The sequence below is a fragment of the Eumetopias jubatus genome, unplaced genomic scaffold (assembly GCF_037043125.1).
Source record: "Eumetopias jubatus isolate StellerSeaLion01/CBP00866 unplaced genomic scaffold, mEumJub1_p1.0 scaffold_54, whole genome shotgun sequence".
NCBI lineage: Eukaryota > Metazoa > Chordata > Mammalia > Carnivora > Otariidae > Eumetopias > Eumetopias jubatus.
In genome coordinates this window covers 1137489-1209410 of record NW_028274860.1, presented here as the reverse complement: position 1 = coordinate 1209410, position 71922 = coordinate 1137489, and the positions used below count along the sequence as shown (strand labels likewise).

The 71922-nt window shown below is 46.4% G+C and overlaps 3 non-coding genes across 3 annotated transcripts; 2 read left to right on the top strand and 1 right to left on the bottom strand.

Annotated features, from left to right (window-relative positions):
• Positions 1–27236: 27236 nt before the first annotated feature.
• On the top strand, positions 27237–27449 carry LOC148161835 (small nucleolar RNA U3). Its single transcript, XR_015767342.1, has one exon. It is a non-coding gene; the product is annotated as a small nucleolar RNA U3 (small nucleolar RNA).
• A 12258-nt stretch (positions 27450–39707) lies between these two features.
• LOC148161834 (U1 spliceosomal RNA) lies at positions 39708–39870 on the bottom strand. Its single transcript, XR_015767332.1, has one exon. It is a non-coding gene; the product is annotated as a U1 spliceosomal RNA (small nuclear RNA).
• Positions 39871–65089: 25219 nt separating this feature from the next.
• Positions 65090–65252, top strand: LOC148161833 (U1 spliceosomal RNA). The gene has a single exon (XR_015767331.1). It is a non-coding gene; the product is annotated as a U1 spliceosomal RNA (small nuclear RNA).
• The last annotated feature ends 6670 nt before the right edge of the window (positions 65253–71922 follow it).

Sequence of the window (71922 nt, the reverse complement as noted above, 5' to 3'; positions counted from 1 at the left end):
TGTTTAACTTAGTCATCTTCTTACGTATTGTCCCCTCGGTCCCCTCATCAGAACCTGTGCAGATGGTATCTCCGTTCCATCAATGCTGGGAGCATGAAACCACATCGTTGCTAGGGGGGCTGATTCAACAACAATTGCTTGATAACATCTATGAATTTGTCATGTCTAATTTTGGGGTCTCTGTGGTGCTTGCACACTTGGAAAATGGTGTCAGGGCATGATTCATGGGGCTGGAGCGGTTCCTACTGGCCCCACTTCCCCGGAGCCCATCTCCACTGGCTTTCTCAGGAAGGCTCCTGTGCCCGGTTTTCTCTCCGTCAGCATCTCCAAGCCCATCTTCTCTGTTTGGCGCTCACATTCACAATAGAAATACTGGTCTCCGGCTTATTTCTGTTTTTTCCCTTTTCTAAACAAATAAGGGGCCACTTTCTTACACAAAGTGCACATGTCACTCTCTCCTCTGATCCTCCGTCTAGTTCGTCATCTCCCCTCATTCCTGGGGCCTCGTTCCCAGCTTCCTGCTCATCAGAATCCGCCTCTGCTCGGATTTCCTGACATCTGAGCTTTTCCACCCTCCCCTGGGTCGTGTCTTCCTTACCCTCCCACACTCAGTGTCCCTTCCTGGAGCCTGGGGTGACCCGGGACTCCTATGTCAGGCGCCGAACTACCTGAGAATTGGGGAGGCGCCGTTCCCACGTGGCGGAGACATAAGCAGCAGCTCGGTGGCACCAGGGAGAGGCCCTCGAGAAAGAGCTCAGTGAGTGTTCGGGGATGCACAGCCCCAACAAGGGCCTTTGAACGGAACCTACTTACCGTCTTCCCCCTTGAGCCTCTCTGTCACTTCTCCTTGTCGCCCACGGTCCGGGTCCCGACTCACCTCGCTGGCTCACATCCAGGGATAGAGAGAAAGTGCTGCCTAAAACTATTCCATCCATTCAGTCAATAGCAGAATATGCCCTTTAACCATGTCATCTATTTTCATGTGGTAGTTGTGTAGGTGTCACTTTCTTACTCCCTTTCATGTTGAATAACCTACAGAGAGTGGACACACATGAATTGACCATACCCAGGGATTCCGGTAATCAGCTGTTTTCTCCTGTGTGGTTAAAACCAAAGTGAGATGCGTATTAACTTTGTGTCTGTTTGACATCATCATGTTGGAGGATTTTGGATAGCAAGAGAGGAAATTGAAGAATAAATGCATGTCCCATCAAAATATTGAGAAAATATTCCTTGGAGTCAGAATGTCTGAGAGGCAGTAAGGCCTCAGGATATTTAGTCCCTTGGACACTGCATGTACAAGTCGATGCAACGTATGCAGAAGGGTTGAAGCCACTTGTTTTGATAACCTCTGTGTGCTGGGAGTCATAATTATGACATGAGTATGACAGGGATGTTTTAGTCACCTCCTCCGTCACCTGGTTATGAGGCCAGTGCACAGAATATCTCCTGCTCTGTCTCCCACTGCTCCTCATATCGGAGGCCACACTCTGCTCCTTATATAGGGGGATAGTATTTTCCCTCCAAGGGGACAGCCCCATTGCTTTCTGGGACCACTCGCTATCACACCCATCAACACCAGCTAGGAAGCCATGGTGTCTGATCCTCCTGGTTTGATCTTCTATCATTGTTGTCTCCCCCGGCATAGCATGGAGCCCCAGGATGTTGAAAAGAAGGAATTCCTACAGGACACAGTGGATGAATGTGTTTTGGCTCCTTCAAATGTGCAAGAAAGGCGTGACAGCGGCCAGTCTTACCGTGATGGCAAATTCCTATTTGATGAACCTGAATTTGGGTCTACTCTGGATATGGCCTATGAATGCTCCCATTCCAAAGGGGCTATAACTCCACGTGGTCCCCCAGGTGGTGTCCATATTCCTTGTTCCTCACACCCTGCCAGACTCATACACCTCTCCAGCCCAGGCCCACGAGGTCACTGCCAGACCTCCTAATTATGAATTCAGCTCGTGTCCTCTCTTCCAAGGCTCTAATTTCCATTCATGAAACATGCCCCTGAATTTGGATGCCTGCCAAGGCTGTTGGCAGCCTTTTCTATATCTCTGGAGATGGCACTCCCCTGGTTCACGCTCTTCACTTCGTCTATGTCTTCATTTGTCTTATCTCATCTCAAGTCAGCTGAGAACCCGAACTGGACCACTGCTATGGGACAGTGTATGTTTCTCTGGAGCAATGCAGGGTCCTGAAACTTCCCTACCCCATGAGTGTCCCCTGTTTCTTTGTAGCTTTCAAGATTGTTCTGATTTGATGGCGTGTAGAATCCATTCATTGGTTTAATCTGCATGGCTGATTCCTCTAAACCATTCACCTGTTGGAATTTCAGATGGAAAAAGCCTCAATATTGCAGCAACTGTCTAGGAAGCAGCCAGGGAGTTCCCCCAGGATCTCTGAGAAACAGAATCGGTTTGTTTGCCTAGACTCAAGATTTAGGATGCTATGAGGATGGCTTGTTTTATCAGGGATATTGGTTTAATGACTCAAGAGTACCATCCCAATTTTTGCCCGCGAGGCCTTACCTAAGCGCTCCTGGATGTTTACACTCACAGTTGCCTGGTATTGCTGTGCTTATATGTCAGTCCTGTGCTATGCAGGATATAGGAGTGGGCATCTGTGAAGGCGAATGTGCTTAACGTAATTCTTTCTCTTCATTATTTGCAGAAGACCGAACTGATCAGGAGGGTCTGGGAAGACAAGAGCCGGCTGCCCCCAGGTAATTCTGGACACTCGGGGGCTGGGGATTCAAAAGTGGCACCCGGGGAGAAGCAGAAAGTGCTGACGAGCACGGTATTATCCATGCGGTCCAGGACAAATTACCAGTTTCACAATGTTCTCTGTCTTCACCGTTGTACTGGGATTGTTTCCCATTTCTTAATGACTTCTCGAGTTGAGTAAGCCACAGTCCGCTGACCCGGGTGAACGAATATGTCACAGGGACCACGGTGCTTGCTCATTCTTGTGTGCTTTAGAGAGCCATGCACATCTGCTCTCTGTCTTTAGATTTCGTGTGGACAAGTGTTCATAACATTAAAATATCATAGCAAGTAGACAAACATGTTCTATGATGCCACAAGGTTGAGAGAAAGAGGGCTTCCTGGCATGAGATTTCTGTGACAGTCCACTGCCCCCAGAGCTGCCCGTGCTTGGCCACTACATGCAGAACTCAATGCCATTTGCATGGAAGGGGAAAGGCCACCATTGTGGGACTCGTGTGGTATGAGTCATAAGTGGACGGCACAGAGATAATTCAGTCTCTTTCGCCAGAAGCTTGCTATTTGGCCCATGCACGAGCACTTATTTTCCTTTCGAACAGCTGCCCCTGTGTGAAACACAACGTGTCCCACGAAAACAAGAATCGTTTCTCTTCTTAATGGGTCCTTCCCCTCTTTGCTTTCTTGACCACTCCCTTCCGCCTTGCATCAAAGCCTGACAGGACTTATGACTTCAGATCCCTCTTAGGTTAATCTTCACTTGTCCCTACCCTGCAGGCTCAGCAGACAGCTGGTAGAGGTGGTACAGCAGGACGTCTCAAGGGACTCTCAGGATGAACACTACTTGACATACTCAGTTCTTCCCGACCTGTCTGACTCCTACTGGCCTTACAGGAGCACCAACATCTTCCTACCCGAGGAACTGGAAGTCTGTTCCTCTCTGGAAGTGACCAGTGAGTACTCCATTGTCCAGGTGATCAAGCTCCACCTGGACACCCACAAAGATCTCCTGTTCTTTGTACCCCAGACCTCTGCTGTGCCGAGAGAGGTCATCCCTGTGGGCAGGCCCTGTAGAGACAAACTGATCTGCACTGGGCTCTAGGATTGAGTTTTAAGCACAGACATCAGGTGGGCGAGGCACATTTGCTCTCTTCTTAGTCCCAGGGCATGCCCATGTTACCTTGAATTCTCTGTCACTTCGTTGTTGGGCCAAGGCAGGCACGACAAGCTCAACTCACCTCAGCAACACGACCATAAAACCTGTCTGTCAGACCTAATTTGGATGAAATGTCTCTTTTCACCTCTAATAAGCTCTATGTTTCATCTCGGAGGTGGGTCCGTTAAGAATCTGTGCCTGCCGCAGTCACTTGGCATTCTTGTCCAGGGTTAACTGGTTTTGCTATTCTTAGCCCCATTCTCTGTCTCCTTTAGGTTGGCTTGTCTTCCTAAACAGTTGTCTGAAAACCCACCCTAAGTGTCTCTACTGATAGCTTGATTGTGTGTTTCCAGAAGCAGAGCTGTGCCTTGGCATTCTCCCACCACATGAATCAGGCCAATGTTCTGAGTAGCACCAAAGACTCACTTGAATTTCAGTGTCTGTAGTTGCATTCCATCTGTTCAGTCTCAGTGTACAAATTCCACGGAGCCTTCAACAACCAGGCTATCTGACGAGAGAAGGGTGAATGCTGCAGCGATCCTTTTAGAATGCAGGGAGGCTGGCTCCCCAGAATCTGTGTCAAAGAGAGAAGTTCAAGTGCTTGCACAGACGACAGGGGAGACTGTGATGTTAATCTCCTAGATAGAATAAATTTTTCCAAATGGCTCAGGCCGGAAATCAAGCCAGTTATCACATGACAATATTGGAGGCACCCTGACATATTCTTCTGACTGAACCTGTTCTCACATGGAACGTATCTGAGTGTGTGGGTAACATGAGACCCTGGATTATTAACGTACCGAGAAGGATCTCATTCATGACCAGCCCTGTCTCTATATAATTACAGAAAATCAATTCCACCATGAGGAGGAAGAAGACCAGGACCAGGCATGCCCCAGGTAACTCTGATGAATCATGGGTTGTTATTTCAGTGGTTAAACTGAAGGATTGCATCTCGAGGAAAAAATAGAAATGGCCGAACATATCTATTGCATCCATTCTTCAATTACAAAGTATCTCTTTTAACTTTGATGTATGTCTTCACCGTGTAACACGGTTACGTTCCTTTTATTGACCCCTCCGTTTCAATAACCTGCAGTCAGTTGAACTTTGTGAACTAATCCTTCACAGGGATTCTCCGCATTCCCCTCTTCTCTTTTTGGTAAAACCAGAGTGAGAGGCATATCTGCCTCTAACTCTTTGGTGTTACCACATTGAGGATATATTATAGGAAAAGAACACCTCCTGTCACAGTAGTTAGAGAAAGAGACACTGAAGACACAAGATGTCTCCATTTTGAAGATGCCTTTTAACACCCGCGTTCACTTGGTCAGTGAAGGTAGTATCGACAACATTTACGTAAATGTGTTGAAGTCACCTTTAGGATTATCCATGCAGGCTGTGAGTCATGACTTCCACACTAGTTCAGGTTGTTGCTCAGAAGCTTAGTTCTGTGGCCACTGCCCTGAGCACCTTCCGTTCTCTATATCTACTGCCCCCACAGCACCACACTGCCGCCTGAAACAGGAGCAGAGTTGTTGCTGTCAAAAATTGGTGTGCCCCTTTTTTATGAGTGTAATTCCCAGCTGCCCATCAAAACGGTTAGGATGGTGGGAGGTCCACCTTTCTTGTCTTAATATTCAGATCTCCCCACCCTACCAGGTTCAGCAGGGAGCTGCCAGTGGTGGAAGTGCAGGACAACCCATGGGACTCAATGGATGAATGCTGTATGATTTCCTCAGCATTTCCTGGCCTGTCTGACCCCCACGGGAATTCTAGGAGGGCTGACATTCACTCTTTCCAAGATCTGGACATCTGTTCTCCTCTGGAAGCCGCTCGTGAGTCCTCCACTGTCCATGTGATAAAGCTCCAACTGGCCTCCCAAGTTGCCCCGCTATTTTTGGTATCCAACCTCTGGTTCCGCTGAGATGTGTCATCGCTGTGTAGAAGCCCGCTAGACATAGGGATCTGAGTCAGGCCCCAGGATAGACTTTTCACCATAGACATCAGGTGAGTCAGGGACCTACCGTTTGTTCCGCATCTCCGGCCATGCTTACGGCTCCTGACAGAAGTTAGGACATTGGAGTCAAGGCAGATATGACGAACTCACTCTCAGTTGAGCTGCATATGCAGAGGTGTCTGTCTTTGTTCCTGATTTCCTTTAAATGCCTCTCCTCATCTGCACTGCTCTCCTTTGTAGACCCGAAAAACATCCCTTGAATTTTTGTGCCTGTCCAAAGATGTTGTCAGCCTTACCTGTATCTTTGGATTTGTCATTTCCCTGCTTTCACTGCACCGATCCCCAGTGTCTGTATCCTCTGTGTTGTCTGTCTACACTGACTCATCGTCGGAGTATTGCACGTCAACGCTTCTACCATCAGCCTCCTTGTATGTTTTCCTCGAAGCAAAGCTGAGCCTGGGCATCGCCCCTCCCCATGCATGGCTCATATGTCTGTGTAGCACAAAGGACTGTACACAATAGATTCCTTTTGCTGTGAGGGTTTGCAGATTCCATCCATCAGCCTGGTCTTTGTGTCTAAATTCCCTTAAACCCTCACACCTAGAGCATCTCATACTATACTATAAGGGAATGAGAGTTTGTTCCAGTAAGGTTTTAGAATGCATGTAAGCTGTTCCCCAGAATCTGTGGTAAAACAGATGTTTCACTCTGTACACAGACACTTGAGATGTGGCCCTATCACATTAGGGAGCTCATGCCCAATGGTATAGGAAAGCAAACCAAGGCACAATCCCAAGGTACTACCTGAGGCCTCCAGGAGGATTTCTCTCAGAGTATCCTGCTGCCCCACTAAGGGTAATTATGCCCATGCACTAGTTGTATTGGATACTTAATTTTAACATACAAATGTTCTGTTTATGTGACTGGACCGGTCTGTATTTGTTTGTAGAAAATCATAATGATCTTTTGGAGGAAGACCAAGACCGGATATGCCCCAGGTAACTCTGAAGAATCATGGGCTTTAATTCAATGGTGACATCTCGTGATCTCAGATCTAGGCAAATCTAGAAAGTGCTAAACGTACCTATTTTACCCATTCAGCCACCCACAAAATCTTCCGTTAGCAGTGTTCTCTGTTTCACTGTGGTACTTCTAGAGGCCCCTTTCTTAATCCCCCCCCAAAAGCAGGAACCTCTTGTCCATTGATGCAGGTATCCTAAGCAGTCACAGGGACACTTTGTATTGGATCCATCCAAAATGCCCATCTGTCGCTGCTGGTTTCGCATTATGATGATGGCAGGAATTCATGGCAAGGGAAGTGTTTAGGAAAACGAAAATTCATGTCTCAGTATTTAGACAAGTAGGCCTTGGACATACGAGCTTTCTAGGAATCTACAATGCTGCCAATCTGGGGTTGTCTTGGTGATTTCTGTAAATTTCAACAAAATGTATGCAAAACTGTTGATGCCGGTTTTATTGTTTTCTGAGTGTGCTATGTGTTGTGACTGTTGTGCACAGGGCTGGTTCAGGCTCCTTCCCTTAAGCTCCCATTCTGTCCATGCTCTGAGCACCTCCTGCTCTCGCTCCCTCCCCGCCTCCGTGATCTATCCCCAGTGCAGCCACACTCTGGCCCCAGATAGAGGCAGAATGGTTCATCTCCCTTGATGGGGACTTCCCATTGGTTTCCTGTGACCAGTCCCTCCTCCCTGCCACCAAAACCAGCTGGGACTCCGTGTTGACTCAACCTTCTCGTTGCATCTCCTGTCCTCCCTGTAACACCAGGTTCCCCAGGGAGCTGCCAGTAGCAGAAGAGAATGAAGTCCCACAGGACTCACTGGACGAATGTTGTTTGACTTCTTCAGTTGGCCATGACCTGCCAGACACCTGGAGGCCGTATGCAAGTGCCTCATCCATATTTGATACTCTGGAAACTTTCTTGGGTCTGGATGTAGATGGTAAGTACTCCCACGTGAGGGGCACAAGGTTCCTGGGGCGGGGGCTCCAAGGAAGCCTGTCTTCTCTGTATCCAACACCCTAAATAGGCTGAGACATGCACCCGTGGCAACAGGCCCTGTAGACTCAAACTGGTTTGAACTTTGCCCTTGGAGTTAATTTTGAAAACACTGGGACACCTGGGTGTTTCAGTTGGTTATGCATCCAGCTCTTGATGTCCACTCAGATCTTCATCTCAGGGTTGTGAGTTCAAGCCCCAGGTTAAGCTCCACACTGGTTGTGGAGCCTACTTCAAAAAAAAAAAAGTGTGTTTTGAATCAGACAAATTTCCTTTCCTTCTGTCTCAGACTACCCTCTGTCACCCGGCCCCCTCACAAGTGCAGGCTGTTGGTACCAAGTCAGGTTGGAGAGGAGAAATGGAGGGAAAAGGGCAAAAACTCAGCCACCACTATCTCACCTGGAGACATCTGGGTCACAGACCTCTTTTTATTTCTTGCAAGAAGAATTCTGTGCTACCCATGAAATTCTGTTGCCAGTTCTATTTCCTGTGTGCTTCCTGCAAAGTCTCTGGCTCTCCACACAGGTTTCCAGTCAGCTCCATATTTGTAGCATCGGAAATCAGCATTTGTTGCTGATTTTAAAGTTTTTGCTCCTGGGGTGCCTACGTTCCTCTGGAGCATATAGATCGAAAATCCTCAGCCTCGAATCCTGTCTGTACACCATGGTTTCAGTGAAGCCAGAGCCCTAGCCCCGGTTTTCCATCCTCCACGGATGGCGTGCTTTTTACCCTTCCTGCAGCGTCAGTGACTTTTCCCCCATGTGGATATGTTTTCAGTCAAGTGTCTGCTCAGTGGCATAATGTCCTATCAATGATCAATGGCCCGTGCACCTGACGTGGGCGTGGCCTCATTCAGGAGCAAAGCAGAGTTGTTCCCCTCTCCAGATTCTTCAGAAAATGCTGCCTGCTGAGCCAGACCCCCTTGGGGCCACAGTCTCAGAGGAGTGCAGGCTAAAACCCAATTTCCCTTTCTTCCCACTCAGGGTATTTTTCGGCCTTCCCTTCTGGGAGAAGCATTGGCATCGTTAGGAGTCTTTCTTTGCTCATCAAATCACTTTGAAGGAGCAGCAAGGAGTATAAGATGTTCCTTGCCGTGTCAATGTTGTATAGTGAAATTGGCCGTGAAATGATTTGTCCCTCAACTTATTTGGTCAGTAACATCCTTTCCACACTAGGACCACTTTCTCCCCTGTTTCCTATCCCTCTCCGAGGGGTAAGGAAGCCAAGGCTTCCTAGGGGTTACAGCAATTCAGGAAGCAGAAATGAAACACAGAGTTATTTACTCTTGTGCTCTACCATGCCCCTCCCCGTGCCCACTCAGCAGCACCTCTATTTCTCTGGAAGCATCGGGTCCTCACAGGGACACTCTCGAGTCCATGTGGCATCTCCTGTGACAGCTGAGGGTGCTGAGGCTCAGCAAGGTCACGTCACTTGCTCAAGACTTCTGGCCAGTGGGTGGTGGGACATCAGACTCACCAGATCAGGCTGTCCATTGATCTCAACTCAGTCCTGTCAGGGAGTAGGTGGGGAGGAGCTCACACTTTCATCTCTGCTTTTGTACCAAATTATTTGAAACAGTTGTGAATGTAAACAAAAATGTTGCAAGACTGCCCCAAAGACCCCTGTGACTCAGCCATGCATCTGCCAACCCCTACCCTGTGTGTCACTCTGTGGTGTAAGCAGAACCAGCGGCTCGTCCAGCCCCTCTGCGAGATCAAGGTCTCAAAGAGGCTCTCCATCCCAAAGCAATCAGGGCTGAGAGGTCCCCAGGCTTTTCTGTTTTCACCAGGGGTCCCATGGAGGCTCCTCACTTGGCTGCCTGTCACCCTTGTAAGGCTGCACATTCCCTCAGAGATGCTGACGGCCAAGTGTGGGTTCCCATGGGCAGTGGGATGAGAAAGGTTCAGACACATGTCTCAGAAGGCAGGTGTGTGTGATACGGCCTTCCATTCACCCTGAACCATGGGGGCAACGTTCAGCCACGTGGATGGGCTGAGATGAGTGAATGCAGCGTCTATATTATACACGGCCCGTCCAGGGTAGGGGTTCTGACGGCAGCGTGTGATCAGTGTGCATAGGCTGTGATTCCAGCAACAGGGCCGCAGGAGGGCTACTCAGGCCCATCCTGCCTGCACAGGGAGAACCCTTGTAGAAACAGGCCAATCTCATGGAAGTGCCAACCTTAGCTTTCATCCAGGGCTTTTCCCCACTAGCCAAACTAAAAATAGTGGACGGTCCTTCAGAGTTTGATAAAATATTTTCCCTTTCTTCTGCATGTGCAAAGCACATTGTTTGAGTAGATTAAATGAACCCTAGTAGTTGAGAAAAGAGCCATAAAGGAACGTGAGGAAATTAGGAGTCATAACTTTAAGCACACTTAGACCTTCATTCAAGATATCATTTGAGAATGGGGAACCTGGTTTTGACAACTCCTTCTCCAACCAGATTTGCTAATTGCAGATGATTTAGCCTTTCCCCCAGTAGGAAGTATCATAAAGTCATATGACATGTCCTAAATTGTGCTTAACAATGACTGGTGACAGTGTGCCTCGAGGAATGATGGAAGGCCTACCCATCTGAGAGAGGGCTTGGGGCAGAAGCCCTGGGAGCTGGGGAGGCACCTGGTGTGGGGTGGGGAGAAGTGATTCTGGAGGACAGAGAGGGACCAGAGGACCAAGCGACCCCAGAGGCAGGGTGAGGAGTGGAGAGTATGTGCAGCAGAGAGGAGACTGAGCGTTCCCCAGCACGGTGGGCGTTTGGGAGGACAGGACTTGGGGGCGTTGCTAGCGCAGGCAGGAAAGAGCAGATAGAAGGAGGTGGGAGAACGCACGGTGAGAGGAGATACAGGGCGTTGCCAGGGAGGCTAAACAGTCATAGACTCATGGAATCGTTTGTAGTGACAGATGAAAAGACTAGGGAGAATGAGATGCACACAAGGGACCAGGAATCATGGCAGGGAGCCGCCAGGCCCCGCTGAGGCTGACCTGCTCTGGCGAGAGGCTGTGGCACGTCTCTGGTTAGCCCCCTTTCTGAGAACACGGACTCCCTTCACAGTAGCAATCTGAGTGGGTTTGATTACGGAGTGCGGTCCACACCTCACTGAGGGGTGTGTGATGCGAGGACTGGGTGCTGTATGCCCTCCCTGAAGACCCACAAGTCTGATCCTGTAGTACTTCTGGCCTGGAAGTTTCCAAAGGGACTCAGACCGCTGCTACGTTACTCAGAGCTCTTAGCCCCTCCTCCAATGGCAATAGAATATATCGCATACAGATGTGTGGGTGGGGGGAAAGCAATCAGATATTGCAGATAAGAAACCTCAAAAGGCTCCAGAGCTGTGAAATGTTCCCATAAATTGGTCCGTGGTCCCGTCTCTAGTGGTACCTAAAGCATCTAGAGGTACCCTTCGCAACTCCCTTCTCTAGTGGTACCTGAAGCCTGGAGGTCGAACTTGTTTCCCTGTTCGTTTTCTTGAGGGGGAAACAACCGACAACTCCTTCTCCACATGCCCTGAGGCCTCTCTAGGATCTTCTCCCTAGGCTGTAGGACCAAGGTTACTACTAACTGAATGATAGGCATGAACTCATGTGCCCATCCAAAGGCCCGGTGGCGTCAAGGGGGTATTTTCACCTCAGGGACTTTGCCGGCTTGGAACCTGCCATCCCAGCATCCCCAGGCTGGGGCATAATGGTGACATCTCCTTCATACATATCATGTGTGCCTTTGTGCTTGCTCACAGTGTGGTCTTAAAGGCAGACGGGGACATCAGACATGGGTGGTCTGGGAGTGCTCAGCTAAGGAGCCCGGGGATTGAGCCCATTGAGATCTCTTCTTGCTTCAGCTCCGATGCAGGCTCCCTGTCACCAAGGGCCATCAAGCGGAAACTGGACTTTCCAAAGGGCAGAGGTGCAGACTTCAGGAGCACGGACACAGCCAAGCACCCAGGTGGCCAATATTCTGCCACTGCAGTTGGACCAGCAGTTGGATTGTGGTGACAACAGAGCCAGGCTCGGCCTCTCCTGCACCCTCGGGAGCCTGGACGCCGAGTTGGGTCCTGGGAACCAATGGCCGCCCTTCCAAGGTGAGTGGGGACAGGAGTAGGCCGTTCTGGTCCCCGCATTGGTCATCACCGGCTCATGGCTGGAGGCCGCAGTGGGGTGAGGTCAAACCCCACGATGCTCCAATACAGCGAGGTGAGCAAGAGCCTGTGTTTAGTGGCAGCTGTGTCCCAGGGCCTGGGCTTGCGACTTCCTGGCTGTTTAACTTAGTCATCTTCTTACGTATTGTCCCCTCGGTCCCCTCATCAGAACCTGTGCAGATGGTATCTCCGTTCCATCAATGCTGGTTGCATGAAACCACATCGTTTCTAGGGGGGCTGATTCAACAACAATTGCTTGATAACATCTGTGAATTTGTCATGTCTAATTTTGGGGTCTCTGTGGTGCTTGCACACTTGGAAAATGGTGTCAGGGCATGATTCATGGGGCTGGAGTGGTTCCTACTGGCCCCACTTCCACGGACCCCATCTCCCCTGGCTTTCTCAGGAAGGCTCCTGTGCCCGGTTTTCTCTCCGTCAGCATCTCCAAGCCCATCTTCCCTATTTGGCGCTCACATTCACAATAGAAATACTGGTCTCTGGCTTATTTCTGTTTTTTCCCTTTTCTAAACAAATAAGGGGCCACTTTCTTACATAAAGTGCACACGTCACTCTCTCCTCTGATCCTCCGTCTAGTTCGTCATCTCCCCTCATCTCTGGGGCCTCGTTCCCAGCTTCCTGCTCATCAGAATCCGCCTCTGCTCGGATTTCCTGACGTCTGAGCTTTTCCACCCTCCCCTGGGTCGTGTCTTCCTTACCCTCCCGCACTCAGTGTCCCTTCCTGGAGCCTGGGGTGGCCCGGGACTCCTCTGTCAGGCGCCGAACTACCTGAGAAATGGGGAGGCGCCGTTCCCACGTGGCGGAGACATAAGCAGCAGCTCGGTGGCACCGGGGAGAGGCCCCCGAGAAAGAGCTCAGTGAGTGTTCGGGGATGCACAGCCCCAACAAGGGCCTTTGAACGGGACCTACTTACCGTCTTCCCCCTTGAGCCTCTCTGTGACTTCTCCTTGTCGCCCACGGTCCGGGTCCCGACTCAACTTACTGGGTCAGTCCCTCTCTCGGTGACTCACCTTCCACGGAGGCCTGAGCAGGAAACCAGGCTCCATGCGAGGTTCTTTGTCCTTTCCGGCGATTATAACAGAAATGCCACAGACAGGCTGAGTTGTCAACAGCAGAAATCAATAGCTCACAGTTCTGCAGGCGCGGTAGATCCACAATCCACCTAGGTGCATATTCGGTGCTGTTGACACTGCCTTCCTGGTTCAGAGGTGGCCACCTTCTTGCTCTGTCCTCACAGGGCGGAGGGGACAGAGAGCTCTGTGGGGCCTTTTTGTAGGGCATGAGTCCCGTTTATGGGATGATCTGTCTCCCAAAGTCTCACCCCACAACACCATCCCATTACAATCACATCACGTAGGTTTCAACTCATGAAATGGGGGTGAATACAAACTATCTCTCTGTGGCAGGTGGTTTTACTCTCTTTTGTTCCCACCTGCTCCCCCTGAAATCCATCCATGGTGTTGAACAGGTCACCTGTTTCTTACCACTGCTTTTCTCATTCTTCTTGAATTTGTGTATTTTTTCCACTTTCAGCTGACCAGGAAGGGGGTTAGAATGTCATGTTCCATGTCCCCCAACCCCTATTTAATCATTTTCTCCATTAGATACATACGTGCATACAGACACACACCTTTATATCTTTAGTCACATACATGACATATATTATACCTGGTGTTCCTATAGGAAATGTACCACACGTTGGGGCGTGCTGTGTAAATTCCCCAGCTTTCTCTTCCCTGGTTGCTCCCCAAAGGCTTCCTTTCAACTTGGTCTTTGGATGGTCTCTATAATCTCTTCCCTCCAATTGTACAGCCTCGTTCCAGCATGATTTCCTTGCCTTTGTCTTCTCTTCCCCGGAACTACTTCTCTTTACCAATTCTGTTTCGCTCGATTTCACTTTTGTCGATTGTGAGCACGTTGGCCTCGTGGCACTCTTATCCTTACAGACTAGTGTGAGAGAGAAGAAGCAAACAGGAAATAATCAAAGTCTGTCCACTGGCTTCTCCTTTCTTCTGTCCTGTCGGATGGCCTTTCTCATTCTGCCCACCGTCCTTCTTTGGCATCAGTGCAGGTGGAGGCTCAGAAAGATCATGAATAACAGCGCATCCTGTTAATGTGCTTTTCTTTTCAGAGCTGGGTTTGGAAGCTTCCATCTGCATGAAGAACCCTCCCATGCCGGACGGTGATACTACAGAGGGATCGAAGGACAGCCAGTGTGCGTGTCAAGTCTTTAGCCCAATGAAAGCCCTCGGTGCCATGAAACGGAAGATTATCAAGAGAAAAGTGCAGTTTCGCAAGTGGAGGCTCGCATGCATATTCCGTGGCCTTCACGCTAGGGCACAGAGGTAATCACACATTTGTAGCTCTGGGGCATGGATTCCTATTGCTCTCCTTCTGATTCTACCTCCACCCACCCCCAAACACACACACTGTTCTCTTCCTCGATTGGACACTCTCACAGCTGGTGCCACCTCTGTTTCCCACGGGGCTGCCTCCTCGCCTTTGAGCCCCCTTCATCAGAAACCAGTGGCCCAAAGGCCCTTCCATCTCCATCACCTGGTTGCAGCTGGCTGTCCTCAGCCGAGCGGCATCATTGACACAGGTCGCCGCGCAAGTGGGACTTTGCGGGAAATCGCATAATTCCTTGGCCTCTGCCTTCCTTCCCTGCTTCCCCAACTCCAAGGCCCTGTTCTCCCAGGAGCATTGTCTTAATGAATGCCTTGCACAAGGATTCTCCTCGGGGGTCTATCGGGAAATCTGACCTAGGAGGACAAATAACCCTCAACTTCTCCATGTGAATAAGAAGTGTTAAAGCTGAGGAGAAAGAGCCCCCCTTACAAAGTCTAAATGAGAACCCAAGTCACAGCTGGGAGTGCCACACTGGACCCGCTGGAGTCAGGTTTCTCCTCAGCCCCTCTAATATAGGATACAGGAGAATTACATATTGCATAAAAAGCCACTGTCCAAAACCTAATCCCTTCCCTGATCAAAGGTGAAGGAATTGAGTGCTTTCTTTCCTCCTACGACAATGCAAACGACAGTTCCCTGGTCACTGAGTGGATTGCACAGCCCCTGACAGGTTCAGTGCAGACTGAAAGACAATATTTTATTCCAAATTTGTCCTTTTCCACCATCTCAGTAAAGAAGCTTAGGTCTCACTCCCCTATTAATCCATTTGCAGGCCCTTCTTTACACTAGTGAACACTGAGAGGCTCTTTCCTTCGGAAAAGTTTGGAAAAGAAGGGATGAGGCCCTAGAGAGCTCAAACTAATGCTTTCTCATTTTCACTTCCGCGTTTGCGAGTCTAGGTAACGAGCATATTCCTAGAAATGCCCTGAGGTCTATCCTGCTGAGATTACCTTCCGAGGATGTGGGTGTCGCTGAGTGAAAATGACTAGGGCCATGGTTACACCCCTGCTCTCTTTTTGTGGATTCGCCCTTGAGTTTCTCATTCTTGGGTTCTTCCCTCAGCCCCTCTGGCCTTGTTCCTGTCCAGCCAAGTGACCAACAGTGTCTCCTGCCGACCCACGACTCCAGATCAGAGGCTTTGCTCTCCCTTCACCCACATGTTTGCACAGGGCCTGAGCCTGAGTTCCAGTCCAGGGGTTTCAGTCACAGGTCACATGGCTTTAGGGGGTCCTTAGTCCTTGGACCACGGCTCCTCATCTGCACATGGCAGAAAGGAACTTGGAGATATTCAGAGGCCCCTATTGGCTCTCACAGTCTGGGACTCATTCCGTAGCCTGGACTTCTTCTCAGGAGACCGGGACAAGGGTGAGAAGGGGGTGTGTTTGTCTGCCAAGGGTCTCCTCCTTCCTACAGCACTCTGTGTTTGAACGTATGTGTGGGTGCTAGGTGCATCCCTCCCTGGGAGGCGTGAGAAAGCCATCACTTGGCTTCTGATGAAGGGGGCTCAAGAGTGAAGTGGCTGCTGAGGGAGAGGTACTTGGGATCTGGCAAAAGCTCACAGCAGCCTTGAGCTGTGATATCACCAGGCTCCCGCTGGGGGAGCACAGGGGTCCCTGGATCCTGCAACACAGGCTGCCTGTCAGTTTGGTGAGGTATTGCTTCTGACCTGTGGCTCTCACTCTCCCGCTCAGCCTACCTGTGGCTCCCCCTTCAGCTTCTTCTCTGGACAAGGGTTCAAGTTGCACCTGGCCTCTGTCACCATGTAGCCACCCCTCCAGGCTCAGCTATCAGCAGGATCTGAGCAAGACTCACAGTTGAGTTCTCTCTCTCTTCCTCTCTCAGATACCAAGTACTTCAGAAATGAAGAAAAGAGATTCTTCACTTGAATGGAACCCCATTATAAAACCCCATCATAAAACCCCATATTTTCCACTTGATGAAGTAAATCTAGAGCAGCACATCAAGTTAAAGGCCAAACAGAGCACAGGAGGGATCCTTTGCTGAGAATCAACAGCACGATCACAAGCCATTCTGTATGACGTTGGCTACAAAAGACCGCTTTGAGGAGAGAAGTTCTAGCCCTTCAGCTGCAGTTGCGATCGATAGCGAAGGAGACCAATGCCTGAGTAGATCACACACAGTTTTGAGAGACCATAAGTCTCGCTGCTCTAAATTTCATCCTACAGAGAATCAGAGTCAGGAGCACCATGGAAAAAGACCACATGTCAGACTGGACACTCTGGGCCACCAGATGGGCTGCGCTATGAGGAGCCAGCGTGAACGATGCAGTGTTCTTGCTGGAGAGCTTTAGCTTGAATTTGAGCACGAGGTAGTTATCAGACAAGTTCAGAATGTAGACCACTGAACAAGATGACCGGCCTGTGTCTTCAAACAGTCAATGTCACCACAAATAAGAAACAACCAAAAGGAGAAGAGATATTTTGGGTTTCAAAGGAGTAAAAAGAACGTGTGACTGTATTTATTTAGTCCTTTTGAACGCAAAACATCTCCTCACCTTTAGGTGGCTGTCTGTGGTGATGGTGACATTCCCTTGTTTGTAGGGGACAGGCCAAAAGTCCAGCTTAATGGCCTACATCCTGAAGTTGTCTGATCATGTCCTCCTGATTAAATTCAGCCTAACCCTTTGGCCAGGACACTGCATAGTTCCCGCTGTGTGTGTCCTAGCTCAGCCTACCCCGAGAGCACGAGTGTCCCGTGGGCCCACCACCATTCTTGTGATAGCAGCACTGCTTACTTTGCTAGGGAAGGGCCTATCAGATCTGTGCAGAGCGAGACACCTGATTTTCTTTATAAAATTAGTGATTTGGTAAGTGATACTCTGAGAATGTATGCAGACCCTCTTCTCTACAGTCTTTCTCTAAAATGTCGCCATCCTTTAAGGATCCTGACGGTGTGTCCTAACCCTGTGTGTGTTTGTACATTGGAAGAATTCTAACTGTGCCGTTCCTATACAACGCGTATTTGCTGGCAATGTGATGTGGAAAAGAACATTCCCTCCCTGTTCATTATCATTAAAGTTTTTGTTTTGACAATCCCATGGACTCATGATTTTTTTACATTGGATGCTCTAATCTGTTCCTATCGTGGTGATTTGGTGGATCTGGATACACAGTAATGGAAATATTCTTGGTTCTCTTCGTCATATTTAATGCTGAGTCTCCGTCTCTTTTCGGCTAAACGTACCCTACGGGGAACTAATTTTGGCTGTGTTTGTCTCTCTGTGGTACGGGGTTTCTTTCCTGTGTGTGCACCTATGTGTGTCTATATGTGAGTCTGGGGTTTAGGAAGGTTGTGTAGGTAGGGCTGAGCCCTGCACCCAAAGGTTTTGGACATGTCTGGTTCCTCATTAGCTTCTGAAACTTTTCACATTCAGTCTCTAAGTTTTAAGTGATCTCTTAACCTCAAACCGTTGACATTATTCTATTTTCTCTTTCCTTCTGTCTTCACCTGCCTCTTCTTATGCTCTTGTTTTCACTGGGTGGAAACCAGCCAAACAGATGCCATTTACATCCTATTTTTCCCACACGCTCCACCCCCAGATTTTGGTTTTAGATCCACAGTTAAGTAGCTTCAACAGTGATCAGCTGTTTGAAAGTCGAAATTTCCTCAGTCATCTCTCGTCAGGTGAAGTTCACCTTCGAAGGTCTCCTAGGGATGGAATCAGGACTCCTTGGGGGTTGCGTATCGGACACTGTTTCTCCTGCCTGTGTACATGGACATCTAGCTGATTAGAAAGTACTGGCACAATGAGTTTTGACTGAGCTTTAAAAATAGAGTGCTTTCTCAGGGAAATTCAAGTCAAAACCACAGTGAGATACCACCTCACAGCAGTCAGAATGGCTAAAATGGCCAACTCAGGAAACAACAGATGTTGGCAAGAAGAGGGAGAGAGGGGAACCCTCTCACACTGTTGGTGGGAATGCAAACTGGGGCAGCCACTCTGGGAAACACTTTGAAGTTTCCTCCAGCAGTGAAACATAGGAATGCCTGGGTGGCTCAGTTGGTCAAGCATCTGCTTTTTGCTCAGGTCATGATCCCTGGGTCCCGAGGGGAAGCCCCCCATCAGGTTCCCTGCTCAGCGGGAAGCCTGCTGTACCTTGCGCCTGCCATCCCCTCTGCTTGTGCACCCGTGCTCTCTGTCTGGCAAGTAAATAAATAAAATATTTTAAAAAATTAAAAAGTTAAAAATAGAGCTACCTATTAAGCTGCAATTTATTTATTTAAAAAAAAGGTATTTATCCAAAGGATACAAACATGGTGTTTTTTTTTAATTTTTTTATTGTTATGTTAATCACCTTATATTACATCATTAGTTTTTGATGCAGTGTTCCATGATTCATTGTTTATTCACAACACCCAGTGCTCCATGCAGAACGTGCCCTCCTCAATACCCATCACCAGGCTAACCCATCCCCCTACCCCCCTCCCCTCTAGAACCCTCAGTTTCTTTTTCAGAGTCCATCATCTCTCATGGTTCGTCTCCCCCTCTGCCATACTCACCTTTTCTTCCAAACATGGTGTTTTGAAGGGGCACCTGCACCCCAATGTTCATAGGAACAATGTCCACAACAAACTATGGATAGAGTTGCGATGTCCATCGACAGGTGAATGGATAAACAATATGTGGCGTATATACGTACAATGGAATATTACTCAGCCACCAAAAAATGAAATTTTGCCATTTGCGACGACATGGTTGGAACTAGAGGGTATTATACTAAGTGAAATAAGTCAGCCAGAAAAAGACAAAATACCATATGATTTCACTCATAGATGGAATTTAAGAAACAAAACAGAGGAATATAGGGAAAGACAAGGAAAAATAAAAGAGGAAAACAAGAGAGGGAGACAAAGCATAAGAGACTCAACTATAGAATAGAAACTGAGGGTTGCAGGAGGGGAGGTGGGTAGGGGATGGCGTAAACTGGGTGATGGGCATTAAGGAGGGCATTCGATGTCATGAACCCTGGGTGTTATGTGCAACTGACAAATCACGGAATTCTTTTGTAAATTATTTCTTTATTTGAGAAAGAGAGCATGAGAGAGTGAGAACACAAGCAGGTGAGGGGGTAGAGGGAGAGGGAGAAGCAGACTCTTTGTGGAGCAGGGAGCCGGATATGAGCCTTGATCCCAGGATGACCTGAGCCCAAGGCAGACTGACTGAGCCACCCAGGTGCCCTGAATCACTGAATTCTACCTCTGAAACTAATAATACAGTATATGGTAATTAAATGGAATTTAAATACAAAATTTTAAAAGAAAAATATATATATTGCCTTGTTTTGTATGTTTGATTGGGATATAGAATGTAAACTGTTTTTCTTTCCAGTGGATATAAATTGGGGTTTTTTGGTGGTTGGCGGGGGGCAAGTCTGTAGCTTCAGAGGAGATTTCTTCTTTTTCTTTAAAATCTATTAGTTCTGGGGTGCCTGGGTGGCTCAGTTGGTTAAGCAACTGCCTTCAGCTCAGGTCATGATCCTGGAGTCCCGGGTTCGAGTCCCGCATCGGGCTCCCTGCTCAGTAGGGAGTCTGCTTCTCCCTCTGACCCTCGTCCCTCTCATGCTCTCTCTCTCTCATTCTCTCTCTGTCAAATAAATCAATAAAATCTTAAAAAATATCTTTAAAAAACAATAAAATAAATAAAATAATATCTATTAGTTCTATGAGGATAGGTCTTATTGTTGACTCCTTTGTTTCCGTCTCCCGCAGGCATCCAGGACTTTCTCTCTGATCCTGTCTCACTATCTTCTGTTCATTTTCTGTTCTCTTGGCTGCTTTCTTTTCAGTATTCAAAGTCCACTCTAATTTTGCACCAATGTTGCCCTTATGAATCTTGTGGATCAGCCTCTTTCCCGAGAAATTTTCTTCAATTTTTTCCCAGTTTTGACAATTCTCGTTTCCCATTTCTTGTTTCTTGCCCACTTCTCTTTGGAGTCGTGTGTTTAAGGGAACTTTTACCTTTTCACGGCTACAAATGCTTGTTCGCACATTTCATTCAGGTCGGGGTGTCATTTTAACCATTTTAGTTTTCCTATGTTTTGTGATTGATTTCAGGGGGGATCTTTACTGAGCTGAAATGTTTGACTCTCTATTTCTGCTTGTTTGTTTTCTTCTGTCACCTTGGAACACCGGTCTGCTCTATCATTTTCCCTTTAACACACCTGGGTTTGCTGGAATGAGAAACAAAAGTTCCATGTAGGAAGGAATGAGTGCTCTGAGTAGCTTTGTGGATTCCTGAGGTCTGGATCCCTCTCTTTGGTGTAATTGTTCTAATAGATGTAAATAGCTGGGGATGGGGCCATTTGTCTTCTGCTCCGGGATCCTGTTTGCTTCCAGTATGTCCTTTCATTTCTACCAGTGGCTTCATTGTCTTTACCACAAGCCTCCAAAGGACACTACTTTCATCCAGGTCTGGCCCTCCCCCGAGGGCCACCTCTGTCCTGCACACCATGCAGCCCCTTCCTTCGGATCCAAGTAGCCGAAGCTGGAGTCAGCAGGTCTCAGGCACCCTCTGAGCTCTTCCCACTCTCTTTCTGCCATCATTCACCTGTGTTCCCCGCTGAGAAGCCCTCCCTGAAGTCCTCTCCTCTAAGTGCCTGCCTGGTCTGTGCTGACTGCCCTGCTGTCTCTGGCTCCCAGACCCGGCTAAGTACTAACCATCTGGAGTCCACACTTCTCTCTGGCCCCTGGCTGTTCGGGGACAGGGTTATGAGCTGTGTTACTGACTCTCTAGGTTAATCCCTAACCCTTTAAAGTCATGTGTTGAGAGATTCAGCTGCCATTATTCTCAGTGGACTGGTACTCTTTATCTCTCTTTTCTAGATGCAGACTGTCAGTAGCACACACACGTAGACAGAATTGTAGAACAGAACATCCCCGTCCTCATCAGCCAGGTTCAACAGTTATCAACTTAGGGCTGACCTTGTTTTAATACAATCCCATCCACTTACTTTGTCCTGTATTATTATTTTTTTAAAGGTTGGGGTTTCTTTCTTTTTTTTTTTCTAAGATTTTATTTATTCATTTGAGACACAGAGATAGAGAGAGAGAGAAAGCATGAGCAGGGAGAGAGGCAGAGGGAGACGCAGGCTCCTCGCTGAGCCAGGAACCCGATGTGGGGCTCGATCCCGTGACTCTGGGATCATGACCTGAGCCGAAGGCAGACGCTTAACCATCTGAGCCACCCAGGCGCCCCTGTCCTTTATTATTTAAAGCAAATCGCAGACACCATATTTCATTTGCAGTTGTATCTGTATGTTTCCCTAAATGAGAACCCTTTTAAAGTATTATCATCATAACCTTGTAAATATTCATAAATTAATTTAAAATATGTAATGTAAAATACATAGTGTTCAAATTTCCCATTGTTGTTTTTAAGTTGTTTTCTCTGTATCAGGATCCAAATAAAATGCACACGCTCCCATGAGTAGGACCTGTATTCAAGCCTCCTAGCAATGTGTAGATTTCTTCTCAGTTTCTCCCTTTCCTTCCTCCTCCCTCGTTCCCTCCCCCTCCCTCTGGCTCTCACTCTCTGCTTCGCCCTCTCCAGCTCTTGTTCTCTCCTTTTTTGTTAATCATTTTTGAAAATACTGAGGTGTTTGTGGGGGAGCATGGCCACGGAATGCATTATAGCCAGATATACTTTAACACAGTCCATCATACTTCCTCTTACTTCGTGGTGGAATCTCCACTGTTCGTGGAGAACAGTGCTATTACAAAGAAAAGGCAAGCCACACATGGAATTTAACATTTTCTGGCAGGAACGTTGAAAAGTAAAAAGTATAAGCGCACAACAATCCAAAATAATCTTGCATCTTGCCGCTTAATGCTTCACATTAAGGGAAACCGAATTCTGCCAGAGTAATAAAGATGCGATTAATAGAAAAATCGTCTGTATTTCTTCAGGTTTTAAGTTTACATTTAAGGGAGCTGTAAATGAAATATAATTAAAATGCATTTCTAAGGAAAGAGGTCCTGCTAACTGCATTCCAAATATTATCGGAACGACTGCTCTGTCGGACCTGGCAGACGTAGAAACTGATCAGTTTCAGGTTTGAATTGTTGGCAAGACTTCCTCTCAAGTGCTGTGTGCGCTTCCATCAGGAAGCACCTCAGGTCCCCTTATGTTCAAGGCCCATCCATCCATTGATTCTGTGGAGCAAAATGATGATCCTTCATCATCATGGTTTGGATCCTAGAAGCCTTGTATGAACACCTGCAGGAAAAGAAATTTCCCCCCAATACTATATACCTGGCGGTACATTTTGTAAGGAAAACTCTGGTCCCCTAGCATCTCTAACGGGAACCTGTAAGTTCCGTTCTTTTCCTCTTCATTTTCTTTTATTACTGTGTTAATATGAAAGCAAGGCTTCAGTCATATCGAAGTGTTTCAAACCACTGTATTATGGACTTATGAGTGCTCCATTTATCCTCTCTTTTAGCAGTGAAAGTGATTTCAGGTTGGCTTTCATATCCTTTTGATAAGACCCTCATAGTTTTGAGAACTTTCCTAATATCAGTATGATGAGGTGTTTGTGTCTCATATAGAAGATTTGTTGCGTCTGGCCTGGTCTCGGTCATTTCTCTAAGAATCTGTGGTTTTGTTTCCTGGGAAACCATACTCCCAGATCAAAATGTGTCTCCTCGGGCACTCATTGCAATTGGTTTATTTTTAGGCATTTCCAGTGGACAGAGCTGGAAAATGGCTTATTTGTATTCATATATATTCATACATTCACATACACTCACATACACTGCCAATTCCAGACTGTCATGATGTTCCTCTTTGGGTCTTCTTTATTTTTTTTTTCTCTATCCATAAAAAGTATAGGGCAAGAGGCAGAGTATTAAACTAAGTGAATAAAATACTAATTTTTCAAAATGTTTTGTCCTGACTCTCAATATTCTTCTGGCTGTACACCTATGTTATGAGACGTCTTATGCCTTACTGGGACACCATTTGTGGCTTTTCATTAAACTGATATTGACATCCCTATGTCCCAGACTCCTCCACTATGTGTGAACTGTTTTCTTTGTTGTTTTTGTAATGTCACTGAACACCACATTACATGTCACTTATGGATTCATTCACCTCTCACAAGAGATCTTTTGAAATTGTCAAAGGATTAATTTGTGCATTAGTAAGATGCATAATATATATAGTGACCACTAAGTTTGGAAAGATTGTAACCTCGATGCCATATTGTGTTTATTTGGTTCACCCTCATATTTAACAGAAGAGAGATAAAGAGCCATTTTATGACAATCAACCAAAGTAGAAGGGAACGTACTGAATGGGAGAAGATATTTGCAAATGACATATCCAATGAATGGTTAGTATCCAACATATATAAAGAGCTTATACAACTCAACACCAAAAGCCACAAATAATCCAATTTAAAAAGAGGCAGAAGAAATGAACAGACATTACTCCAAAGAAGACATCCAGATGGCCAACAGACACATGAAGAGATGCTCGACAACACTCCTCATCAGGAAAATGCAAATCGAAACAATTGGATAGGGCACCAGGGTGGCTCGGTCCGTTACCCGTCTGCCTTTGGCTCGGGTGGTGACCTTGGGGTCCTGGGATCTAGTCCCACATCGGGCTACCTGCTCAGTGGGGAGCCTGCTTCTCCCTCTCCGCCTCCCCCCACTTGTGCTCTCCTTCATTCTCAAATAAATAGGTAAAATCAGGAAATAGAAAAAAAGAACCAACGAGCTATGACCTCACACCTGTCAGAATGGCTAAAATCAAAAACACAAGAAACAACAAGTGTGGGCAAGGATGTGGAGGAAAAGGAACCCTCTTACAGTATTGGTGGGAATACAAACTGGTGTAGCCATTGTGGAAAGCAGTATGGAGGGTCCTCAAAAAGGAACGATTAAGATCCATTAATCCTACCACTGGATATTTATCCCCAAAATACAGAAACACTAATTTGCAGGAATACATGGGCCCTTTGTACAGCAGCATAGCCAAATTATGGAAAGAGCCCAGACGTCCATCAACAGATGAATGATAAAGACAACGTTGTGTGTGTGTGTGTATATATATATATATATATACACACACACATATCTATATCTATCTATCTATCTATCTATCTATCTATCTATCTATCTATCTGTCTATCTATCTATTTATACCCTGGAATATTATTCAGCCAAAAAAAAGAATGAAATCTTGCCATTAGCAAGGACACAGATGGAGCCAGAGTGTATTCTGCTAAGTGAAATAAGTCAGTGAGAGAAAGATAAATACCCCATGATCTCACTCCTATGTGGAATTTAAGAAACAAAACATGTAAGCAAAGGAAATAGAAAAGGGAGAGAGACAAACCAGGAAAGAGACCCTTAACTATAGAGAACTAACTGATGGTTGCCGAGGGTAGGGGGGCTTGGGGGATGGGTGAGGTGATGGGGATTAAGAAGTGTACTTGTGGTAATGAGCACTGGGCAATGTATGGAAATGTTCAATCACCATGTTATATACTGGAAACTCATGGAACTGTATGTTAACTATACTGGAAAAATATTTTTTAAAAATTTGGAACAATTTTAAAAAGGTGGACCATGGCTTGCTAGATTTCTTTGACTTGACCTCATGCCATTGACCTGTGGTTGTATTCCTGGAAGCAAACATGGGCAGTTCGAGGTCATGGGTCAATGATGGATGATGTCCACAGTAGATGTGTGCAGTGGTGTTCAGTGGCATAGAAGCTGAGGTTGAGGAGAGAGAAACAGGCAGGCAGGGGAAGTGGTGCCCTGAAGCACCTCTTCACTTCTTCAGCACAGGTTCCCCCCTAGATCTTAGGAGCCAGAGACTTAGGAGGTCGCTGTAGCACTGATAAAGGCAATTGTCCACCTTTAATGTTTGTGGGTCCTGCCCCTGGGCTCCCAAGGAAGCGATGCTTTCACATTTACCAAGGTCAAAATGAATCCACAAAACCTCAATGCATGGGCTCTATTTCACCCCAAGCACACATTGGACATCTGCTTTATGAAAGAAAAGAACCCAAAAGGAGCATTCTGGAAAAGATAAGAAAAAGGAAGACACTTCCCTGGTTCCCATAACATTAAAGCCATACAGCCCTACATGTACTAGAAATTTAAGACCGGGAAATGCAGTGACTTTCTACAATGTCTTTTGTATAAAAATTTGTCACTTTTTATGTAAAAAATATATTTTGGTATATAACCCTTTATCAAAATTTCCTTTGTCATGACACTCTCTCCTGGTAAAGATTCCCTGTCCCATGCAGCTGTACTAATCAGTGCTCAGGTAAAACTCACAACCTTTTATTTATTTTTTTTTTTTGAGTTTGAGCGCCATGTGGGATGCAGAGATTACTTAAAAAGAAAATAATTGAAAAGAAGTAAAATTAAAAGAAAAATTTTAAAAATGTATATGCGTATCAGGAAATTTTATTACTCTCTGCTCTCTCACATTGATATATTTACATTGTGTTACTTACACCATTAAGAGCACCTTAATTACTGTAGCTTTACGGTGAGGTTTAAAATTTAGTAAATTTCTCCAATTTAATTCTTCAAGGTTGTCTTGGCTATTTAGGTATGTTGATTTCCAAATACATTTGAGAATTAGCTTGTAAATTTGCCCCCAAATTGCCTTCTCCAGTATGAATCAGAATAATGCTGATTTGATGTTCCAACAAATTTGAGTGGTCTAGTCCATGAATGTGATATATTTTTTCCTAATTATTTAGTATCCTTTAATTTATTTCAGCAAGAGTTTTCAGGCATCTTTGTTACATGTGTTCTCATACATTTAATGAAGGTGGACATGAATCTCCACTCTGTTTATTGAATTTCATTTCCTTTTTTTAAAAATTTCATTTTCTAAATGCTCACTGCTAGTATAGAGAAATATAGTAGATTATTACATGAATGTTGCTGAGGTATAATTTAGGTACAGTAGACGGCATCCCTTTAAAGTGTACAATTAAGGCTGTACTTTCAGAGATCATTTCTTTCTTTCTTTCTTTTAATTTTATTTTATTATGTTATGTTAATCACCATACATTACATCAATAGTTTTTGATGTAGTGTTCCATGATTCATTGTTTGCCTATAACAGCCAGTGCTCCCTTCAATGCTGCCCTCTTTAATACCCACCACCAGGCTAACCCATCCCCCCACCCCCTCCCCTCTAGAACCCTCTGTCTGTTTCTCAGAGTCCATCGTCTCTCATGGTTCGTCTCCCCCTCTGATTTCCTCCCCTTCATTTTTCCCTTCCTACTAGCTTCTCTCTCTCTTTTTTATTATTTTTTAAAATTTTTTATTGTTATGTTAATCAACATACATTACATCATTAGTTTTTCATGTAGAGTTCCATGATTCATTGTTTGTGCATAACACCCAGTGCTCCATGCAGAATGTGCCCTCTTTAATACCCATCACCAGGTAACCCATCCCCCCACCCCTCCCCTCTAGAACCCTCAGTTTGTTTCTCAGAGTCCATCTTCTCTCATGGCTTATCTCCCCCTCCGATTTCCTCCCCTTCATTTTTCCCTTCCTACTAGCTTCTCTCTCTCTCTCTTTTTTTAAACATATAATATATTATTTGTTTCAGAGGTACAGGTCTGTGATTCATCAGTCTTACACAATTCACAGCGCTCACCATAGCACATACCCTCCCCAATGCCCATCACCCAGGCACCCCATCCCTCCCACCCCCACCACTCCAGCAACCCTCAATTTGTTTCCTAAGATTAAGAATTCCTCCTATCAGTGAGGTCATAGGATACATGTCTTTCTCTGATTGACTTAATTTCACTTAGCATAATACCCTCCAGTTCATTTCTACAGTTTGTTACTAGAGAATTTTCTCTGAACGTGTAGAGGACCTGAAACCTCAAGGAGGAGGCACATTGTTCTCTCCTGAGCATGAACGTGATTTTAGGTGTTGTTTCCACAGCTGCCCATTGCCACTGATGATCGTTCTTCTCCTCCTTTGGACGGTAAGAGAGAGAGGACGCAGTGTGAGTGCTTTCTCAACAAATAAAAATTTAAAAAGATAAACTGTACAACTAAATGCATTTTCACAGATGTACATACAATTGAAACTACTGCTCCATTCAGGACACAGGGCATTTCTTCTACCTCACAGCTTCCCTTGGGTGGATCCATTGAAGTCTCTCACTGCCTTCACCCTCAGCCCCAGGCAACCACTGGCATCAAAGACGGCTTGATTTTTAACCACGTTATGGAAATGGAACTCTTTTATGCCTACATTCCTCCGTGCAGCCTAAGGATTCTTATATCTATCCATATTACTAATGGATCACCAGTTCAGAATTTTTCATTGCTAAGGAGTATTCCTCTGTATGGATATATTTGGTCTGTACATTCACCTATTTATGGCCATCTATGCAGTTTCCTGGGTTTGGCCATGGGGAATAAAGCTATGATGAATATTCATGTGCAGTTTGCTGTGTGGCCATATTGTGTAAATCCTTAGGAGAGGAATGGCCGTTCACGTGATTGGTAAATGTTTATCTGTGGTTCAGCTTTTCTCGGTGGTTGGACCATTTTTCATTCCCACAAGTGTATGAAACGTCTAGTTACTTTACATCCTCACCACATATGTTTTCGGTCTTCGTAATTTTAGCCACGGGGATGGTTGTGTAATGGTAACTCACTGTAGTATTAATTTATCTTCCCAATGGCTGAGTGTACCGTCGAAAACTGACCTCTGTGCTTCAGAGCCAAAATATAAGACGAAGACAGAGTTTGGAATATTGAGGAACAATAGCTTTATTGCTTTTCGGGGCACAGGGGGCTAGAACAGTCCAAGGCCCTCAAAAACTGTAAGTCCCCTCCCCCTGAAGGAAGGGGCGGGGGGGTGTTTTATTTTGACAGAAATTGTGTGCATGCTGCCAGCCTCCTTCATCCTGTCTTTAGGGTGGTACCAGGCTCCTGAAACAAAAGGCTTAGAAGGGAGGAGCAGAGGTTTGCAGAAGAGAAGGAAAAGGTTACTTAGTTTAAGATGGAGCCTTGCAGAGACATTAGTGAATCCCTTTTGATTTATGTTCAACTTCATGCTTTTCAATGGTTTCAAGTGGAGCATCTTTTCAAGTGCTTTTTGGCCATTTGTGTATCTTCTTTTGTGAAGCATTTCTTCTTCAAGTCTTTTGACCAGTTTTCCTATTGCATTGTCTTATCAGACACAATATGTGTCAGAACATTACACTGAAAACTGCAGAGCACTACTTCCAGAAATTAAAGAACTAAATACATGGGGAGATAAAATTTGTGGTGGATTGGAAGACTCATTATGGTTAGAGGACAATTCTTCCCAAATTGATCAAAAGATCTAATACAATGCCAATCAACCTTCTAGCAGACATTTTAGTAAGTATTTCTAAGCTGATCCAAATGTTTATATGGAAATGGAAATGATCTTAAATTATCAAAGCAATGTTAAGAAGAAGGAGAAAGCGACAGACTTACATTGTCTATTCCAGAATTACTGTATAAACCTTTTGTGCAATTTAAAAGTGATTTGTCCGATTATTATTCAGTATAACAGTTTCTGCGCATTCTCACTGCAGCTTGGAAGTTGCTTTACCCCTTTTTCACTGTAGCTACTTGATCTATACTTTAGCCAATAGTTCCAAAGTTTTTAAGTGGAGAGAGAATACTGAAGCTAGAAAGTATTTCACTTAACAGAGAGAAAGACTAATCCCTGATCATTAGGGCAAGGATGACCCTACAAGACTTAATGAACTCGCCTCTATTTTCCAGTTGGCCAAGACAAAGTGGGGAGCTACTGATACCAGCAGTTTCCTCTGCAGACCTTCATAGTGTTGACTGCTTTGGGTTTACATGGAACCTAGGTGTTGGCTGTGTCCTGAGAGGCTGAAATTGAGTTGAGGCCCAGGGTCCCTGGGTCAGGACAGGTCATCCAGCTGTTGGAAAACACGGAGGGAGACCAGGCCATCCCCAGGCAGCACTGGCCACTTCCTCCAAGGAATCCACCACCACTACACTTTTCATGACTTCTGGTTACTAGACTGAGAGCCCCACGACAATTGGGATAATGTTTTACTCATCTCTGTACTCATGACTCCTAGGACCAAACCAAGCACTGAGGAAGCTCTCAGAGACACTCCTTCATGGATCTGATAAAGGGGGTGGCAAATTTCTAATCTCAACTACATTCCTGTCCCAAATACATGCACGAATGCTCTCTGCTTTCTTCCAGGAGGCAACAAATACCCTTCCTTCCAGAGGAGCCTGCCCTACACTCTCAATGCCCCATGACACTCCCCTGTGGTGAGCTCTGGTGAAGAGGGACTGTCCTCTTGGATTCCTCTCAATGGTTCTCTCAGTAGGAAGAGATGTCTTCGGCCTAGCCCCCTCCCCCCTCCATCCTCTGCACTGCCACCATACCCCAGGTTAGGAGAGCTACAACAGTTTTTAAAATGATTTTATATATTTATTTGAGAGACAGCGTGAGGGAGAAAGCAAGAGTGAGAGAGAGACAGAGAGAAAGAGAACAGCTGGGGAAGGGACAGGGGGAAGCAGACTCCACTGCTGAGCAGGGAGCCACCCCCCTCAATGGGGCTTGATCCCTGGAGCCTGGGATCATGACCTGAGCTGAAGGCAGGCTCTCGATGAACTGAGCCACCCAGGGGCGCTGAGCTACAAGATTTTGTTTGCATTCTTCCTCTCACTGCTTTGACCTCCTCTGTGAAATCTTATTGATGTCAGAATTCCAAGTTCATAACAGAGACTAAGGAAAATGAAACACTCAACACACGGTCAAGACAAAGGTGTGTAAAGTCTTTGACAACCATAAATTCAGAAGAATATAATTGGTATCACTGCCTCAGAGGCAAGGGTCTCCTAACCTGGCCCTTCCTGACCTTAGGGTAGAACTCTTTGTGGTAAGAATGGACAAGTCCAACCTTTATCCAAACATCACTGATCCCTCTAAGCCCACACTTACTTGGAGAACATCGACCGTGAGGGAGCTCCAAGGTCAAAGCTAGGGGTCTGGGGCAGAACCTCATGGTCACATCGTCCACCTCTTTTTTTTTTTTTTTTAAGATTTTCTTTATTTATTTGACAGAGAGAGACATAGCGAGAGAGGGAACACAAGCAGGGGGAGCGGGAGAGGGAGAAGCAGGCTTCCCGCCGAGCAGAGAGCCCCATGCGGGGCTCGATCCCAGGACCCTTAGATTATGACCTGAGCTGAAGGCAGACGCTTAAAGATGTAGCCACCCAGGTGCCCCTCCTCCTCCTCCTCCTCTTGGAACTGGTGCTTCCCTGCAGTACAAACCAACCCCGATCCATTCTGTGGGGCTCCTCGGGAGGTGCACAGGTTCACCGTGGACGAAGTTACTCTCCTCGTTCTCCTTGCTCAGCTCAGGCTGCTCCTTGCAGAGTTGGATGCCGCTGTATGCATTCCTCAGTTTCCCCTGATTTTTCTGGACCCAACTTGTCCTTCTTCTTACCTCCTTTGGGCAACCACCTGCTCCACCATTGCCTTGTCCTTCTTTGCGTTATTCTCATCCTCCAAACCTGCTGATTTTCTGTCTCCCAAATGCTCCCTCTGTTCTCTGTTTTCAGTGTGGGCTCAGCTCAGGCTCCTGCAAGAGACACACAGTGAAGGGACCAAGTCAGGTCTCAGCTGCAGTCCCCAGGGCTGCTTCAAAGGCACCGCAGACCCTTGTGCACTCAGAGAAACTGAGCAGGAAGGGACCGTGGAGAATTTGAATAACAACCTTATCTTACACATGAGGAAGCTGAGCGCAGAGAGATGAAGAGATTTTCCCAAACTCCTTCAGCACTTGATGGCAGCACGGCCCCCACACAGGACTTGGCTGCGAGCTTCCCTGTGGAGTCTCCTAACGTACCCTCTGGGAAGGCACATCTGAATTTCAGGGGACACTTAAATTAGAAGTTCAACTTAAAAATAAATACTTTTTAGGAGACTTTGGATCAAATGTAGATATTTCCACTGTTAAAAATACCAGAAATTCCTTCCTGGGGACAAATCTTTTTCCCAGGTATATAATTCTGTTACTTCTTTCCTTTACAAATCATTGGCTAAGATATTAGGATCACAAAAAAGGTATGCAGGGAAGGAGAAGTTCCTCTGTTACCTGTCCTGGTCTCCCAGCTTAAGTAAGAATTAAGTTTCACTGAGACATTGAATACGCATGGAGAACGGATATTGAAATGGAGACCCTTAAAGAAAATATAAAGTATTAAGGCAGACAGTTTTTATGCATTTTAGACAAGGAGAAAATACATTTCTCAGGGATTTGGGGGAGTTTTAATTTAGAGAGTGTCTAGACCGAATTTAGAAACCCTGGTGAGAAGGATGTCTTTTTACTTCTTAGTACAGGGGGTGCCTTTTTCATATGGGAGATTGGTTTCCTGCTTTCAGGGAGACAGAGGAGGGTTTGAGTGTCCTGGTACCAGTTTCTTTTTGGGTAGCTTCAATTCAAAATAATCAATATTGTCGACCTCAGAGAGTCGGGGACCTGGGGTGGCGAAGGAACTGAGAAAAAGAGACTACCGCGGCGCCTGGGTGGCTCAGTTGTTTAAGCGGCTGCCTTCCGCTCAGGTCATGATCCTGGATTCCAGGGATCGAGTCCCGCATCGGGCTCCCTGCTCAGCAGGGAGTCTGCTTCTCCCTCTGACCCTCCCCCCCTCATGCTCTCTCTCTCTCTATCTCATTCTCTCTCTCAAATAAATAAATAAAATCTTTTAAAAAAAGAAAAAGAGACGACAGTATAGCGAGGCACAGGGGACCCCAAGCAAACAGCCCGAGGTCCTGAGGTTTATTTTCCATAATCTAATATACCTTCTACAGTGATATAGTACTATAATGATTTACAGCAGGGGCTTAGCAAGGCGCATCTTCCACGTACACAGGGTTAGTCAAGTGAAGCAATGGCAGTGGAGAAGGAATAAAGAAATCTGCAACTGGCTGTGATCAATTAATTGTAAACAGCATTGTACTCGGTCTTTAACACAGGATAAGAAAACAAAAAAGGGAATGCACAGTGTGCTGTTTACAGCTGGCTTCCTATCTACAAAACATCTTCTGCTGTGTACTTTAGATCAGACCACACACATCCCAAGGGCATTTCACTCTGATCCTTTCAGGTTATTTTTAACCCTGCAATCTCGAGTTATCTCAGAGATCTTGGAGTCTGAATGAACATGCACCAGTGGTCGTTGTGGCATTCTGTTTCCCCCAAATATGCCATTGTGGTACATTTTGGGCAATCTGACCTTGGCGCCTATGGGTACTATGGTTTCTCTCCGCCTTGCTCATTACTCAGTGCCTATTTCAGAGAGAAGGCTAAACATATCATTCTTAGAAATACCAAGGTGGCTCTCTCGGTTCAGCGTCTGACTCTTGATTTCAGCTCAGGTCATGATCTCAGGGTCATGCGATTGAGCCCCAGTTTAGTCTTCATGCTCAGTGCAGAGTCAGCTTGGGATTCTTTCTTCCTCTCCGTCTGCCCATCACCCCTGCTCTAAATAAATAAATAATATTTAAAAAAGAAATACAAAATAAATCCCATGACCTTATGTGAAACTAATACAATGCCTATGTTAAGTGGACCAGATTAGTTTAAAAATTATTTTAAAACGCACCTGGGTGGCTCAGTTGTTTAAGTGTCAGTCTTTGGCTCAGGTCAGAATCCCGGGGTCCTGGGATAAGCCCGTATGTCCAGCTCCCTGTTCAGTGGTGAGTCAGCTTCTCTCTGTTCCTCTTCCACTACCCCCAACACCGCTCCTGATATCTCAAGTACTCTCTCTCAAATAAGTAAATTAAAAAATTTTAAAAAGAAATGCAATGGTCCTCTCTGGAATCAACCCACACATAAGCATGCTTTCTTTTTGCTGCACCCCAGTCCCCCTTTCTCTTTATTACCTATCTGACCTACATCCTTCCCCCAGCGATGGAGACAGCTCAGATGCACTGCTTCACCTGGTGGTGGGGCCAAAGAGAAGTGCGCACATGGTTAGAATGGGCTGCCTTGAGAGTCAGCCGAAACGTAGCTACAGGCAGTTAGAAACAAGCCTAAAGTACCATTAGGAATAAGCACTACAACATTTAGCGGTACAGATTTTAGGTGTGGTATTGATATCACCTTCCTTGTACAAATGTGTTTAGACTCAAGCATGAGACTATGGGATCAGACAAAATGAAAGAAAACTGTGTCAAGTGTGAAGATACTAAGTTACCAAAGTTATTCTGAGTTGTATAATTAGTTTGTCCCTTAGCCCCTCATTTCCACCTGCAGAACCTAGAAGACGTGCAACAGAGTCTCCACTTGCCATCAAAGTCAATCTGAGGACACAATAATTTAAACTGTTAACCCAAACTTTCCATTTTTTCTTAACCTGTGTTGAATACCAGGCATTTCGATTGCCCATTCCCATTTCCAGGGAGACTGCAGTGAGGACGGAGAATAATGTGGTGCATCCAGGTAATAGTCTGTTTCTTGGTCCGCTTCTGTGCTCAGCATATCAACTTTTGTCTGCCAGTGGACCTCTAACCACACAGGGGAAACCCAACAAATATTAAAAGTGTAGGTTCTCTAGGTTAATCTACATTTAGGATTCTGTAGTGCTCAGAATGGCTCTTGAACTGCAAGGACCAAGGTAGATGCCCCCTCCTTACCTTAGGGGGAGTAATTCTGATTCCTGAAGCATGCACCTCTTCGTTTTCTATTTATTATTATTTTTTTTAAAATTTCAGCTAGGCTCCATCACCTACGTGGGACTCTAATGCATGACCCTGAGATGAAAGTTGCACGCTCTACTGACCGAGGCAGCATGCGTCCCCCCAGCACCTTTGATGCAGGCAAATACCATGATTTTCATGTTGGAAAAATACTGCAAACTGTGGGACATGCCTTCAATCCGCTCCACTCCTTCTGGGCATGTTTCCTGAGTTCCGACTGTGTGCGAGTCCTCTTTCCCACCCACCCATAGAAGGGCATATACATGGAAAATGTGCCCGTCCATAGAAGACCCTCTAGGATCCCAACCCAGATCCGCTGGGATCCCTGGGGTCTTTTCTGTGTTATGCTCTCCTGCTCTCAGTGTGTTTCTGCCTCTAAAGGCACCTGTGAGCAGGACTGCCCTGGGGCTCCTGGAGCTCCTTTGTACCCAGTCCCAGAGAACGGGGAGTACATGCCGTATATGACCACAGCCCCCATGTATCTCCCCTCCCCAAAGGCACTCAGCCTTTCACTAACAGGTGCAGCAGGGTGAAATCTCCATTCCTGGCCCAGGGGAGACTAACTCTGAAACACAAGTGTCCCCTAGGCTCTCCTAAACCTGTCAGGACAAAGCTCCCCCACAGCTGTTGCTGGAAATCACAACTTACACAGCAATGAACTCAAAATGGTCACAGATCTAAGTATAAGAGCCAAAACTATTGTGCAAGAGGACTACATGGGAGAAAATGGTCAGGAATTCACAGTAAGCAAAGAGTTCTAAGTCACTACGGCAAGAGCACGATACGTAAGAGAAAATTGAAGATGAAGAAGTTTTTTGCATCAAACATTGCCACTGAGAAAAGGAACAGAGAAGCCACTGATTAGGAGAAAATATTTGTGGATTAAATACCCAATGGGGACTCACGTTCACGAGAGACAAGAGGACTTTGAACTCACTCAATGGGCAGAAGCAACACACTCGTTTAAGCCAGTATAAGAGTCGAATACACATGTACCAAAGGAGACACATAAAAAGGTAATCAATGTTATTAGTAATATGTTATTATTTCTCAAAGAAATGCAAGGAAAACCAGGTACCATTTTACACCAACTAGTGTGCTTACGTCCCAAAGACGATACCAAGTGTTGCTGAGGATGAGCAGAAACTGGACCCTCCTATATTGCTGGTCGCAACGTAAAATATAACAGCTCCTGCAGAAGCCACTTTGAGAGTTCTTAAGAGTTCAGCACAAGCTTGCCATAGGACCCAGCCATTCCACAACTAGGAATCTATCTGAGAGAATAAAAACATATGTCCGCTCAAGTCTCGGTCAGAAATGTTCCGGGCAGCGTTATTCACAATGGGCAAAAACTGACAGCAACACAAAGGGCCATCGGCTGGTGAATGGACAAACCAAATGTTTCCTATGTGTACCATGGCATCTATTCCGCAACAAAAGGCACAGAAATCTGATCCAAGCTACAGCATGGAGGAACCTCAAAAGGATGCTAAGTGAAAGAAGCCAGTCACCAAGAACTACAGACTGTCTCATTCGGCTTATGTAAAATGTGCAGAAAGGAGCAATGCACAGAGACAGAAAGCAAATCAGTGCTGCTTGGGGCTGGAGGAGGGAGCGGAGACTGTCTGCAGAGGGGCTGGAGGGAGTGTGGGAAGGTGAAGGAAGCCTCTGAAACAAACTAGGGCACTAGCTGAACAACTCTGTCATTGTTGACAATGGGTGAAATTTATTGTATGTCAATTTCACCTAAAAAAAAAAGAAAGAAGGCGACCCTCGCACATCAGTGGGTCCTGGGGTCCCCAGGCAAACACTGCCTGGTGAGGGGCCACATCCTGGAGTCCCAGCAGGTGGTGGCTCAGAGCCTGGTTTCTGACCTCCCAGCTGGAGTCAGGGGTTCAGTGACTGTGCCTTCAGCCTCAGGCCCTGGCAGTTCCCCTGGAATCCACCAGGCGGCAGACTACTTAAGGGAACAGACCTTCAGGTGGCCCAAGGACACCAGGGGGAAGCAAGCAAAGATAGGGCACCAGCTGGCTGGAGATTCCTAAAGGAAGTGAAGGCTGCAGGACCCATGGAAGCTGCTGGCAAGATCTGGATGGATCTTAAGTAGGTTTGGTCCCCTGGGTGGGCTCTAAGCACTAAGCTTTAGGTTAACATCCAAAGGTTCCCTTTGATGCTCCCTCCTGCAGTGGCACTGAGGCTCCCCCCGTGGAAGCTCAGCATAGGGAAAAGAACCTGTGCTGCTATTCACCTTCTTCTGAGTCGAAATGGAACACTTGGTCTGCGTTTAGGGGAATCTGCCCTTTTCTGGCCCTCTATGTAGGGCCAGCTCCTGGGTGCTGAACCATCCCTGCAGGAGGCTAGAAGAGGCACTCTGGTCCTTCACATTGGAGCTGGGCTTGCAAAGAAGGGTTCCTGCTAATCCATATTTCCCTGGCCCTGGCTGAGCATCCTGGTCCAAGATCAGGGGCTGCAGTGGCCTAAAATAGGGACTTCCTACATGTCACTGCTCCTCTCTGGAAAGTCCAAAGGCGGCCCATGGTAGTGGTGGGGGGAGGGGAGGGCATAGAAACCTATACTCTGTCAAAACATCATCCACAGTGAAGATTTAAAAACAATGTTAGAGGACAGATCTCATATTATGTAGTCGGTGGTGCAGTAACAGCTCTGCGAGGTGAAAGAGGGTAGCTACACTAGTAATCAGCCTAACATAATTTATAGAGTCGTCCAATCCCTGTGTTGCCATGTGAAACTGATCTCACATGGGGAATCAGTTATGACTCAATTGTTTAAAAACCTGAAGGTGAGGGGAAAACATTTGAAAACGAAGCAATAAAACTATAGTTGACTGGGGAACAACATGGCTTTGAATTTTAGTGAACAATGTCGGTCCACTCATGGGTTGATTATTTTTTTTTTCTTTTACAAATACAGTCTAGTACAAATGTAGAAATACATTTTCTCTTCCTTATGATTTTCTCAATGATATTTTCACTCTAACTCACTGTATCAAAAGAATAAAGTACATAATTCAAGTAACCCACAAAATATGTATTAATCAACCGTTTTTGTTATCTGTAAGACTTCAGTAGGCTATTAGTAGCTATGTTTTCTGGGACTCAAATGTTATACAAAGATTTTCAATTGTGGGACTCTGTACCCCTAACCCCCAGGTTCTTCAAGGGACAATTTGTATCTGGATTTGCAAATGACATACTCCTGTATACAGAAAAATACCAAATACACACACACAGAAACCACGACTATTAGAGTCCATAACCTATTTCAGCAGAGTTGCAGCGTACAAGGCAGACAAATCAGGTGTTTCTATAACCTAGGAATGGACACCGGGAAAGTCAATTAAGAAAACGATTCCATGGACAACAGCACCCACCCGAATGGTATCGAAGAATAATTGAGTCAAGGAGGCACAAAACCTGTACACTGAAAACTACACAATATTGCTGCAAGAGATTAAGGAAGACCTCAACAAGTGGAAAGACATCCTGTGTTCATGGATTGGAATGGTTAAGGTGGTTCAGAAGGCAACAGCAGGATCTGCAGATTCTTTTGGATTCCTATTGAACGTTTTTCTTCTGCCTTCCCTAATCACCATCAGCCCCTTGCAGTACATTTCCTTTCAGACATTGTGGTTTTCATCTCTTCATGTGAGATTGGGTCCTTTTTTTTTTTTTTTTTAACATTTTCCATGTATCTGCTGAATGTTTTCACCAATGGGATGCAGTTAGAACAAATGCTTTCTTGTGCTCTGGTGATTCCCATCTTGCTGTCAGCTCTGGGTCATTTTCAGATGAGTGATCCATCTCTTCAGGAGGGCTCATTTCCCCCCTTTGTCTGCATACCTCAAACTGTTGGATGGAACGCCAGACACTGTGAATGTTACCTTGCTGTTTGCTGGATATTTTTGTGTTTTCTATAATATTGAGCTTTGTTCAGGGATGCACTGAAGTTACTTGGAAACATTTCTGCTGTTGCTTCAATGCATAGTTCAGTGGCCCAGAGCAGGGCTCCGTGGAGGACTCACCATGAGTTCCAGGTACTGTAGCAAGCCCTCCCCCTGTCTTCCACCCTATTCCTCACAAATTAAGAGGGTTACTTTTGCTTAGTCTATCTGTTGGACACAGGCACTATTCCCAGCACCGTGTGAGCACCAGGCCCTGTGCAAAGGATTACCCCCTGACTTGCTGTCCATGCCTCCCCAGGGCCCCTCCACAGCTCTGGCTAGGTGACTTCCTGCAGCTCTGTCCTCCCTGAGACTCAGTCCTGGGTTCTCTCAGATCAGTGTCCTCAATTCCAGGAGCTCCATGGGGCTCCTATTCAAGTTCCCCTCCCCCCAGTGCCTTGCTTGGAAACTCTCTAGAGCCAGTACCTCTGAGCAGCTCTAGGGCTCTGCTCACCATTGTGTTGCCATGTGTCCGGGATGGCTGTCCCCTTTGCCTGATGCCCAGGATCTTGGAAATCTCCACTTCGCGCATCTTGTGTGACGCTGTTGCTCTTTTGTTTAATTGTTTCTGGCAGAAGAGTAACCCGTTGCTGAGTCCCAGTTAGTGTGGCTCCCCTAAGTGAAAATCAAAGTTGGAAGACCCTCAGTTGTAGATTCTGAATAGAGGCCTTTAGGGAGTAGAGAAAAAAAACACCAGCTCTGGTGAAAGCCTGAAGCCAGAAACCCCTTCAAGCTCAGTTTGACAAAGCAATGCAGGTACATCAGTAGGGACAGTTTTGGCTTGAGCCCAAGAGCTGCAGAAGGCCCACGGCCCTTTGTCCTAGAGCTAACCTGCTGTTTGGGAAAGGTCTGTGGTGCCAAACCCAGCGGGTTCTTTGTGAGTACACAGAGGTGCCTCTTTAAAAGCCTGTCAGGGGGCATCTGGCTGGCTCAGTCAGGAGAGCAGGGGAGTCTCCATCTGGCTTCATGAGCCCTATCCCTACTTTGGGTGTAGGGATTACTTCAACAAATAAACTTACAATAAATAAACAGTACATCAAGCCGGACCCTCTCTAGTCTCGGAAGGGTCCTCTGGAGCAAGGCTATACTAGGTAGGCTACCAAGTGGCCTAATCAAGGGTACTGAGTCTGGGGATTGGGTGAGGCTTTGCAGGGTGCCTGGGGGGATAGGTGGGGAGGGGAGGGAGGAAGGAGAAGGGATGCAAACCCCTGTTCCCTGGGGAATGAAAAGAAAGCACCTTTGCTGGATCAGGGACTGCAAACCACATACTGAAATATAAGCAGAGAAATTGCTCTGCGAAAAACAGAAAAAACCCCGACAGCCAAGGTGGGATGTATGACCAGTGGACAGAAACTGTCCTGCATGCTTTTGATTGAGAAACAGCCAAACCCAGATTCTCAAGAAAGCAGCCCTTAAAAGCAGAGGTGTTTTCTTCAGGGTCCTGGTGTCCCCTGAGTGAGCTTCCTCTTCAGCCCATGTCATCAGCCAAAGTCATGGAAAAGACAAAACAAACAAACAGAAAAATGAATAAGAAAACAAAGGCTATTCTTAAACAACCAACAACAGGTGAAAGAGCAAAAGCAGCCCCCCACTGCCACTGCCACAAATAATGCAGAGGAGTTGTCCATACTCGGGGAAATCGCGGGGGTCAGCATGTCCCTGGTATGATGGAAGGGCCTCCCCTGGGAAAACCACCTGCTTGATCCCGGAGTCTCCCCTGCCGGGTAAGTGTGACTCCCTCCGCCTCCGCCCCACACCAGTCTCACCCCCCTTCCACCGGACACACAGGCTCACTCGCCTAGGCGCACCCCAACACCCTCGGCACCCACTCCTGTCGCAAGCATCCTCACCCTCCACACGACGCTTCCGAATAGGATGGACGCAACAGCGCTGCTACCTCCTCAGCCCCACGAATTCTAAGTTGCAGAACCCCACCGCCATGTTGCCTGGTTTGCATCAGACACGCCCCGTCCGTGAAGTCAAGGGCTTCGCCTCAGTCCCCAACCCCACCCCATCTCCCTGCCCCCCAGCTCCCCTCCCAACTTGGATTTCAGTACTGGTGTTCCTCCTTCTCCTCCTCCAGTCCCCCTTCCCCTTCTCCCTTCCCGTGCCCTGGCTTCCTTCCTCACCTGCCCAGTCTCCTCTGTCTCCTGAATTGGTTACCACTCTTTCCTCTCCCTGCAGCTATGGCCCCCCAAACCCTACACAACCCCCCCCACCCAGCCCAGGGAAGGCTGTGCCAGCCAGAGAGAAACATGAGGGAGGACTTTCCAACAGCCCGCGAAGAGCAGATACAACTCTCTCTTGCTCTCTCTAGCTCTCTCTCTCTTTCCCTTCGGACCCTGGTTGGAGGACACCGAGTGCCATGGCTGCACCTGTACAGTTCAAACCAGTCCCCACAGCCTCCCCCAGGCCTGGACACTGCGGGGGGGAGGGGAGGACCAAAAGTCCGCAACCCCTGGGCCCTCGGGCTGACACCAGCCCACAACACTCCACGCGCTGAACACATCCCAGGGCCTGCTTCTTCCCCAGGAGGGCTCCTAGGACAGGGACGGCGCGCCCCCTCGTGGCTTCGCGGGGAGACGCCCAAGGATCCCGCTGTTGAGGGCAGGGCCAAAGGGGACCACTGCTTCTGCTCCCTTAAACCAGGCTCAGAGTTCTCAGCAGGGGGTTAGTGGGGTCCCAGGCTCCCCACTCTGCCACCGCCTGCCCTCCCTCCATCGCTGGGCGCTTCCCCCTGGAGGGGATTTCTGCAGTCAGGTCGGCCTTTGGAGGGAAAACAGCCAGGTCTGGAAAACTAAACAGACTACTTTGAAGAGATTTGGGCAATTGTATGGTCATGGATGGAGCGCCCTAGGGTTCTGATTTGCCTTGTCTTGCTTGCACCTTGAGGTAGTGGTTTACTTTTCCCGGAATGTTTAAATTAGAAAAGATTGGAGGGTGGAGAGGGGGCGTCCAACTTTAGTTGTCACCTGAGATCAATAGTGTGCTGCTGGGTAGAATAATGCCCCCTCCCTAGGAGCTGCCCAGGCTAATGCCAGGAACCTGTGCACATGTTCCATCCTGCAGCAAAAGGGACCCTGCACAGGTGCTTATGTTAAGGACCTTGAGATGGGGAGATGATCCTGGATTATCCAGGCGGCGCCCTGCAATGACAAGGGGGTCTTAAAACACAAAGAGGCAGAGAAGAGGTCAGAAGGAGGCTGTGTGAGGAGGACTCTGCCTGCTGGGGCTGGGGCTGGGGCTGAGCATGGAGGAGGGGCCTCTAGGAGCTGGAACAGGCAAAGAGACACACTGCCTGCTTAACCTAAAAAATAGAAAGCGCCAGGTATTTTACCAGCCAAATTGGGATTCCTGGGGAATAAAAGGGAAAGGTGATGTGGGACAACCAGCTGGTCTGAGGAAAGTCACCTAACCAGAGCTGTGCAGGGTCCCTGGTGTGGCTTGCAGTGAGGTCCTGCTCAGGGCCTCCATGGGAGGAAAGGCCAGCAAGTCAGGGGGCAATCATTTGAAAGCAGTAGAGGGAACAGGACCTGGAGCTCTCCCAGGCAAAATGACCCCTAATCAGGAGCCAGATCCGTCATCGGAAAATAATCCAGAGCTGACACATGTGAGAACCGCCAGAGAAGGATATGAAAGCTTTTAGTATAAGTTTTCCATCAGTTGTAAATGTTAAACTGAGAAATAGAAAATATAAACAACACCCTCTCTATCTTTAAGAGATGAAAACTACAACGTCTGAAAGGAAATATACTACAAGGTATTGACAGAATTTAGAAAATGCAGAAGAAAAATTTTTGATAGAATTGTATTGACTCTGTAGATCTATTTGCATAGTATTGCCATATGAATGATATTAAATCTTCCAATGCATGCATACAGTTGTTTTTTTCCCCCCATTTGGTCTTTCATCTCTCGCAGAACCATTGCTTCTTATGCTTTTCAGTGAACAAGTCTTGCTCTCCTTGAATGAATTTACACCTGACACTTTTACTGTGTTGTGTGCCATTGTAAATAGAATTGCTTTCTAAATTTCCTTCTCAGATTGTTCATTGCTAGTGCATAGAAACACAACTGATTTTGTATATATGGTACCCTGCAACTTTACGGAATGAGTCTATGGACTCTAATATTTTTGTGTGTGGATGATTTGAGGTTTTTCTATCTTTAGGAGCATGTCCTCTGTAAATAGAGATACAGGTTGACCCTTGACCAATGCGGAGTAAGGATGGTGACTCTCAAGATCAAAAACCTGTGTATAGAGGCGCCGTGAGGGGCGGTAGCAGCGGCGGTGGTGGTGATAGTGGCGGTAGCTGTGAGGGGATTCCGGGAAGATGGTGCTGATTAAGGAATTCCGTGTGGTTTTGCCATGTTCTGTTCAGGAGCAAAGTTCCTGCATTCGTCAGGATGATTGCTCCGGAGGGCTCCTTGCTGTTTCACGAGGAAGCCTGGAACGCATACCCCTACTGTAGAACAAACCATTATGCCTCAGTTGTAATGAGTGTATATATGAAAGATGATTTCTTCATTAAAATTGAAACATGGCACAAACCAGACTTGGGAACATTAGAAAATGTACACGGTTTAGATCCGAACGCATGGAAAACTGTTGAAATTGTCCGCATAGATATTGCAGATCGAAGTCAAGTTGAACCAGCAGACTACAAAGCTGATGAAGACCCAGCATTATTCCAGTCAGTCAAGACCAAGAGAGGGCCTTTGGGACCCAACTGGAAGAAGGAGCTGGCAAACAACTCTGACTGTCCTCAGATGTGTGCCTACAAGCTGGTGACCATCAAATTCAAGTGGTGGGGACTGCAAAGCAAAGTAGAAAACTTCATTCAGAAGCAAGAGAAAAGGATATTTACAAACTTCATCGCCAGCTTTTTTGTTGGATTGACAAGTGGAATGATCTGACAATGGAAGACATTAGGAGAATGGAGGATGAAACTCAGAAAGAACTAGAAACAATGCGTAAGAAGGGTTCTGTCCGAGGCACGTCGGCTGCTGATGTCTAGATGAGTCCCCTGTAGGGTCAGAGACAATATCAAACTGTTTACGTAATCAAGGTCAAGTGAGGGGAACAAGTGCAGCCAGTGATGAGTGAAGAAGGATCTGACCAGTATCTGGCAGTGCTGACGTTTCCCAGATGTGTGCTTGTGATGACATACTCACAGGTTCCCAACCACCTGTGTGTGTGTGTGTGTGTGTGTGTGTGTGTCTGTGGCTGCATATAAAACACATGTAGAGCTACAGATCAAGATACACACACTTGTGTATATATGTACATACAAACATACTGAAAGGATTAGTACAATTTCTCCAAAGTACTGTACCTATCTTCAAGAATGCAAAAGAAAATATTTTCAATATATATACCTGGAACAGATTTTAATAATTATCAGAGTAATACCATTGATGGACAAATTGACTGCAATTTAATACTAGCTGGTATGTTTCATAAATGTCAAATTGTGGACCAATATATTTAGCCTTTTATTACTTTTCTGTTCTTTTAAATCTTCCTGTTCTTTTAAATCTTACAAATTCTTATTTTAGTCCCATAAGCAACAGACTCCCACAGAAAAATTTATTCAAAATCTTTTGGTATTCCAGTGAATCTGGAATGTGAACTCTGAATGTATTTATAATGATTTATTTCTGGATGGTTATTATCTTAAATTCAAATTGGACACTGTCTATTAGTAAGGAGTATAGGTCCCAGACAATTTTTACCTGTTTGCCCTGAGGGAAAAAATCCTTTAAAAAAAAATTCTGGTTTTTATTGGATTTTTGTATTTTAAATTTCAATATTTTTCTACATCAAACCTAGCAAAAATGGAGATGATGGTTTGTGATTTATAATAAGCACTATACAATTTTCAGGCTACTCGTAGGCAAACAAAGAAATTGATGAAGAAATGAATAGCATCGTAGGCTGTAGGAAAACTTTCGGAAGTCGAGCACTTCCATGGAGTCTTGTTTCTGAAATGACTGTTTTCTGAAATTAGAGCTTGGAAACTATGCAAATGATCTAGATTCCTCACAGCTGACAGGCTAGAATACAGATAGTGGTGATGGTTTTGTTTTTGTTTTTGTTTTGCACTTTTCATATTGAAATACACCCCAAGGGGGAGAAGCTGCCTTTGAGATAGTGGAATTTCAGAGGCAGCACAGGCTGATCTCCTTGCCTGGGAGGCCCTGCTGAGAGGCCAGTGCTCCACCGCCCATGGGGAGGACACCATTGGAACCTGTCACGAGTGAGCATCAGGAACGTGCTGTTAGCAGCTGCTGCCACCTTGTCCTCCTCCTCCTCCTTCTTTAAGAAAGGCACCATAGCTAGGTAAGATTTTTATCAGCTCTCTCTGTCCAAATCCAGGTTTTCTCCTGTCAGTCCTGGAAGCTTGACCAGAATGATATTGTTGGAGCCTTCCGGTCACAAACTATCTCCTTTAATCTCGTCCTTCCTGCAACACGCTGGCTCCTGTAGTCCTATCACGTTTGTAATCTGACTTGCTGACAGTCCTGCCCACCCTGCTCCTCGTTTTCCCACATGCCATGTCCCCACTGAGGTGGTGGCAGTGAGTCGGACGAAGGTGTTGAGGATCACTGCCGCACCGCGATGCCCTCTTAGCCTTGGCTCCGAACCCCACGTCGAATATGTCCTCCGTGTACTCAGGATCAAGACTGATGTTTACTCTCTGGGCGGTGTTATAAGACAGGTGTTGTCAAAGCATAATCATTGTCTGCAAAATGTTTCCTGCAAGGAAGATTATTGCTAATTTTGTGAAATAAAGAGTCTCACTCTCTCCTTTTAATGGACTAAACTCTCACTGGCATCTGTAGCTTCGTTGGGAGTTTGGGCGTACATGGAAATCCATGCCCAGCGCAGGGATTCTAATGTTTTCCTAACAACTGTGGAGATTTGAGGGAATGCGTGGTGAATGTAAAATACCTAGTTTACTTGGCAGTCTCTTGTGTAAATTACAGTAAAACAAAGTAAATGAAATTGAAACAAAAAATAAATTTGATCACAAAATGCCAAAAAAAAAAAAAAAAAAACCTGTGTATAAATTTGACTCCCCGAAAACTTAACTACTAATAGCCACTTGTTGACTGGAAGCCTGACTGATAAGATAAAGATGACTACCCATATTTTGCAAGTTATATGTATTCTACACTGTATACTTCTAATAAAGTAAGCTAGATAAATGAAAATGTTATTAAGAAAATCATTCAGAAGAGAACATATATTTAGAGTAGTATACTGTGTTTATAGAAAAATGCACGTAGAAGTGTACATGTGCTGTTCCAACCTGTGTTGTACAAGGTCAACCCTAGTTTTATTTCTTCCTTCCCCCACTCTTTTTTCTCACTTTCAGTTTTGAATAGTATTTTGGCCGAGGATCGAATTCCATGCCTAGAGAGGGATTCTTGAGTCTCCTCTTGATTAGAACGAACTTTTCAAGTTCATCCCTGACATTAAATCTAAATTAGACCTGCTTTGGGGCTTGGAAATGGAGGGAAAAATCACCCTCCTTTCTTCTCACTGCATTTTAGACTTCCTCCTCAAAATGAATGTCAGGGGGCACCTGGGTGGCTCAGTCGTTAAGCTTCTGCTTTCCGCTCAGGTCGTGATACTGGGGTCCTGGGATGGAGCCCCGCGTCAGCAGAAAGCCTGCTACTCCCTCTCCCACACCCACTGCTTGTGTTCCCTCTCTCATCGTGTCTCTCTCTGTCAAATAAAAAAATAAAATCTTAAAAAATAAAAAAAAGTTCTTGCAAATAGTGCTGAGGACTCAGACTGGCCATTGCTTTGCTCGTGCCTCCCAATATTACCCTCAAAAATATGAGCAAGACTTCATACTAGGTAAGACTTAGGACCTTGGTGGGCTAAATATTCAGCAAGCTTTATACCAAACATGGTCCTACCATAGCTTTGATAACATGTGGAGAGGACTGAACAAGAAAATATGAAGTGCAACAGAGTCATCTTACCTTGAAAAAACATGGCCATTTTGAATACTCACGGTAGCATATGCAGAAATCTAGCCTGGGCTGCCCTGGAGCCTTGTAAGCTTTACACTGCACATTCAGTGTTTCTAGAACACGCACGTGCACGCGCACACACAGACGCACACACACACACTCACACACACACTCCTCCAGTCCATCTCCGTAGGACTTGTGATCAAATCAGGAGCCAGTCCTCGAGTAGTAGGGCCCAGAGCCCGTGAGCAACAGATGCCTAAACAGGAGCCACTGTCCCTGCTTTTTCTACAGAAGACACGCCTGTTGCGCGGCGCCCTTCCTTGTCACGTGCCCTCTGATCCACGCCCCGCCATGTCTTTCCCTACCCACCCTACCCTCCTGGCCATTGGCCAGCCTGTGACCGGACAGGAAGTGACGTCCACGCCCCCTGGGTTTAGGCCTCCTGTGGGTTCTCAGGCCTGGTTGGGAGAGCAGTGCAGCAAAATAGCTCTTGAAAATGAAAACTATCATCGTAGGACTAAGAACAACAATAAATAGATTCGCAGAATCATGCGAAGGATCTGTACTGGAAATCAGAGCCAAAACTGTAAGAGAACGGGCACCTGGGTGGCTCAGTCGGTTAAGCGACTGCCTTCGGCTCAGGTCATGATCCTGGAGTCCCGGGATCAAGTCCCGCATCGGGCTCCCTGCTCGGCGGGGAGTCTGCTTCTCCCTCTGACCCTCTTCCCTCTTGTGCTCTCTATCTCTCATTCTCTCTCTCTAATAAATAAATAAAATCTTTAAAAAAAAAAACTGTAAGAGAACAAAAGGAGAAGCTAGACCCAAAAGGTGTGTCTGGTAAGGCCAGATGTGCGGAACAGGATTTCGAGCGGAGCAAGAGATGTTAGGCGAGTGTCCCGCTCAGCAGCGGGAAGGCGTGGGGATCAACGCCCCACAGGGTCGTGGGAAGAGCGAGGGAGGGCAGGGCCAGGCACCGCTGTGAAAGGAGACCCGACAGAGCCGGCCAAGTCCTGGATGCATTTGGCGGAGACCGCCGGGCACCAAAACTGGGAGCTCGGCCTTTGCCACAGATTCCAAAGAAATACATTCCCAGCAGCTAACATTTAAGTGTGTGTGTGTTTGGGGGGGGGGTGATGACATGTTCCATGACAAGAAATGTAGCATTTCCTTCTGAATGTGGCATGCGAGAGTCCTGTCATTTTGTCGGCAACACAAGATTTCAATTCTATGACACCACATCGTTGTGGATACCGTGACATGATTTTCGGCCTCAATGTGTTCCGAGCCGATGCAGTTAGACAAGGCCGAAGAATCCAGAGTGTCAGCTTGGGGCTAGAGAGCCCCCAGAGAGGACCCGCGCTTGCCTCTGGCTGGGTAATCAGAGAGCTTGCTCCCCTGTGAACTGAAGGTTGGAGCTTCCAGCCCAGCTGGGAATACTGGGTTATAACTGATCCGAGGCCTTACTAAGCTATACTGTGCGAAACATTCTTTCTTACCTAGCTTCTTCCCTGACTTATCCTCAGTATCTATTTTATTTTTGTTTTTTAAGCTTTAAAAGTTTTATGTATGTATGTATGTATTTATTTATTTATTTATTTATTTATTTATTTATTTATTTAGGAGAGAGAGAGCACGCCCCTGCAAGCCTATAAACGGTGTGGAGGGGCAGAGGGAGAGGCAAAGGGAGAGAATCTGAAGAGGTCTCTGCACTGAGCCTGGGGTTCAATTTCAGGACCCTGAGATCATGACCTGAGCCAAAACCAAGAGTTGAAGGCTTAACCAACTGAGCCACCCAGGTGCCCCATATGTTTTAAATGTTTCAGGGATTTTATTTTTAAGGAATCTCTACATGCTTTGTGAGGCTCGATCTCACAATACCGAGATCAGGAGCAATATCTAGTTTATTTTTGTTTATTTTTTTAAAATATTTTATTTAATTATTTGAGAGAGAGTGAGAGAGCGAGCAGGAGAGCATGGTGGGAGACACAGGGAGAAGGAGACTCCTCGCTGAGCAGGGAGCCCGATGTGGGGCTCGATTCCCAGACCTTGGAATCATGACCTGAGCCAAAGCAGACGCTCAACTGGCTGAGCCTCCCAGGTGCCCCAGCAATCCCTAGTTTAAATCAGAGGTGGGAAGATCCTGCCTGAACACCTAAAGTTCATGTTAATTACTAAGGGGGTTGGTAGAAAGAGTCTTTTCTTTTTCTTTCTTTTTTTAGGATAAAAACAAGTTCTGGAGTTCCAGAGCCTAGGTATCTCATAGACAATATGACCTTTCTTCCTGAGAATGGGTTTTTACACCTGTTTGTTCCTGGAAAGTTGGCATCAATTCCTCTAAGCCAGTTTAAAGGAATTGGCTTTTTTATTCCTCACAGCCAAAAAGAACACACGCCAAGGTCTCAGTGAGAGGATCGCTTATAGGATACGGGCTTTAGTTGTGAGATGTGGGAAAGGATGGGAAGAGGCAGGGTTTGTTCTATATTGAACACTGGCAGCACTGACAATTCTGTGATTGTGGTAAAGAAGTCATAGGCGTTTCCTTAGGGAGGGAGGTTGATGTTTGGATGTCGGTCTGAACAGTATTGTGAGTAGCCTTGTTTTGTCTCATTTCATCAAGGTCTCAAAGCAATCTTGTCTGAGGTTGATATTCTACATGTAAGATTATTTATTTCAATCATGGAAACAAAACAGTCCGGCTGGGAGTGCCAGAGCAGTTCAGGGCATCGGAGGCTGGGATTGTTCTTTGTCCCTGGAAATCCCTAAAACAGAGAACAAGGAAAGAGAGCCCTCTGGTCTCCCAAGCTGTAGCTGCAAACCTGAGTGGGAAACTGAGACTTGGACTAAGTATCTTGAATTTCCTGTGGCTCCATTTCCCATTTCAAAATGGGTCAAAAGGAATTGTTCCTGCATGGGTTGTCCCAGGTGTTAAATTGGTAGAGTAGGCAGCTAGATCTGAGCTGGAGGCAAGGAGGGTGGTACACAGTGCTTTCGTGGTTTCCCACCTGCTGGACTGTCAGATCCAGACCAGCAGGGACAGAGCATGTGCTCTCCTTTCCAGCGTGTGTCCTACAATAACGTATGGCTTCCTTATAATATATTTACATTGCGGTTTCCATCCCCCAGTAGGGGAAGATGGCCTTGACAGTTCCAGGAAGACCTTTGTTAGGGCCCAAATCTCCCCCTATCAACCAGTAGGCTGAGTCCCTTAGATGATTGGAAACATCTTCAGTTGGAGACCACCCTGGCTGTGACCCATAATCTATGAGACATAAAAAGAAAAGACACCCCTAACGCCGGTGCAGCTCCACCCCGGGGCCTGTCTGCTCTCCCATCTTGAGAGTGGACTGAAGTTCAACCAGGAGTGTAAACCAACTGAGTATACAAGTGGGACTGTACAATTGTGAACAAGAGTATTCCCAGGAAAAGTCCTTCTGGACATTGTTGTTTGAACAGTGGGGATACGGATTGACCACTGTCCCCTGACATTCAGATGTGGGTTCCCGGAGGATATGTTAGGATCCTCGACAGGGAAGCTCGCAGCCAAGGCCTGTGTGACGGCCGTACTGCCATCAACTGTTGAAGGAGTTTGGGAAAATCTCTTCTTCTCTCTGGGCCTCACTTTCCTCATGTGTAAGATAAGGTTGTTATTCAAATCCTCCACGGTCCCTTCCTGCTCAGTTTCTGTGAGTGCATGTGGGTCTGCGGTGCCTTTTAAGCAGCCCTAGGGACTGCAGCTGAGACCTGACTTGGTCCCTTCACTGTGTGTCCTTTTCAGGAGCCTGATCTGAGCCCACACTGGAAACAGAGAACAGAGGGAGCATTTGGGAGACAGAAAATCAGCAGATTTGGAGGATGAGCATAACCCGAGGAAGGACAAGGCAATGGTGGAGCAGGTGATTGCCAAAGGAGGTAAGAATAAGGACAAGTTGAGTCCAGAAAACTCAGGGGAACCTGAGGAATGCATACAGCAGCATCCAACTCTGCAAGGAGCAGCCTGAGCTGAGCAAGGAGAACTAGGAGAGTAAGATTTCCCCTCAACTTCAGGTCTTTTAAAAATTGATTCATAACGGATTCCCGTGTGGCATCAGTTTCACGTGGCAACACAGGGATTGGACGACTCTATAAATTATGTTAGGCTGACTACTAGTGTAGCTACCCTCTGTCACCACGCAGAGCTGTTACTGCACCACCGACTACATAATATGAGATCTGTCCTCTAACATTTTTTTTTAAATCTTCACTGTGGACGATGTTTTGTCAGAGTGTAGGTTTCTATGCCCTCCCCTTCCCCCACCACTACCATGGGCCTTCTTTGGACTTTCCCAGAGAGGAGCAGTGACATATAGGAGGTTCCCTATTTTAGGTCACTGCAGCCCCTGATCTTGGACCAGGATGCTCAGCCAGGGCCAGGGAAATATGGATTAGCAGGAACCCTTCTTTGCAAGCCCAGCTCCAATGTGAAGGACCACAGTGCCTCTTCTAGGCCCCCGCAGGAATGGTTCAGCACCCAGGAGCTGGCCCTACATAGAGGGCCAGAAAAGGGCAGATTCCCCTAAACCCAGCCCAAAGTGTTCCATTTAGACTCAGAAGAAGGTGAATAGCAGCACAGGCTCTTTTCCCTATGCTGAGTGGGGGGACTGGGGGGAGCCTCAGTGCCAGTGCAGGAGGGAGCATCAAAGGGAACCTTTGGATGTTAACCTAAAGTTTCGTGGCTAGAGCCCACCCAGGGGACCAAACCTACTTAAGATCCATCCAGATCTTGCCAGCGGCTTCCGTGGGTCCTGCAGCCCTGACTTCCTCTAGGTATCTCCAGCCAGCTACTGCCCCTGTCTTTGCCTGCTTCCCCCTGGTGTCCTTGGGCAACCTGAAGGTCTGTTCCCTTAAGTAGTCTGCCGCCTGGTGGATTCCAGGGGAACTGCCGGGGCCTGAGGCTGAAGGCACAGGCACTGAATCCCTGACTCCAGCTGAGAGGTCAGAAACCAGGCTCTGAGCCACCACCTGCTGAGACTCCAGGATGTGGCCCCTCACCAGGCAGTGTTTGCCTGGGGGTCCCAGGACCCACTGATGTGCGAAGGTCACCTTCTTTCTTTTTTTTAGGTGAAAATGACATACAATAAATTTCACCCATTGTCAACAATGACAGAGTTGTTCAGCTAGTGCCCTAGTGTGTTTCAGAGGCTTCCTTCACCTTCCCACACTCCCTCCAGCCCCTCTGCAGACAGTCTCCGCTCCCTCCTCCAGCCCCAAGCAGCACTGATCTGCTTTCTGTCTCTGTGCATTGCTCCTTTCTGCTCATTTTACATAAGCACAATGAGAAGGTTTGTAGTTCTTGGTGACTGGCTTCTTTCACTTAGCATCCTTTTGAGGTTCCTCCATGCTGTAGCTTGGATCAGATTTCTGTGCCTTTTGTTGCCCAATAGATGCCATGGTACAGATAGGCCTCATTGGGTTTGTCCATTCACCAGCCGATGGCCCTTTGTGTTGCTGTCAGGTTTTCCCTATTGTGAATAACGCTGCCCGGAACATTTCTGACCAAGACTTGAGCAGACATATGCTTTTACTTCTCTCAGATAGATTCCTAGTTGTGGAATGGTTGGGTCCTATGGCAAGCTTGTGCTGAACTCTTAAGAACTCTCAAAGTGGCTTCCGCAGTGGCTCTTATATTTTACGTTGCCACCAGCAATATAAGAGGGTCCAGTTTCTCCACATCCTCAGCAACACTTGGTATCGTCTTTGGAACATAAGCACACTAGTTGATGTAAAATGGTACGTGGTTGTCCTTGCATTTCCTTGAGCACTAATAACATATTAATAATAACCTTGATTACCTTTTTATGTGTCTCCTTTGGTACATGTGTATTCAACTCTTATACTGGCTTAAACGAGTGTGTTGCTTCGGCCCATTGAGTGAGTTCAAAGTCCTCTTGTCCCTCGTGAATGTGAGTCCTCACTGGGTATTTAATCCACAAATATTTCCTCCTAATCAGTGGCTTCTCTGTTTCTTTTCTCAGTGGCAAAGTTTGATGCAAAAAACTTCTTCATCTTCAATTTTCTCTTACGTATCGTGCTCTTGCCGCAGTGACTTAGAACTCTTTGCTTACTGTGAATTCCTGACCATTTTCTCCCATGTAGTCCTCTTGCACAATAGTTTTGGCTCTTATACTTAGATCTGTGACCATTTTGAGTTCATTGCTGTGTAAGGTGTGATTTCCTGCAACAGCAGTGGGGGAGCTTTGTCCTGACAGGTACAGGAGAGCCTGGGGGACAACTTTGTTTCAGAGTTAGTCTCCCCTGGGCCAGGAATGGAGATTTCACCCTGCTGCACCTGTTAGTGAAAGGCTGAGTGCCTTTGGGGAGGGGAGATACATGGGGCTGGGGTCATATATGGCATGTACTCCCCGTTCTCTGGGACTGGGTTAAAAGTAGCTCCTGGAGTCCCAGGGCAGTCCTGCTCACAGGTGTCTTTAGAAGCACAAACACACTGAGAGCAGGAGAGGCTAACACAGAAAGGACCCCAGGGATCCCAGGGGATCTGGGTTGGGATCCGAGAGGGTCTTCTGTGGGTGGGTGGGAAAGAGGACTCCCACACAATTGGAACTCAGGAAACATACCCAGAAGGAGTGGAGCAGATTGAAGACATTTCCCAGAGTTTGCACTATTTTTCCAACATGAAAATCATGGTGTGTGCCTGCATGAAAGGTGCTCGGGTGACCCATGCTGCCTCAGTTGGTAGAGCGTGCAACTCTTTATCTCAAGGTCCTGCGTTAGAGCTCCACGTTGGTCATGGAGCCTAGCTGAAATTAAAAAAATAATAATAATAAATAAAAAATACACAGGTGCATGCGTCAGGAATCTGGAATTACTCCCCCTAAGGAAAGGATGGGGCAGCTCCCTTAGTCCTTGCAGGTCAAGAGCCATTCTGCGCCTTAGAGAATCCTAAAAGTTGCTTGATATTTCCTCAGATCAACCCAGAGATTCTACACTTTTAGTATTTGTTGGGTTTCCCGTGTATGGTCAGAGGTCCACTGGCAGACAAAAGTTGACACACGGAGTACAGAGTAGACCAAAACACAGAATAGTACCTGGATGCACCACATTAGTCTCTGTCCTCACTGCGGTCTCACTGAAAATGAGAATGGGCAATCGAAATACCTGGTATTCAACACACATTAGGAAAAAATGGAAAGTTTGGGTTAACAGTTTAAATTATTGTGTCCCCAGATTGAATCTGATGGCAAGTGGAGACTCTGTTGAACGTCTTCTAGGTTCTGCAGGTGGAAATGAGGGGCTGAGGGACAAAGAAATTTACAACTGAGAGTAACTTTGGTAACTTAGTACCTTCACACTTGACACAGTTTTCTTTCATTTTGTCTGATGCCCTGCTGTCATGTTTGATTCTAACCATATTTGTACAAGGAAGTTGATATCAATAGCAAACCTAAAATCCATACCACTAAATATCACAGTGCTTATTCCTAATGGTACTTTAGGCTCGTTTCTAACTGCCTGTAGTTTCGTTATGACTGACTCTGAAGGCAGCCCATTCTAGCCATGTGTGCACTTCTCTTTGGCCCCACCTCCAGGTTAAGCAGTGCACCTGAGAGGGCTCTATCACTGGGGGAAGGACGTAGGTCAGACAGGTAATAAAGAGAAATGGGGGGACTGGGAGTCAGCAAAAAGAAAGCATAATTATCAGTGCATTGATTCCAGAGAGGACCATTATATTGCTTTTTAAAAACTATTTTCTTTACTTCTTTGAGAGAGAGCGATTGGGAGAGCAGAGTGGTGGAGGGAGGGGGAGAGTGAGAGAGAAGCCGACTCACCCCTGAGCAGGGAGCTGGACATGGGGCTTATCCCAGGACCCTGGGATCCTGACCTGAGCCAAAGACTGACACTTAACCAATTGAGCCACCCAGGTGACCCTTAAAATAATTTTAAAAAATTTCTGGAATACTTAACATACAGCGTTACATTAGTTTCAGGTAAGATCATGGTATTTATTTTTTATTTTTTTTCTTTAAAGATTTTATTTATTTATTTATTTATTTATTTATTTATTTATTTATTTATTTAGAGCAGGGATTACGGGCAGAGGGAGAGGGAGAAAGAATCCCAAGGAGATTCTGCATTGAGCATAGAGCCCAAACGTGGGGTTCCCACGACCCTGAGATCATGACCTGAGCCAAAATCAAGAGTCAGATGCTTATCCGACGTAGCCACCTGGATGCCCCTTGGTATTTCTAAGAATAATATGTTTAGCTTTCTCTCTGAAAGAGGTACTGAGTAATGAGCAAGGCTAAGAGAAACCATGGTACCCATAGGGGCCAAGGTCAGATTGCCCAATATGTACCACAATGGCATATTGTTTATTTTGAATTGTAGCTATTTGAATAGCAACTGCTGCAAGGACACTCAAACCCTCCTCTGTCTCCCTGAAAGCAGGAAACCCATCTCCCCTATGAAAAAGTCATCCCCTGTACTAAAAAGTAAAAAGACATCCTTCTCACCAAGGCCTTTAAAGCAGAGGGACTGAATTCTGCATAGAACTCACTCCAAATTAGAGCTCCCAAACGTCCCTTGGAAATGTATTGTCTCCTTGTCTAAAATGTATAAGAAATGTCTGCCTTAATAGTTTCTATTTCTTTAAAGGTCTGAATTTCAATATCAGTTCTTCATGCATATTCAATATCTCAGGTAAACTTAATTCTTAGTTAAGCTGGAAGACCTTGAAGGGTAATGGAGGAACTTGTCCTTCCCTGCATATATTTTCCTAGGGAAATTATTGGATTCTTGCTGATTTACAAGCTCCACCTAAACAATGTGTGGAAAAGAAGGGAAACTGTGTTCTTTCATTTGGGCATTTCCCTTCAGTGGATCTGGCCTGGAAATAAGAAAGAAAGAAAGAAGAAAGGAAGGAAAAAAAAGGAAAGAAGGAAAAGAACGGAAGGAAGGAAGAAAGAAAGAAAGAGAAAGAAAGAAGGAAGGAAGGAAGGAAGGAAGGAAGGAAGGAAGGAAGGAAGGAAGGAAGGAAGGAAGGAAAAAGGAAGGAAGGAAGGAAGGAAGAGAGGATGGAAAGAAAGAAAGAAGAAAGAAAGAAAGAAAGAAAAGAAAGAAAGAAAGAAAGAAAGAAAGAAAGAAAGAAAGAAAGAAAGAAAGAAAGAAAGAGAGAAAGAAAGAAAGAAAAAGAGAGAAAGAAAGACAGACAAAAAAGAAAGGGGGAAGGAGGGAGGGAAGAAAGTGTCGTGGTCAATTTTCCTTGTAAACATCTCGTGACGAATCTGTTGGTGAACACCCAAATGGTGGTGAATGTTGGGAAGGCCCGTCCCTGGCATGCTTTCAGGAGGGTGATTTGGCGTGTATAGAACTATTTAGGGAAACAAACTAAGAATCTGTGGATTAATATGGCCTTATTCGCTAGAAAATGTCACCTCAGCTATGTAAGCATAGCCATGGGAAATCAACCCAAAGAGTTCCACTTTGTGTGGTAACCTCACACAACATTTAGAGACCATGTATGTTTTGCCTGGGTCAGAGCGTGTCCTCATGTGGGAAATCGGTTCTTGCAGTTAGTGTTAGTGGTCTCAGTTGCTTTGCAGGTACCTCACAATTTCCCTTTGAAAATGTGAGTAAAACTTGATCCTGGGTAAGACTTATGATTAGTGGCGCCTGATTTGGCAATGCAACCTTTTACATCATCCCCATATTTGTTGGATGTGCTCTTATGCAATTATCTGGTCTTTCTTGAAATAGTTGCCATTCGCCAAAATTAAACCTGGATAACCTGTGTACAGAGTGACTGGTGGATGATGGATTTTGTGGCCATTATGGCCAAAATTGTTGCTAAGGTATCTCCCAAAACCATGTATTGTTCTTTGGCACATGCCCATTTGCAACTCCAAAAGCCCAAAGCCATTGTTCCCTGCTACCCTGGGGTCCTTGTCATCAATTCCCCAGAAGTTCAGGATTATAACAGCTCTCATTATCTTTTTTAAGATTTTACTTACTTATTTGACAGAGACACAGAGAGAGAACACAAGCAGGGGGAGCAGCAGAGGGTGGGGAAGAAGCAGGCTTCCTACCGAGCAGGGAACCCAATGTGGGGCTGGATTCCAGGACTCTGGGATCATGACCTGAGCTGAAGGAAGTTGCTTAACCTACTGAGGCACCCAGGTGCCCCAACAGCTCTTATTAAATCCCAAACCCTGTCTATCTTGTTTTTGTTTTATACACTATTGTTTTGTGTATATTGTGTATATTGTTTTATATCACTATTTTGTTTTATACAATTTCCCATAGTTAGGAAGACAGCAGGGATAAGAAAAGATGAAGTACAGGGGGCAATCTTACCTTGAAAAAGTACGTCATTTTTGGGAAATCCGCCACCACACATGAGTGAAAAATTGAACCCTGAGACCTAGCATAACCTTAGCTGACGGTAATTCCCTTAAGCTAAATCAATAGGAACATACCTCCCATGAAGCAAGTTGGGGTTTTTATTCCTTGCGGCCAGAAAGAACACACCTCATGGTCTCAGGAAGAGGGTGTTAGAAAGAACCTCTTGTAGATAGGAAATGCCCTTCACGGTGTCCTTCATGTGACAAGGGCTAACGAACATTACGTGAAGGTGAGGAACAGATGTTTACTGTGGTTATTGGGTTTTTGTGTTTTTTTTTTTCTACATCCAACATCACCAAATAATTTATTTGGAATCAGAATTCAAAAGAACATTTGACAGTTGAGAACTGTTTATTCTGATCCAGTTGTACAACTAATCTAGGTGAAATTTCCAAATAAATTTTACATGGGTTTTCCAGGACTGCGGCTTCTCGATGACTTCAAATTTAGGATATTCAAATGTGAATTCCGGGAACGTATTCATGTCTGATTTACCATATGTGTATTTAAGCTTCAGAAGCTCCCTCCCTAGGTCTTGCTGGTGCTCTGGGCCAGTATCAATGGGTCCTCCAGATGCCCGTAGCTTAGTTCTGTATTCTCTAATCTTGTCCACGATGAGTTTCTGTACAGGACCAAGTTCTTTATTAAATGCCCCCGCGGTAACACCAGTGTTGCTCCTCAAATGAACTGAGACTGCAGACCGAATGAGAGGAGAAACTGAAGAGAATCTGAAGCATCAGGGTAATTCTGACTTGCTCTCAGTCCTGAGCTGCCAGAGCTTCCACTGCCTCCACTATTCTACTTCTGGCCGTGGCTCCGCCCCCACCCGCCTACCCGCCCTCCCAGTGCATTCTCAAATTTTTTTCCTTGGTAGAGATTAGCATACATGTTTCTAAACATTAAAAACCCGGGGAAGTAGAGATAAGCATCTGAACTAGTTCTCTATTGATGCATATTAACAATTAGAAAAGCAGTGGTTTAAAGCAACCAACATGTGTTATCTTGCAGTCCTTTGGCTCAGGAGTTTGGAATGACGAGGGTGGGTTCTCTGCTCACGGAATTGGTCAGTAAGTCGTCCCCCACCTGAACAGGTCTGATAGTGACCTTGTAGTGGTTCTCTCTCCGAAGAGGGCCTGCCCTCAGCATCTCACTCCTCTGGGATCCTCTTCTCTGACCTCATTTCGATCTGTCATGATGCTTTCAGCTTAGCCAGGTAGCTTAGGAGGAATGCTAGAACTGTGGAACCCCAGACCTGATCTCCGCTGTCCCTTCTCCAGGAGGAGAATAAATGACAGAGGTCTTCATAAAGAAATGACCCCCATGAGGGCTGACATTCCCCAGCAATTAGAGCAGAGGAGGAAACCTACAGGCAAACGGAGGGCCTAAAAACCCAAATCATGGAAGCAGGACACAGATCAAGTAGGAGCCCTTCCCAGAAATGTCCCCATTCTCCATTGAAAGCCACTTTGGATGAAGGGTGTGAGCACTGGGTCTTTCAGAGTCTCCATCCTCGGCTCTTTGTTTAAAACAGGCTTTATCCATACGTGAGAATCTCCTTGGAGCTTTTGTCAGAAATGCAGATTTGTGGGCCTTATCCCCAGGGCATTCTAAGAGGCACACAGTGACTCTGATGGAGGTGTTCTTTAGCTCTGCAGCTGGTGCCCAGGGATGGGACCCCTGTCTGCTGCATGATACCCCATTTCCCGTCTAACATTCCAGTGGTCCATGCTGCCTTCTCGAAGTTATATTCTACATTCTCTATCATACACGAGATAAATATGCTCAAAGAGATAATTAAGTGATCCACAAAAGCATATGGGACATGTGGTGAAGCTGCTATTGGCATCTTGGACTGCTTTTCTGAAGGCTGTGCTTCTATTGCTTCAGCCCAGAACCGGGATTGGGTTTGAATGGAAAGATGGTTGGGACTGGAGATCAGTAAAAGCTCGTTATTGCTGGTAAATTTTATCTATCTGCTTCACAAGTATTTACTGAATGTTTCACCTGGCAGTCTCTCGGACGCACGGGGGACATGGGGTGAGCAGGCAGACCCAGTGCCAGCTCTCAGGAAAGAGAACTTTAGCACAGGAGTCAGATATTTTATAGATAATCATTGAAGTGCCTTTTATTTGTGACTATGGTAAGTATTATTTAATACTTTTGTGTTCTGTGATCCTAATCCCTGAGCCAGTGATGGAAAAGCTAATATAAGTAACAGAATTATATAATTGGGAGAAAAGATTGGTCCCCAGAAAGGCCTTTTTTTTAAGATTTTATTTATTTATTTGACCAAGAGAGACACAGCGAGAGAGAAAACACAAGCAGGGGGAGTGGGAGAGGGAGAAGCAGGCTTCCCGCCAAGCAGGAGCCCGATCCAGGACTCGATCCCAGGACCCTGCGGATCCTGACCTGAACCAAAGGCAGAGGCTTTATGACTGAGTCACCCAGGCACCCCAGAAAGGCCTTGTTTTTAACAGTGGAAATACCAACATTTGATCCAAAGTCTCCTGAAAATGAATTTTTTATTTTTAAGCTGAACTTTTAATTTTAGTGTTCCCTGAATTTCAAATGTGGGGTTCTCGAGGGTGTGTTCCGGAGCCTCCACAGGGAAGCTTGCAGCCAATGCCTGTGTGGGGGCACCGTTGCCACTAGGTGTTGAAGGTGTTTGGGCAAATCTCTTCACGTCTCTGGGCCTCAGCTTCCTCTCCTGTATGGTGAGGTTGTTATTCAAATTCTCCAAAGTGCCTTCCTGCTCAGTTTCTGTGAGTGTAGGAGGGTCTGAGGTGCCTGTTAAGCAGCCCTGGGGACTGCAGCTGAAACCTGACTTGGTCCCTTCCCTGTGTGTCTCCTGCAGGAGCCTGAGCTGAGCCCACACTGAAAACAGAGAACGGAGGGAGCAGATGGAAGATAGAAAATCAGCAGGTTTGGAGGATGAGAATAACCCTAGGAAGGACAAGACAATGGTGGAGCAGGTGGTTGCCAAAGGAGGTAAAAATAAGGACAAGTTGATTTCAGAAAAATCCAGGGAAACTGAGGAATGTATACAGCAGCATCCAACTCTGCAAGGAGCAGCCTGAGCTAGGCAAAGAGGTTGGAAGAGTAACTTCGTCCATGGTGAAACTGTGCACCTGCCGAGGAGCCCCAGAGGATGGATTGTGGTGGTTTATGCTGCTGGGAAGCACCGGTTCCAAGAGGAGGAGGATGTTACCACGAGGCTCTGCCCCAGACACCTAGCTCCGACTTGGAGCTACCCACACTGTAGGTGTCCTCCAAGAAAGTGTGTACTGAGAGGGATCAGTGATGTTTGGATAAGGGTTGGAGTTGTCCATTCTTACTGCAGATAGTTGTGCCCTAAGGTCAGGAAGGGCCAGGGTAGGGGACCCTTGCATCTGAAGCCACATGATTTTAATAATAATCTTAATAATGCTGCCTGGGTGGGCCTTGAATAAAAAGAGTAACGATCTACTCAGAAAGTGAAGTTTTAGGGAATATAATACATGAGTGGGGTCAAGTGTAGTGTAGTGGGAGGAAAGTTACTGCATTTAACAGCACCTAATGACTTCTGGGGAGACAAACTTGACCCTAATCATGGCTCTAGATGCCAAATAATGAAGCAAACCACTTACTTCCATTGGTAACAGAAACGGGAGACCCTTAATGCCCATAACAAGCTGGAAAGTTGCTCTGCCTGTTGGGTCATGCAAGAAAACTGATCACTTGAAATGTGTTTCAAGAAGGGGCTGGGTTGAGTTTGTGACAGTATGCCCTAGGTCTTGGAGAAAAAGGTTTGGGGCTTTGGAAGTTGCCAGTGAGCTGGCTCATAGTAACTTTACACAATCTTGGGAAAACATGTCTAGCAAAATTTTGGATTCATTGGACACTAAATATTTGGTCCATGATCTGCAATCATTCTTCACAGATTACCCTCTATTTGCTTGAGCGAAAAATGACTTTTCTATTCTTAGAAACACCAAGGGTGCGTGAGTGGCTCGGGCACTTAAGGGTCTGACTCTTGGTTTTAGCTCGGGTCATGATGTCGTGGTAGTGGGGTCAAGACCCATATTCGGCTCCATGCTCAGCACAGGGTCTACTTAGTTTCTTTCTACCTTTCCCTCCTCTCTGTTCTCCCAGCTCACACTTACTATCTCCAAAATAAATAAAATCTTTCAAAAGGAATGATGCGCCCCCAAATGCAGATTTAAACACCTCCTATGATGACTTTGATGAATAACAAGGTAAAGCAGCCTTTTTTTTTTTTTAAACAGAGAGCAGAATTGTAATTCAGGATGTCAGTGGAAGAGGCAAGTAACCTCCCATCATCTCAACATCTGAAAGTAAACAGGTAAAAGAAGGAATGTATAGAATTATATGTCATGTACACAATGACTGGTTCATTATAAACAAATTGGAATAAATCTATGTGTATATTGACTCGTGGGTCCTGTCAAAAAGGCAGAGCATTGGGAAAAACAAAAACAACAAACCGTCCTGAAAGTCATTTGGGTAATTGGACTTTAAAAAACTATTAGACAAACATTTATCAAACACATTTCAAGCTGTTTGTGAGCCACATTTTTGCCCTTCAAGAGTGAACTTTAGGAGAGACACCTAATACTGAGTGGATGCTTTGGTTTCTTTGAGACATGTCACCTGAGCCACTGGGAATGTGACCTTGTGAGTCACACAGCTGCGCGAGCTTTACCTGACAGGATGTTAAGTTCAGTGCCTAAAGAGTTAACATAAATATGCTACACACACCAATCTTTACTTTAACCAAAGATCATTTACTCTCTGTTGGGGGTATGAAGCTGACACAAAGGACTACAGATTCTGTTGCAGAATCAGGACCCGAGGCTTACAGACTGATGGGAGTGGACACCTACTTCCGATTTGGAGTCGGAGCCATTGTCTCCTAAGGCAACTGAGTCAGACAACCAAACATTCTTGAAGATAGGTACAGTACTTTGGAGAAATTGTACTAATCCTTTCAGTATGTTTGTATGTACATATATACACAAGTGTGTGTATCTTGATCTGTAGCTCTACATGTGTTTTATATGCAGCCACAGACACACACACACACACACACACACACACACACACACAGGTGGTTGGGAACCTGTGAGTATGTCATCACAAGCACACATCTGGGAAACGTCAGCACTGCCAGATACTGGTCAGATCCTTCTTCACTCATCACTGGCTGCACTTGTTCCCCTCACTTGACCTTGATTACGTAAACAGTTTGATATTGTCTCTGACCCTACAGGGGACTCATCTAGACATCAGCAGCCGACGTGCCTCGGACGGAACCCTTCTTACGCATTGTTTCTAGTTCTTTCTGAGTTTCATCCTCCATTCTCCTAATGTCTTCCATTGTCAGATCATTCCACTTGTCAATCCAACAAAAAAGCTGGCGATGAAGTTTGTAAATATCCTTTTCTCTTGCTTCTGAATGAAGTTTTCTACTTTGCTTTGCAGTCCCCACCACTTGAATTTGATGGTCACCAGCTTGTAGGCACACATCTGAGGACAGTCAGAGTTGTTTGCCAGCTCCTTCTTCCAGTTGGGTCCCAAAGGCCCTCTCTTGGTCTTGACTGACTGGAATAATGCTGGGTCTTCATCAGCTTTGTAGTCTGCTGGTTCAACTTGACTTCGATCTGCAATATCTATGCGGACAATTTCAACAGTTTTCCATGCGTTCGGATCTAAACCGTGTACATTTTCTAATGTTCCCAAGTCTGGTTTGTGCCATGTTTCAATTTTAATGAAGAAATCATCTTTCATATATACACTCGTTACAACTGAGGCATAATGGTTTGTTCTACAGTAGGGGTATGCGTTCCAGGCTTCCTCGTGAAACAGCAAGGAGCCCTCCGGAGCAATCATCCTGACGAATGCAGGAACTTTGCTCCTGAACAGAACATGGCAAAACCACACGGAATTCCTTAATCAGCACCATCTTCCCGGAATCCCCTCACAGCTACCGCCACTATCACCACCACCGCCGCTGCTACCGCCCCTCACGGCGCCTCTATACACAGGTTTTTGATCTTGAGAGTCACCATCCTTACTCCGCATTGGTCAAGGGTCAACCTGTATCTCTATTTACAGAGGACATGCTCCTAAAGATAGAAAAACCTCAAATCATCCACACACAAAAATATTAGAGTCCATAGACTCATTCCGTAAAGTTGCAGGGTACCATATATACAAAATCAGTTGTGTTTCTATGCACTAGCAATGAACAATCTGAGAAGGAAATTTAGAAAGCAATTCTATTTACAATGGCACACAACACAGTAAAAGTGTCAGGTGTAAATTCATTCAAAGAGAGCAAGACTTGTTCACTGAAAAGCATAAGAAGCAATGGTTCTGCGAGAGATGAAAGACCAAATGGGGGGAAAAAAACAACTGTATGCATGCACTGGAAGATTTAATATCATTCATATGGCAATACTATGCAAATAGATCTACAGAGTCAATACAATTCTATCAAAAATTTTTCTTCTGCATTTTCTAAATTCTGTCAATACCTTGTAGTATATTTCCTTTCAGACGTTGTAGTTTTCATCTCTTAAAGATAGAGAGGGTGTTGTTTATATTTTCTATTTCTCAGTTTAACATTTACAACTGATGGAAAACTTATACTAAAAGCTTTCATATCCTTCTCTGGCGGTTCTCACATGTGTCAGCTCTGGATTATTTTCCGATGACGGATCTGGCTCCTGATTAGGGGTCATTTTGCCTGGGAGAGCTCCAGGTCCTGTTCCCTCTACTGCTTTCAAATGATTGCCCCCTGACTTGCTGGCCTTTCCTCCCATGGAGGCCCTGAGCAGGACCTCACTGCAAGCCACACCAGGGACCCTGCACAGCTCTGGTTAGGTGACTTTCCTCAGACCAGCTGGTTGTCCCACATCACCTTTCCCTTTTATTCCCCAGGAATCCCAATTTGGCTGGTAAAATACCTGGCGCTTTCTATTTTTTAGGTTAAGCAGGCAGTGTGTCTCTTTGCCTGTTCCAGCTCCTAGAGGCCCCTCCTCCATGCTCAGCCCCAGCCCCAGCCCCAGCAGGCAGAGTCCTCCTCACACAGCCTCCTTCTGACCTCTTCTCTGCCTCTTTGTGTTTTAAGACCCCCTTGTCATTGCAGGGCGCCGCCTGGATAATCCAGGATCATCTCCCCATCTCAAGGTCCTTAACATAAGCACCTGTGCAGGGTCCCTTTTGCTGCAGGATGGAACATGTGCACAGGTTCCTGGCATTAGCCTGGGCAGCTCCTAGGGAGGGGGCATTATTCTACCCAGCAGCACACTATTGATCTCAGGTGACAACTAAAGTTGGACGCCCCCTCTCCACCCTCCAATCTTTTCTAATTTAAACATTCCGGGAAAAGTAAACCACTACCTCAAGGCGCAAGCAAGACAAGGCAAATCAGAACCCTAGGGCGCTCCATCCATGACCATACAATTGCCCAAATCTCTTCAAAGTAGTCTGTTTAGTTTTCCAGACCTGGCTATTTTCCCTCCAAAGGCCGACCTGACTGCAGAAATCCCCTCCAGGGGGAAGCGCCCAGCGGTGGAGGGAGGGCAGGCGGTGGCAGAGTGGGGAGCCTGGGACCCCACTAACCCCCTGCTGAGAACTCTGAGCCTGGTTTAAGGGAGCAGAAGCAGTGGTCCCCTTTGGCCCTGCCCTCAACAGCGGGATCCTTGGGCGTCTCCCCGCGAAGCCACGAGGGGGCGCGCCGTCCCTGTCCTAGGAGCCCTCCTGGGGAAGAAGCAGGCCCTGGGATGTGTTCAGCGCGTGGAGTGTTGTGGGCTGGTGTCAGCCCGAGGGCCCAGGGGTTGCGGACTTTTGGTCCTCCCCTCCCCCCCGCAGTGTCCAGGCCTGGGGGAGGCTGTGGGGACTGGTTTGAACTGTACAGGTGCAGCCATGGCACTCGGTGTCCTCCAACCAGGGTCCGAAGGGAAAGAGAGAGAGAGCTAGAGAGAGCAAGAGAGAGTTGTATCTGCTCTTCGCGGGCTGTTGGAAAGTCCTCCCTCATGTTTCTCTCTGGCTGGCACAGCCTTCCCTGGGCTGGGTGGGGGGGGTTGTGTAGGGTTTGGGGGGCCATAGCTGCAGGGAGAGGAAAGAGTGGTAACCAATTCAGGAGACAGAGGAGACTGGGCAGGTGAGGAAGGAAGCCAGGGCACGGGAAGGGAGAAGGGGAAGGGGGACTGGAGGAGGAGAAGGAGGAACACCAGTACTGAAATCCAAGTTGGGAGGGGAGCTGGGGGGCAGGGAGATGGGGTGGGGTTGGGGACTGAGGCGAAGCCCTTGACTTCACGGACGGGGCGTGTCTGATGCAAACCAGGCAACATGGCGGTGGGGTTCTGCAACTTAGAATTCGTGGGGCTGAGGAGGTAGCAGCGCTGTTGCGTCCATCCTATTCGGAAGCGTCGTGTGGAGGGTGAGGATGCTTGCGACAGGAGTGGGTGCCGAGGGTGTTGGGGTGCGCCTAGGCGAGTGAGCCTGTGTGTCCGGTGGAAGGGGGGTGAGACTGGTGTGGGGCGGAGGCGGAGGGAGTCACACTTACCCGGCAGGGGAGACTCCGGGATCAAGCAGGTGGTTTTCCCAGGGGAGGCCCTTCCATCATACCAGGGACATGCTGACCCCCGCGATTTCCCCGAGTATGGACAACTCCTCTGCATTATTTGTGGCAGTGGCAGTGGGGGGCTGCTTTTGCTCTTTCACCTGTTGTTGGTTGTTTAAGAATAGCCTTTGTTTTCTTATTCATTTTTCTGTTTGTTTGTTTTGTCTTTTCCATGACTTTGGCTGATGACATGGGCTGAAGAGGAAGCTCACTCAGGGGACACCAGGACCCTGAAGAAAACACCTCTGCTTTTAAGGGCTGCTTTCTTGAGAATCTGGGTTTGGCTGTTTCTCAATCAAAAGCATGCAGGACAGTTTCTGTCCACTGGTCATACATCCCACCTTGGCTGTCGGGGTTTTTTCTGTTTTTCGCAGAGCAATTTCTCTGCTTATATTTCAGTATGTGGTTTGCAGTCCCTGATCCAGCAAAGGTGCTTTCTTTTCATTCCCCAGGGAACAGGGGTTTGCATCCCTTCTCCTTCCTCCCTCCCCTCCCCACCTATCCCCCCAGGCACCCTGCAAAGCCTCACCCAATCCCCAGACTCAGTACCCTTGATTAGGCCACTTGGTAGCCTACCTAGTATAGCCTTGCTCCAGAGGACCCTTCCGAGACTAGAGAGGGTCCGGCTTGATGTACTGTTTATTTATTGTAAGTTTATTTGTTGAAGTAATCCCTACACCCAAAGTAGGGATAGGGCTCATGAAGCCAGATGGAGACTCCCCTGCTCTCCTGACTGAGCCAGCCAGATGCCCCCTGACAGGCTTTTAAAGAGGCACCTCTGTGTACTCACAAAGAACCCGCTGGGTTTGGCACCACAGACCTTTCCCAAACAGCAGGTTAGCTCTAGGACAAAGGGCCGTGGGCCTTCTGCAGCTCTTGGGCTCAAGCCAAAACTGTCCCTACTGATGTACCTGCATTGCTTTGTCAAACTGAGCTTGAAGGGGTTTCTGGCTTCAGGCTTTCACCAGAGCTGGTGTTTTTTTCTCTACTCCCTAAAGGCCTCTATTCAGAATCTACAACTGAGGGTCTTCCAACTTTGATTTTCACTTAGGGGAGCCACACCAACTGGGACTCAGCAACGGGTTACTCTTCTGCCAGAAACAATTAAACAAAAGAGCAACAGCGTCACACAAGATGCGCGAAGTGGAGATTTCCAAGATCCTGGGCATCAGGCAAAGGGGACAGCCATCCCGGACACATGGCAACACAATGGTGAGCAGAGCCCTAGAGCTGCTCAGAGGTACTGGCTCTAGAGAGTTTCCAAGCAAGGCACTGGGGGGAGGGGAACTTGAATAGGAGCCCCATGGAGCTCCTGGAATTGAGGACACTGATCTGAGAGAACCCAGGACTGAGTCTCAGGGAGGACAGAGCTGCAGGAAGTCACCTAGCCAGAGCTGTGGAGGGGCCCTGGGGAGGCATGGACAGCAAGTCAGGGGGTAATCCTTTGCACAGGGCCTGGTGCTCACACGGTGCTGGGAATAGTGCCTGTGTCCAACAGATAGACTAAGCAAAAGTAACCCTCTTAATTTGTGAGGAATAGGGTGGAAGACAGGGGGAGGGCTTGCTACAGTACCTGGAACTCATGGTGAGTCCTCCACGGAGCCCTGCTCTGGGCCACTGAACTATGCATTGAAGCAACAGCAGAAATGTTTCCAAGTAACTTCAGTGCATCCCTGAACAAAGCTCAATATTATAGAAAACACAAAAATATCCAGCAAACAGCAAGGTAACATTCACAGTGTCTGGCGTTCCATCCAACAGTTTGAGGTATGCAGACAAAGGGGGGAAATGAGCCCTCCTGAAGAGATGGATCACTCATCTGAAAATGACCCAGAGCTGACAGCAAGATGGGAATCACCAGAGCACAAGAAAGCATTTGTTCTAACTGCATCCCATTGGTGAAAACATTCAGCAGATACATGGAAAATGTTAAAAAAAAAAAAAAAAAAAGGACCCAATCTCACATGAAGAGATGAAAACCACAATGTCTGAAAGGAAATGTACTGCAAGGGGCTGATGGTGATTAGGGAAGGCAGAAGAAAAACGTTCAATAGGAATCCAAAAGAATCTGCAGATCCTGCTGTTGCCTTCTGAACCACCTTAACCATTCCAATCCATGAACACAGGATGTCTTTCCACTTGTTGAGGTCTTCCTTAATCTCTTGCAGCAATATTGTGTAGTTTTCAGTGTACAGGTTTTGTGCCTCCTTGACTCAATTATTCTTCGATACCATTCGGGTGGGTGCTGTTGTCCATGGAATCGTTTTCTTAATTGACTTTCCCGGTGTCCATTCCTAGGTTATAGAAACACCTGATTTGTCTGCCTTGTACGCTGCAACTCTGCTGAAATAGGTTATGGACTCTAATAGTCGTGGTTTCTGTGTGTGTGTATTTGGTATTTTTCTGTATACAGGAGTATGTCATTTGCAAATCCAGATACAAATTGTCCCTTGAAGAACCTGGGGGTTAGGGGTACAGAGTCCCACAATTGAAAATCTTTGTATAACATTTGAGTCCCAGAAAACATAGCTACTAATAGCCTACTGAAGTCTTACAGATAACAAAAACGGTTGATTAATACATATTTTGTGGGTTACTTGAATTATGTACTTTATTCTTTTGATACAGTGAGTTAGAGTGAAAATATCATTGAGAAAATCATAAGGAAGAGAAAATGTATTTCTACATTTGTACTAGACTGTATTTGTAAAAAAAAAAAAAAATAATCAACCCATGAGTGGACCGACATTGTTCACTAAAATTCAAAGCCATGTTGTTCCCCAGTCAACTATAGTTTTATTGCTTCGTTTTCAAATGTTTTCCCCTCACCTTCAGGTTTTTAAACAATTGAGTCATAACTGATTCCCCATGTGAGATCAGTTTCACATGGCAACACAGGGATTGGACGACTCTATAAATTCTGTTAGGCTGATTACTAGTGTAGCTACCCTCTTTCACCTCGCAGAGCTGTTACTGCACCACCGACTACATAATATGAGATCTGTCCTCTAACATTGTTTTTAAATCTTCACTGTGGATGATGTTTTGACAGAGTATAGGTTTCTATGCCCTCCCCTCCCCCCACCACTACCATGGGCCGCCTTTGGACTTTCCAGAGAGGAGCAGTGACATGTAGGAAGTCCCTATTTTAGGCCACTGCAGCCCCTGATCTTGGACCAGGATGCTCAGCCAGGGCCAGGGAAATATGGATTAGCAGGAACCCTTCTTTGCAAGCCCAGCTCCAATGTGAAGGACCAGAGTGCCTCTTCTAGCCTCCTGCAGGGATGGTTCAGCACCCAGGAGCTGGCCCTACATAGAGGGCCAGAAAAGGGCAGATTCCCCTAAACGCAGACCAAGTGTTCCATTTCGACTCAGAAGAAGGTGAATAGCAGCACAGGTTCTTTTCCCTATGCTGAGCTTCCACGGGGGGAGCCTCAGTGCCACTGCAGGAGGGAGCATCAAAGGGAACCTTTGGATGTTAACCTAAAGCTTAGTGCTTAGAGCCCACCCAGGGGACCAAACCTACTTAAGATCCATCCAGATCTTGCCAGCAGCTTCCATGGGTCCTGCAGCCTTCACTTCCTTTAGGAATCTCCAGCCAGCTGGTGCCCTATCTTTGCTTGCTTCCCCCTGGTGTCCTTGGGCCACCTGAAGGTCTGTTCCCTTAAGTAGTCTGCCGCCTGGTGGATTCCAGGGGAACTGCCAGGGCCTGAGGCTGAAGGCACAGTCACTGAACCCCTGACTCCAGCTGGGAGGTCAGAAACCAGGCTCTGAGCCACCACCTGCTGGGACTCCAGGATGTGGCCCCTCACCAGGCAGTGTTTGCCTGGGGACCCCAGGACCCACTGATGTGCGAGGGTCGCCTTCTTTCTTTTTTTTTTAGGTGAAATTGACATACAATAAATTTCACCCATTGTCAACAATGACAGAGTTGTTCAGCTAGTGCCCTAGTTTGTTTCAGAGGCTTCCTTCACCTTCCCACACTCCCTCCAGCCCCTCTGCAGACAGTCTCCGCTCCCTCCTCCAGCCCCAAGCAGCACTGATTTGCTTTCTGTCTCTGTGCATTGCTCCTTTCTGCACATTTTACATAAGCCGAATGAGACAGTCTGTAGTTCTTGGTGACTGGCTTCTTTCACTTAGCATCCTTTTGAGGTTCCTCCATGCTGTAGCTTGGATCAGATTTCTGTGCCTTTTGTTGCGGAATAGATGCCATGGTACACATAGGAAACATTTGGTTTGTCCATTCACCAGCCGATGGCCCTTTGTGTTGCTGTCAGTTTTTGCCCATTGTGAATAACGCTGCCCGGAACATTTCTGACCGAGACTTGAGCGGACATATGTTTTTATTCTCTCAGATAGATTCCTAGTTGTGGAATGGCTGGGTCCTATGGCAAGCTTGTGCTGAACTCTTAAGAACTCTCAAAGTGGCTTCTGCAGGAGCTGTTATATTTTACGTTGCGACCAGCAATATAGGAGGGTCCAGTTTCTGCTCATCCTCAGCAACACTTGGTATCGTCTTTGGGACGTAAGCGCACTAGTTGGTGTAAAATGGTACCTGGTTTTCCTTGCATTTCTTTGAGAACTAATAACATATTACTAATAACATTGATTATCTTTTTATGTGTCTCCTTTGGTACATGTGTATTCGACTCTTATACTGGCTTAAACGAGTGTGTTGCTTCTGCCCATTGAGTGAGTTCAAAGTCCTCTTGTCTCTCGTGAACGTGAGTCCCCATTGGGTATTTAATCCACAAATATTTTCTCCTAATCAGTGGCTTCTCTGTTCCTTTTCTCAGTGGCAATGTTTGATGCAAAAAACTTCTTCATCTTCAATTTTCTCTTACGTATCGTGCTCTTGCCGTAGTGACTTAGAACTCTTTGCTTACTGTGAATTCCTGACCATTTTCTCCCATGTAGTCCTCTTGCACAATAGTTTTGGCTCTTATACTTAGATCTGTGACCATTTTGAGCTCATTGCTGTGTAAGTTGTGATTTCCAGCAACAGCTGTGGGGGAGCTTTGTCCCGACAGGTTTAGGAGAGCCTAGGGGACACTTGTGTTTCAGAGTTAGTCTCCCCTGGGCCAGGAATGGAGATTTCACCCTGCTGCACCTGTTAGTGAAAGGCTGAGTGCCTTTGGGGAGGGGAGATACATGGGGCTGTGGTCATATACGGCATGTACTCCCCGTTCTCTGGGACTGGGTACAAAGGAGCTCCAGGAGCCCCAGGGCAGTCCTGCTCACAGGTGCCTTTAGAGGCAGAAACACACTGAGAGCAGGAGAGCATAACACAGAAAAGACCCCAGGGATCCCAGCGGATCTGGGTTGGGATCCTAGAGGGTCTTCTATGGATGGGCACATTTTCCATGTATATGCCCTTCTATGGGTGGGTGGGAAAGAGGACTCGCACACAGCCGGAACTCAGGAAACATGCCCAGAAGGAGTGGAGCGGATTGAAGGCATGTCCCACAGTTTGCAGTATTTTTCCAACATGAAAATCATGGTATTTGCCTGCATCAAAGGTGCTGGGGGGACACATGCTGCCTCGGTCAGTAGAGCGTGCAACTTTCATTTCAGGGTCATGCATTAGAGTCCCACGTAGGTGATGGAGCCTAGCTGAAATTAAAAAATAATAATAATAAATAGAAAACGAAGAGGTGCATGCTTCAGGAATCAGAATTACTCCCCCTAAGGTAAGGAGGGGGCATCTACCTTGGTCCTTGCAGTTCAAGAGCCATTCTGAGCACTACAGAATCCTAAATGTAGATTAACCTAGAGAACCTACACTTTTAATATTTGTTGGGTTTCCCCTGTGTGGTTAGAGGTCCACTGGCAGACAAAAGTTGACATGCTGAGCACAGAAGCGGACCAAGAAACAGACTATTACCTGGATGCACCACATTATTCTCCGTCCTCACTGCAGTCTCCCTGGAAATGGGAATGGGCAATCGAAATGCCTGGTATTCAACACAGGTTAAGAAAAAATGGAAAGTTTGGGTTAACAGTTTAAATTATTGTGTCCTCAGATTGACTTTGATGGCAAGTGGGGACTCTGTTGCACGTCTTCTAGGTTCTGCAGGTGGAAATGAGGGGCTAAGGGACAAACTAATTATACAACTCAGAATAACTTTGGTAACTTAGTATCTTCACACTTCACACAGTTTTCTTTCATTTTGACTGATCCCATAGTCTCAGGCTTGAGTCTAAACACATTTGTACAAGGAAGGTGATATCAATACCACACCTAAAATCTGTACCGCTAAATGTTGTAGTGCTTATTCCTAATGGTACTTTAGGCTTGTTTCTAACTGCCTGTAGCTACGTTACGGCTGACTCTCAAGGCAGCCCATTCTAACCATGTGTGCACTTCTCTTTGGCCCCACCACCAGGTGAAGCAGTGCATCTGAGCTGTCTCCATCGCTGGGGGAAGGATGTAGGTCAGATAGGTAATAAAGAGAAAGGGGGACTGGGGTGCAGCAAAAAGAAAGCATGCTTATGTGTGGGTTGATTCCAGAGAGGACCATTGCATTCCTTTTTAAAATTTTTTAATTTACTTATTTGAGAGAGAGTACTTGAGATATCAGGAGCGGTGGTGGGGGTAGTGGAAGAGGAACAGAGAGAAGCTGACTCACCACTGAGCAGGGAGCTGGACATACGGGCTTATCCCAGGACCCTGGGATTCTGACCTGAGCCAAAGACTGACACTTAAACAACTGAGCCACCCAGGTGCGCTTTAAAATAATTTTTAAACTAATCTGGTCCACTTAACAT